Source organism: Tamandua tetradactyla, chromosome 11 (genome assembly GCF_023851605.1).
Source record: "Tamandua tetradactyla isolate mTamTet1 chromosome 11, mTamTet1.pri, whole genome shotgun sequence".
Taxonomy (NCBI): Eukaryota; Metazoa; Chordata; class Mammalia; order Pilosa; family Myrmecophagidae; genus Tamandua; species Tamandua tetradactyla.
In genome coordinates this window covers 18,853,568-18,914,515 of record NC_135337.1, presented here as the reverse complement: position 1 = coordinate 18,914,515, position 60,948 = coordinate 18,853,568, and the positions used below count along the sequence as shown (strand labels likewise).

Below are 60,948 nucleotides of genomic sequence, written 5' to 3'. Positions count from 1 at the left end.
AAATCAATTTGAAGGAAAACCACAAAGTAATTTAAAGTTCCATTCATGATTAGTAAAGTTTCTCCACATCAATAAAACATTATACAATCATCAATATTTTAGATCACTATGGAAATTTAATAAGAATACACTTAAATAATTCTCAACTATTTCTGGGAAAATTATCACCCATTATTTGGAAATTTCTGAAAAATGTGTGCTTAGAGGTGGTAGTGATCATTGGTATTTTTGATTAATGGAGGTGAAAGAAATAAAATGGGTCTAGTTTTTATTGGAATATAATGTTGCCGTAATTGACAAATGGTTTATAGCTATGATACAGCCATGAGCTCTTGCACTGCTAAATATGCATGCAATAAGCAGAGGCTTGCAAGACTAGCAAGATGAGAATGGGGTTCATGCACTGTTTATTGACAAACAGCTTATTTAGAATTCAATAATAAAAAAATTATTAGTCCAAAAAGGAGTTTATTCAATTTAAATTGTACTAACTGACCAAAATATAGGTTGATTTTTAGCTAATATCTTGGAATATCTTAAAGCTAATTTTAGGCAGGATTTCTAGTTGCAAGCAAACTGATTCTGGCTGATTTAAGCAAAGAAAAGAACAAATATTATAACATATTCATAGCTTACTGTGACAAAGATGGATAGCTATTGAATAAATTTTGTACTTTCTATTACATTGAATAGAGTTGATGCTAAGAAAATACTTGCAAGCTAGGGACTATATCTCCCTGTCTCTGTGAATCTTTCTGTATCTGGTGACTGGATCTCATCAAAGGTGTGAGCCTAAATGATGTGTATCACTTCCTGGGCAAGGCTTTTGAAGTTGGGGGGCCTTATCCATTTTCTGTTTTCTCTTCTTCTAACTGAAGGTGCTGATGGTGCCCTAGAATGTGGAGTGAATCGCTTCGGTGGTGCATCCTGAGAGCATTAGTCCATGGACACAGAAGAGTCTTTCAGCAGTAGAACTTTAATGTGGAAACAACCTGAGCTGCCTACTGACCAAGATATCCTCCGCAGCCATTGAGTGAATAAGAAATGAAGTTCTATTGTTTTAAGCTGCTAAAATCTTGAATTGATTTATTATTGTAACCACAGATACCCTGAGTGATACATCCTCAGATTGGCTATAATTCTGAATAACCAGGCTTGGAAAACTGGCAGCAACAATGGAAAATTAAAAGCCAAAACTGTAGCCAAATTACACCACTGAAGCAATGAAGTGAAGACACTTCTGTTTTCACAGCTGAACACTGAAAATGGTCATTTTGATTGTCATTGGCATGGAACACTGGCTACTGCTACTAGTCTACTGCTACTAGCATACCAGAAAATTTTGAAGTTGTTTCATTCTCTATAGCTACTGCTAGAATTTCTTCTTCACTGCCATTGACTTATTGTACAACTCACTGCTGACTCAGAGTTCTAAGTGAATGCATTTAAATGGATAGGCTTACATCGCAATTCCATACACACACTGCAATGCTGAATGTTACAGAGTGCTGGGAAAATTAGTACCTGGCCTTTTTGGCCTTTAGAGTGGGAAGCAATCATTTAGGCTTATATGCTAGAGAATCATTTGATCATTAGAAGATTATTCAGATGTGTACTAAACTAATATACGTGTATTAGTTATCTATAGCTGAGCAACAAGTTAATTCCAAATGCTAATAAATAAAACAATAAATGTTAGTATCTCACAATTTTTGTGGGCTGGGAATTTATGAATAGCTTATCTGGTGGGGGGAGGTTCTAGCTCAGAGAGTCTATTATGGACCCATCAGGGACTTCAGGCATCTGCAAGCTGAGCAGGAGCTGGAGGGTCCGCTTAAAACATGGGTAGCTCACATTCCTGTTGGTGGGAGGCCTCCATTCTGTGCCACATCAACCTCTTCTCGGGGCTCCTTTATGACATACCCTCTAGCTCACTGCAGAGTGAGTGATCTGAGAGAAAACAAGAGAAGCAAAATCTATAGGGTCTTTTATTACCTAGATTCAGAAGCCACACACCATCACTTCTGTCCTATTTTTGTTGGTCACACAGAACAACCCTGATGCAGTGTGGGAGGGGAACACATAAGGGTGTGAATACCAGGAGGTAAGAACCATTGGAGGTCATTTTGGAGCGTGGCCACCACGAGAAATGTGAGATTTATTTTGTCACCTTATACTTCAATTTCTCCTACAAAATAAATTGGGCCCAAGTAGTACCAAATATTCTAAATTTGACTCCTTAATCTGTATCTCAATCTTTTGGGGGAGGTTTAGTCTATTTGGGGAGGAGGTTAGTGTGTTTTCAGTTATTGCTTTTGGCCCCATCAGAAATGATGACAATTGCAATTCCTTCATATTTCCAAGGCAGTTTAAAGGAAATGGAACTTGTAAGAATGGAACTTGTGAAATGAGAAGCTTGCCCTATTCAGTTGTCTGGATGACAGGTCTAAGAATAATGTACCAGTGCCAATACCTGAGGGAGGAAACAGACAGAAATATACTGAGTATCCAAAAGATATAATGAACATTCAGGACCAGGTTGTATTGTAAGCTATTTACCCTTGCAATGATTTGTTCACTTGTTCAATGAAAATTTTAATACTTTCTAAAATTAATATTTTCTAAATTTAATACTTTCTAAAATTTTTAATACTTTCTGAAATTTAATATACTTTGAAATATATTAAAATAAGGCCCTTTGTCATCATGAGGCATATACAATATTTTGGAAGGCAGGCAGTAAAGAATAGGAAGGAATAATGAGGAGAGCAAAATGCAAGGTGAGTCAGATAGGGGATGCTGGCTGGAGCTTGCTGTTTTAAACAGAGAAGCTCTCACTAAGAAGATAATACTTCTGTCAAAGACCTGAAGGAAAGTATGTACATTGGGAAAGTGCAGGTTGGAATAGAGCGATCACAGGAAAACATCAAAGGATATAAACATGGAAGGGAATGAGGTGGGGAGGAGAAAATCACGAAAGGTTTGGTAGACAATTATAAGGATTTGGATTTCACATTGATATTAGAAGAGTTTGGAGGAATTTGAGTACATGAAAGATATTCTTAAAATGCCTTACAGGGTAAGGATGAATACAGGGAGACAGAATAATAGGAAAATTCAATAATTGAAGAAATGATGACTATAGGACCACAGTGATATTTCAGAGTTGGTGACATCAAAATCTGCATCTGAATTTGATGTAAGCGCAATAAAGATGATTCAAGGATGACTTCAAAAGTTTAAACTGTAGCTTCTGTAGTATGGAAAATATTGTAGGATGAACCAGCTTTTACCAGTTGTGGTGATTATTGAGAAAGGTTTTGGGAATACTAAGTTTTTGAGGCAAATTAAACATACAAGGAGATGCTGAATAGGAACTTTGGCCTATCAAACTTGGACTTTCTGTGGATTAGAGATTGAGGAGAGGATGAAGAACCAGATAGGAGACTGGGAAAGATTAAAATGTGTTTTAGTTTACTAGGCTGCTCCAGTAAGTAATGTAAAATGGGTTGGCTTAAACAATGGGACGTTATTAGCTTACAGATTTGAGGGCATGAAAATGTCCAAATCAAGACAATACATGAAGGTGATGCTTTCTTCCTGAAGACTGGCTGCTGATGATCCTTGGCTCTTCTGTCACATCACAAGGCACATGACAGTATCTGCCGGTCTCACCTTCTCTTCCAGGTTTTGTTGCTTTCAGCTTCTTGCTTCCACAGAACACACACACTCTCTCTCTCTGCATTCAATCAATTTATAAAGGTCTTCAGTAATAGGATTAAAATCTATCTTGATTGAGGTGGGTCACACTTTATTTGAAGTAACCTCATCAAAATGTCCTACTTACAATGTATTTACATCCACAGAAATGGATTAAATTTAAGAACGTGTTTTTTCTGGGGCACATGCAGATTCAAACCACCAGAACACGTAAGGTGAAAAGTCAGACAGACTGGTATCCTGGGAGATAACTGTGGAAAGCATGTCAAGAAAATGGATTGATCAAATGGTACTAATTAATTAATAAGAGGGAAAACTGCAAGGTGACCATTGCATTTAGCAACATTGTTGTCGTTAGTGACCTTGATAAGCTTTGAATTAGACTAGTACAAGGAATGAAATCCTACTGGAGTAGAATCAAAGAGGATGGGAAGAGATGAACAGGAGATAGCAAAGAGTTATACTGCAAAGTAGGGTAAAGAAAGAATGGTGTCTGTAGAAGGATGTGGAATTAAGAGAAGTATATATTTTTTCCCGAAGGGAGAAACTTTGCTTTCAAAGACAATGTATAAGCATCTAGTACCTCAATTACCTTGTGAAGTTAAGACTCCTAATTTATTATTTATTTGATCCCTTCTTGGTTCTCATAGACAGATAGTTTGCATATAACTGAATTTTAATTCCAAACAGCTGAGACAGAGTTAAAAGTAAAATATAGATATTGTTCAAAAACAAAGCTATACTGTCTCAGGACACTCAGAAATACATATGCCTGATAACTTTTAATTTAAATATGTCTGAATATTTTCCAAGGCTTTATTTATTTATTTGTAAAAATTCTTGCCCTTTCAAAGACCAAAAATTACAGCATAATAGAAATTCCAACTATGGCAGTTTTCCAATCTGTGAACCACATGACCCTGGGGATATTTGGTAAGGGGTTCATAAGATCTGATATGAGCTTTCCATTAATGGCAGACCAACGGCATTGTAACTATTTGTGATTTAAGAAAAGATATAAAGTTATCATCAAAAGAGGAAAGATTGGAGACCACTATTGAGGGCCTTAACTTTTGCAAATCTTGCCATTCCTGGGTGCTTAATTAACTTAAAATTCATTCAACTATACTCTGAGTTTCTCTTTTGTGTAAACCTATGTACAAATGAAAACCATATTAATACTAAAAAAAATAGAATTTGCATGTTGTGGCCCAAATTTGGTTCTCAAGGTTATTTATTGTGATCAATAGTTTCTATTTTCTGCAGGAGACAAATTATTTTAGAGTCTATTTGACTTACACAGCAATTACTTTTTCATCAGTTAGAAGAAGTTGACAATTTACTACACATACTGACCTGCATTATCTTGGTTTAGGAATCAATAATAGTGACAAGATATTCTGATCAGGAAAATCTTAGTATTTACTACTGAGGTAATGGCAAAGTAAGATGATAAAACTATCTTATCTAACTACATGCAAATCAACTTTTGTCTCTCCTAATGGAATAATAAGAAATAGATTAGTCCACTTCCTTGTGTTCACTCAGCTTCCTGGCTGTTTACCTACACAGATTACTTTCTGGTTGCAAATAAAGATTATTCATGTTTTTCAGGGGATTGCATTGTATTTTCTAGTATTACACTGCATTTTTATATTTTTATTGTAAGAATTTACACTGTAATATTATGGAATAATAGTGAAAGGACTATATATTAAAGATAAAAATCAAATACACAGTGACTTAATTCTTATTTTCAAAGAAAACAAACATTTCTTATATTTTATAGCAAACTTAGTAGCTCCTAACATTTAATTGATTCTTTAATACATCGTGATCTGGATTTCTTTCTTTGCATCTTCCCCAAATAGCTTCTAATGAAATTGTTTATGACCTCCAAACTCAATCTTTCACTTCTTTCTTATTCCTTTAGTGTTTCTTGTCCAGGGTATGTGTCTTCCTTTTTACACTATACTTGATAATTTCTTTTCAGAACTCTGTCCTCCTTCTAGCTTTTGTGACAACAGGTTCTTCTACTTTTCTCTCTCTCAGTTTCTTTTTACTTCCCTTGCAAATCTTGATGGTTAGAATTTTATCTTTTCCCCTCACTCTATCAGTGTCTCTTAACTCTGACTTCACATTATAATCACCTAGGGAGCTTTCAGAAAATAGGAGTGTCTGATACCACATACAGAGATGTTTTTTCAACTTTTCTGAGGTGGATCCAAGACACCAATATTTTTCACTCTTTAAAATAAGTTGTGACTTTAAAGAACAATCATGCATAAAAGACAGGTTTCCCATATATGATCCTATTTTTAATAGCTTACATTGGTGTGTTATATTTGTTAATATTGATAAAAACACATATTTATAATTGTATTATTAACTATAGACCATGGCTTAACTTAGGGTTCACTGTGTTGTGCAGCTCTATGGATGCATTTTTCCTAACGCTTATTCTAGTGCAATAGATATATATATTATATATATATAATCTAACATTTAAACTATATTCAAATATAAAATGCAGTTGCTGTTAATTACATTCACAAAGTTGTGCCACCATCACCACCCACCATCCATTACCAAAACTTTTCCATCATCCCAAATAGAATCTATAGTTTAAGCCTTACTTTTTCATTTCTTAACCCCACCTCTACATACCATATCCTGGTAACCGATATTCTAGATTCTGACTTTATGAGTTTGCTTATTCTAATTATTTCATAACAGTTAGGTCATATAATATCTATTCTTTTGGGTCTGGCTTATTTCAACATGATATCTTCAGGGTTCATCAGTGTTGTCACATGTATCAGAATCTCATTCATTTTTATGGCTGAATGTTCCAATGTATGTATATACCACATTTTATTTATGCCCTCATTGGTTGATGGACATTTGGGTTGCTTCCATCTTTTGGCAATTGTAAATAATGCCACTATGACCATTAGTATTCAAATATCTGTTTGAGTCCTTGCTTTCAATGCTTTGACTATATACACCTAAAAGTTAGATACCTGGTCATATGGTAATTCTATCCTTAATTTTGGAGGAGCTATCAAACTGTTTTCCACAGTTGCTGCACAATTTTACATTCCCACCAGCAGGAAACGAATGTTTTCTGTTCTCCATATTCTCTCAAAAACTTGCATTTTTCTCTTTTTAATAGTAACCATTCAAGTGGCTGTGAAATTCTAGTGTTATTTCATTTTGGTATTGATTTGCATTTCCCTAATGGCTAATGATGTTGAACATCAATTCATGTACTGTTTTTTGGTCATTTGCATAACTTCATTGTAGAACTATCTCCAAATGTCTATTTAAGTTTTTGCCCATTTAAAAAATTGGTTTGTCTTTTTTTGAGCTGACGGATTTCGCCATATAGTCTAGATGTTAAACCCTTAACAAATACGTGATTTTCAAATATTCTGCAATTGTGATTGCCATTTTGCTATCATGATGAAGTTCTTGAGATGCAAAAGTGTTTTGGTTTTTTTTTAATAAGGTACGATTTATCTCTTTTTCTCTCTTTACTTGTGCTTTGGGTGTAAAATCTAAGAAATCGTTGTCTTACATGAGTTCCTTAAGATGTTTCCCTGTATTTTCTTCTAGGATTTGATAGTTCAATGTTCTTATATTTAGGGCTTTGATCCATTGTGAGGGGTGAAGTAAGAATCCACCTTCATTCTTTTGCATATGATAATCCAGTTTCCCAGCACCACTTGTTAAAACAGAGTGATTTTTCCCCCCTTGTCAATACATAGTTGGTCATAAATATGAGAATTGATTTCTGTGCTCTCATTTCGATTCCATTGGTCTGTATGTTTACCCTTGTGCCAGTCCCATGTTGTTTTGATTGCTGTGGATTTTTATTAAGTTTTAAATAATTTTATTTTTATGTTGTATAGCAAGGGTCACATTTCATTCTTTTTCCATGTGAGTATCCCATTATTGCAGCACCAGGTGTTGAATTTTGTTTGCTTGTTTTTTGTTTGTTTGTTTTGAGGAAGTGCATAGGCTGGAATTAAACTCAGGTCTCCTTAATGGAAGGTGAGAATACTACCACTGAACTACCCTTGTGCCCTCATACATCTTTTATTTTTTCATGGGCAGGCACCAGGAATCGAACCCAGGTCTCTGGCATGGCAGACAAGAATTCTGCCACTGAGCCACCATCACACTGCCCACCCCCATACGTTTTTTAAAATATTTAAGGTTGGAAAGCATGTTTTCCAACTTCATTCTTCTTATTCAAAAAGGCATTGGCTATTTAGGGCCTCTTACCCTTTCATATATGTTTGATGATTGGCTTTTCCATCACTGCAAAGAAAGTTGTTGGATTTTTTATTGTGATTGTTTTGTGTGTGAAAAGTACTTTGGGGAGAATTGACATCTTGACAATATTCAGTCTTCTAATTAATGAACATGGAATGCCCTTCTATTTTTTAGATCTGCTTTGATTCCTTTTAGCAATATTTTGTAGTTTTCTGTATAAATATATTTTGCATCTATGGTGTGATTTATTTCTTGATATTTGAATTTCTTATTTGATATTATAAATGAATTTTTTTCTTGATTTCCTTTTCAAAGTGTTTATTCTTAGTGCATAGAAACATTACTGATTTTTGGGTGTTGATCTGTACTTGCTACTTTGTTGCTGTGGGTTTTTCAGGATTTTTGATATAAAGAATCATGTTATCTGAGAGTAGAGAAAGAGTTACTTATTCCTTTGCAATTTGGATGTCTTTTATTTCTTTTTCTTGCCTAATTGCTCTGGCAAGAATTTCCAATGAAATGTTAAATAACAGTGGTGACAGTGGGCATCCTTTTCTTGTTCTTGATCTTAGAGAAAAGATTTCTGTCTTTCACCATAAAGTATGATGTTAGCTCTAGGTTTTTTCTTATATGCCCTTTATCATGTTGAGGAACCATCCTTACGTGCCTAACTTTCTAAATGTTTTTATTAAAAGTGCTGAATTTTTGTCAGCACTTTTTTGCATCAGATAATTTATCTTTTTTTTCTTTATTCTCTTAATGTAGCACATTACATTAATTGATTTTCTCGTCTTGAACCACCCATGAATACCTGGGATAAATCCAAGTTGAACTTCATGTATAATTATTTTTTTTTATTAATTAAAAAAAGAATTAACAAAACAATTAGAAATCATTCCAATCTACATGTACAATCAGTAATTCTTAATAACATCACATAGTTGCATATTCATCATTTCTTAGTACATTTGCATCAATTTAGAAAAAGAAATAAAAAGACAACAGAATAAGAATTAAAACAATAATAGAAAAAAAAAACAAAAAAAAAAAACAAAAACAAAAAACCTATACCTCACATGCAGCTTCATTCAGTGTTTTAACATAATTGCATTACAATTGGGTAGTATTGTGCTGTCCATTTCTGAGTTTTTATATCCAGTCCCGTTGTACAGTCTGTATCCCTTCATCTCCAATTATCCCTTCTCTTTTTTTTTTTTTTTTTAATTAACGGAAAAAAAGAAATTAACCCAACATTTAGAGATCATACCATTCTACACATGCAATCATTAATTCTTAACATCATCACATAGATGCATGATCATCATTTCTTAGTACATTTGCATTGGTTTAGAAGAACTAGCAGCATAACCGAAAAAGATATAGAATGTTAATATAGAGAAAAAAATAAAAGTAATAATAGTAAAATCAAAACAAAACAAAACAAAACAAAACAAAAACCTATAGCTCAGATGCAGCTTCATTCAGTGTTTTAACATGATTACTTTACAATTAGGTATTATTGTGCTGTCCATTTTTGAGTTTCTGTATCTAGTCCTGTTGCACAGTCTGTATCCCTTCAGCTTCAATTACCCATTGTCTTACCCTGTTTCTAACTCCTGCTGAACTCTGTTCCAATGACATATTTCAAGTTTATTCTCGAATGTCCGTTCACATCAGTGGGACCATACAGTATTTGTCCTTTAGTTTTTGGCTGGATTCACTCAGCATAATATTCTCTAGGTCCATCCATGTTATTACATGGTTCATAAGTTTATCTTGTCTTAAAGCTGCATAATATTCCATCGTATGTATATACCACAGTTTGTTTAGCCACTCTTCTGTTGATGGAGATTTTGGCTGTTTCCATCTCTTTGCAATTGTAAATAATGCTGCTATAAACATTGGTGTGCAAATGTCCGTTTGTGTCTTTGCCCTTAAGTCCTTTGAGTAGATACCTAGCAATGGTATTGCTGGGTTGTATGGCAATTCTATATTCAGCTTTTTGAGGAACCGCCAAACTGCCTTCCACAGTGGTTGCACCCTTTGACATTCCCACCAACAGTGGATAAGTGTGCCTCTTTCTCCGCATCCTCTCCAGCACTTGTCATTTTCTGTTTTGTTGATAATGGCCATTCTGGTGGGTGTGAGATGATATCTCATTGTGGTTTTGATTTGCATTTCTCTAATGGCCAGGGACATTGAGCATCTCTTCATGTGCCTCTTGGCCATCCGTATTTCTTCTTCTGAGAGGTGTCTGTTCAAGTCTTTTTCCCATTTTGTAATTGGGTTGGCTGTCTTTTTGTTGTTGAGATGAACAATCTCTTTATAAATTCTGGATACTAGACCTTTATCTGATATATCATTTCCAAATATTGTCTCCCATTGTGAAGGCTGTCTTTCTACTTTCTTGATGAAGTTCTTTGATGCACAAAAGTGTTTAATTTTGAGGAGTTCCCATTTATTTATTTCCTTCTTCAGTGCTCTTGCTTTAGGTTTAAGGTCCATAAAACCGCCTCCAGTTGTAAGTTTCATAAGATATCTCCCAACATTTTCCTCTAACTGTTTTATGGTCTTAGACCTAATGTTTAGATCTTTGATCCATTTTGAGTTAACTTTTGTATAGGGTGTGAGAGATGGGTCTTCTTTCATTCTTTTGCATATGGATATCCAGTTCTCTAGGCACCATTTATTGAAGAGACTGCTCTGTCCCAGGTGAGTTGGCTTGACTGCCTTATCAAAGATCAAATGTCCATAGATGAGAGGGTCTATATGTGAGCACTCTATTCGATTCCATTGGTCGATATATCTATCTTTATGCCAATACCATGCTGTTTTGACCACTGTGGCTTCATAATATGCCTTAAAGTCAGGCAGCGCGAGACCTCCAGCTTCGTTTTTTTTCCTCAAGATGTTTTTAGCAATTCGGGGCACCCTGCCCTTCCAGATAAATTTGCTTATTGGTTTTTCTATTTCTGAAAAATAAGTTGTTGGGATTTTGATTGGTATTGCATTGAATCTGTAAATCAATTTAGGTAGGATTGACATCTTAACTATATTTAGTCTTCCAATCCATGAACACGGTATGCCCTTCCATCTATTTAGGTCTTCTGTGATTTCTTTTAGCAGTTTTTTGTAGTTTTCTTTATATAGGTTTTTTGTCTCTTTAGTTAAATTTATTCCTAGGTATTTTATTCTTTTAGTTGCAATTGTAAATGGGATTCGTTTCTTGATTTCCCCCTCAGCTTGTTCATTACTAGTGTATAGAAATGCTACAGATTTTTGAATGTTGATCTTGTAACCTGCTACTTTGCTGTACTCATTTATTAGCTCTAGTAGTTTTGTTGTGGATTTTTCCGGGTTTTCGACGTATAGTATCATATCGTCTGCAAACAGTGATAGTTTTACTTCTTCCTTTCCAATTTTGATGCCTTGTATTTCTTTTTTTTGTCTAATTGCTCTGGCTAGAACCTCCAACACAATGTTGAATAATAGTGGTGATAGTGGACATCCTTGCCTTGTTCCTGATCTTAGGGGGAAAGTTTTCAATTTTTCCCCATTGAGGATGATATTAGCTGTGGGTTTTTCATATATTCCCTCTATCATTTTAAGGAAGTTCCCTTGTATTCCTATCTTTTGAAGTGTTTTCAACAGGAAAGGATGTTGAATCTTGTCGAATGCCTTCTCTGCATCAATTGAGATGATCATGTGATTTTTCTGCTTTGATTTGTTGATATGGTGTATTACATTAATTGATTTTCTTATGTTGAACCATCCTTGCATACCTGGGATGAATCCTACTTGGTCATGATGTATAATTCTTTTAATGTGTTGTTGGATACGATTTGCTAGAATTTTATTGAGGATTTTTGCATCTGTATTCATTAGAGAGATTGGTCTGTAGTTTTCTTTTTTTGTAATATCTTTGCCTGGTTTTGGTATGAGGGTGATGTTGGCTTCATAGAATGAATTAGGTAGCTTTCCCTCCACTTCAATTTTTTGGAAGAGTTTGAAGAGAATTGGTACTAATTCTTTCTGGAACGTTTGGTAGAATTCACATGTGAAGCCATCTGGTCCTGGACTTTTCTTTTTAGGAAGCTTTTGAATGACTAATTCAATTTCTTTACTTGTGATTGGTTTGTTGAGGTCATCTATGTCTTCTTGAGTCAAAGTTGGTTGTTCATGTCTTTCCAGGAACCCGTCCATTTCCTCTAAATTGTTGTATTTATTAGCGTAAAGTTGTTCATAGTATCCTGTTATTACCTCCTTTATTTCTGTGAGGTCAGTAGTTATGTCTCCTCTTCCATTTCTGATCTTATTTATTTGCATCCTCTCTCTTCTTCTTTTTGTCAATCTTGCTAAGGGCCCATCAATATTATTGATTTTCTCATAGAACCAACTTCTGGCCTTATTGATTTTCTCTATTGTTTTCATGTTTTCAATTTCATTTATTTGTGCTCTGATCTTTGTTATTTCTTTCCTTTTGCTTGCTTTGGGGTTAGCTTGCTGTTCTTTCTCCAGTTCTTCCAAATGGATAGTTAATTCCTGAATTTTTGCCTTTTCTTCTTTTCTGATATAGGCATTTAGAGCAATAAATTTCCCTCTTAGCACTGCCTTTGCTGCGTCCCATAAGTTTTGATATGTTGTGTTTTCATTTTCATTCGCCTCGAGGTATTTGCTAATTTCTCTTGCAATTTCTTCTTTGACCCAGTCGTTGTTTAGGAGTGTGTTGTTGAGCCTCCACGTATTTGTGAATTTTCTGGCACTCTGCCTATTATTGATTTCCAACATCATTCCTTTATGGTCCGAGAAAGTGTTGTGTAAGATTTCAATCTTTTTAAATTTGTTAAGACTTGCTTTGTGACCCAGCATATGGTCTATCTTTGAGAATGATCCATGAGCACTTGAGAAAAAGGTGTATCCTGCTGTTGTGGGATGTAATGTCCTATAAATGTCTATTAAGTCTAGTTCATTTATAGTAATATTCAGATTCTCTATTTCTTTGTTGATCCTCTGTCTAGATGTTCTGTCCCTTGATGAGAGTGGTGAGTTGAAGTCTCCAACTATTATGGTATATGAGTCTATTTCCCTTTTCAGTGTTTGCAGTATATTCCTCACGTATTTTGGGGCATTCTGATTCGGTGCGTAAATATTTATGATTGTTATGTCTTCTTGTTTAATTGTTCCTTTTATTAGTATATAGTGTCCTTCTTTGTCTCTTTTAACTGTTTTACATTTGAAGTCTAATTTGTTGGATATTAGTATAGCCACTCCTGCTCTTTTCTGGTTGTTATTTGCATGAAATATCTTTTCCCAACCTTTCACTTTCAACCTATGTTTATCTTTGGGTCTAAGATGTGTTTCCTGTAGACAGCATATCGAAGGATCCTGTTTTTTAATCCATTCTGCCAATCTATGTCTTTTGATTGGGGAATTCAGTCCATTGACATTTAGTGTTATTACTGTTTGGATAATATTTTCCTCTAACATTTTGCCTTTTGTATTATATATATCATATCTGATTTTCCTTCTTTCTACACTCTTTTCCATATCTCTCTCTTCTGTCTTTTTGTATCTGACTCTAGTGCTCCCTTTAGTATTTCTTGCAGAGCTGGTCTTGGTCACAAATTCTTTCAGTGACTTTTTGTCTGAGAATGTTTTAATTTCTCCCTCATTTTTGAAGGATAATTTTGCTGGATATAGGAGTCTTGGTTGGCAGTTTTTCTCTTTTAGTATTTTAAATATATCATCCCACTGTCTTCTAGCTTCCATGGTTTCTGCTGAGAAATCTACACAAAGTCTTATTGGGTTTCCCTTGTATGTAATGGATTGTTTTTCTCTTGCTTCTTTCAAGATCTTCTCTTTCTCTTTGACCTCTGACATTCTAACTAGTAAGTGTCTTGGAGAACGCCTATTTGGGCCTAATCTCTTTGGGGTGCGCTGCACTTCTTGAATCTGTAATTTTAGGTCTTTCATAAGAGTTGGGAAATTTTCAGTGATAATTTCTTCCATTAGTTTTTCTCCTCCTTTTCCCTTCTCTTCTCCTTCTGGGACTCCCACAACACATATATTTGTGCAGTTCATATTGTCCTTGAGTTCCCTGATACCCTGTTCAAATTTTTCCATTCTTTTCCCTATAGTTTCTGTTTCTTTTTGGAATTCAGATGTTCCATCCTCCAAATCACTAATTCTATCTTCTGTCTCTTTAAATCTATCATTGTAGCTATCCATTATTTTTTCTATGTTTGCTACTTTATCCTTCACTTCCATAAGTTCTGCGATTTGTTTTTTCAGTTTTTCTATTTCTTCTTTATGTTCAGCCCATGTCCTCTTCATGTCCTCCCTCAATTTATCGATTTCATTTTTGAAGAGGTTTTCCATTTCTGTTCGTATATTCAGCATTAGTTGTCTCAGCTCTTGTGTCTCATTTGAGCTATTGGTTTGTTCCTTTGACTGAGCCATATTCTCCATCTTTTGAGCGTGGACAGTTATCTTCTGCTGCTGGCGTCTGGGCATTTATTCAGATTTCTCTTGGTGTTGGACCCAGCAAGGTTGTAATATTTTTCTGTGAAATCTCTGGGTTCTATTTTTCTTATCCTGCCCAGTAGGTGGCGCTCGTGGCACACGTTTGTCTGCGGGTCCCACCAGTAAAAGGTGCTGTGGGACCTTAAACTTTGGAAAACTCTCGCCGTCCTGGGGGTTCGCTAGCCGAAGCGGCTTGAGCCGGCCCGGGGAGGGTTGCTGGTCGCCGCAGCCAGGGAAAGATCCCGTCCGAATTTCCTAGTCGGCCCTGGGCAACAAGCGTGGTGGGAGGGCGCCAGCGGCAGCGGCCCGCCCGAGAGAGTGCACGTTCCCCAGGAGTCATGGGGTCACCGTTCTCCGCAGCCTGGGGGTTTCCGATCCAATTCTCTCAGTTGGTCCGGGGGCTGCGCGTGGTGTGGGCGCCAGCCGCCTTTGTTTCAGGGGACCGCCTCTCCAATTCTCCCAGCCGGCCCCGGAAGGGGGAAGGGAATATCTCCGGCCGCTTGCCACCCCGCCTGGTAAGGCCCGCGCGCCTCGGCGATCTCACCCGAGCTGCTTCTCTCAGCCAGCCAGCCGTTCCAGGATGGGGTATGCTGTCTTTTTTATCTCTGTTGTGGCTTTGGGCGCTTTCTGTATCGTTTCTACTCCCCTAGTAGGTGTCCTGGAGAAGAAACTAAGATCCGCGCGTCTTACTAAGCCGCCATCTTCCAGCTAATTCATGTATAATTATTTTAATGTGCTGTTTGCTAGTATTTTGTTGAGGATTTTTGCATCTATTTTCATATAAGATATTGATCCATAGTTTTCTTCTCTTATGGCATCTTTATCTGACTTTAGTTTGAGGGTGATGATGGCTTCAGAAAACTTATTAAAGATTATTGCCTCTTTCTCAATTTTTTTGGAACAGTTCAAGCAGGATTACTGCTAATTCTTCATGGAATGTTTGATAAAATGTCCATGTGAAGCCATCTGGTCCTGGGCTAGTCTTTGACAGGAGGTTTTTGATGACTGATTCAATCTCTACTAGTAATTGGTTTGTTGGTATCTTCCATTTCTTCTTGAATCACTGTAGGTAATTTGAATTAGTGTAGGAATTTTCCATTTCATCTAGGTTATATAATTTGTTGTCATACAATTGTTCATAGTATTTTCTTATATTACACTTGATTGCTACGGTATTGTTAGTAATGTCCCCTCTTTTCATTTCCAGTTTTAGTCATTTGTGTCCCTTCTTTTTCTTTCTTCAGCAGTCTAGTTAAAGATTTGTTAATTTAATTGATCTGTTCAATGACATGACTTTTGGTTTTGTTGATTCTATTTTTTTTTTATCCTCTCTTTCAATGGTCTCTATTCTAATCTTCGATATTTTCTTCCTTTTGTTCACTTTGGGTTTAGTTTGCACGTCTCTTTTTAGTTCTCCCAGTTTTGAGGTTTGATCTTGATTTGAAATCTTTTTTTTTTATGTAAGCACTTAAAGAGCTATAAAATTCCCTCAAGCACTGCCTTCAGAGCATCCCATACGTTTTTGTATAGTGTACTTTCATTTTCATTTGCCTCAAGATATTTCCAAATTTCCCTTGTGATTTTTTCTTTCACATTGTTTGTTTAAGTGTACTTTGTTCAATTTCTACATATTTGTTAATTTTCCATTTCTCCCTCAATTATTGTTGCTTCTTGTGCTTAGAGAAACTACAGCGTAGAGTTCAATATTTTTTAATTTATTGAGAATGATTTTGTGACTTAACATATGGTCTTCTAGAGAATGATCCATGTGCACATGGAAAGAATGTGTTCTGTTGTAGGGTGAAGTGTTTTATGTCTGTTAAATCTAGCTGGTTTAGAGTAATGTTCAAGTCTTGTATTTCCTTATTAACTTTCTGTCTAGATGTACTATCCATTATTAAAAGTGGTGCATTTAATTCTCCTACATTAAGGATAGAACCATCAATTTCTCCCTTTAAATCTGTTGGTATTTGCATCATATATCTTGGGAGTCTGCTGTTAGGTGAAATGTATTTATAATTGTTGTGTCTTCTTGTGTAATTGACCTCTTTATCAGTATATATTGACTAGTTTATCCCACATCACTGTTTTCAGCTTAAAGTCTATTTCATTTATATTATTTTAGCTACCCCAGCTCTCTTTTGATTACTACCTGCATGACATATATTTTTTCTATCCTTTCACATTCAACCTACTTATGTTTAGAATTTAGGGTGAGTTTCTTATAAATAGCATTTAGTTGGGTCATCCTTTTACACCCATTCTGCCAATCTCTGCCTTTTGGCTAGAGAGCTTGCTCTAATTGCCTTTAAAGTCCTTACCGATAATGCAGGACTTTCTTTTGCTATTTTACTATTTAGTCTTTGAAAGTCTTATAATTTTTGTGCCACTCCCTGTCAATGCTATTTCCATATTTATTTGATTTTGTGATTTTCTCCTCAGAATGATCATTAGTAGTGTGTAGAAACACTCCTGATTTTTGCGTATTGATCTTGTATCCTGCCACTTTGCTATACTCATATATTAGCTCCAGTAGCTTTGCTGTAGATTTTTAGGGATTTTCTACATATAGGATCATGTCACCTGCAAACAACGAAAGTTTTGCTTCATTGTAAATGGTTCATGTCTGACTACAGCTCCCCACCAGCATAAAGTGGTACAGTGACTTTAATTCTTAGCAGACCCTGTCCTTGCCAGGATGTGTTGAGGCAACTGCTGAGGCAGAAGGCTAGTTTAAGCTGTTTTTCCAACCCCTAATTCCAAATTCTCTGAATGAGAGTTGCCACTTGTGCTGGGGCCTGCTTCCCACACTTCTCTTGGGGAAGATATGCCCTTCAGGGAATTATCTCCTTCACCTGACTGGTTACTTTGTCTCTGAAACATCTTAAATCTGCCCTTGCCTGGGGCAATGCTGACAACTGAAAATGTCTCAGGCTTTGACTTTTTTTAGTGAGTTTTTAAAAAGTTAAAAGAAAAGAAAAGGAATAAAAATATTTTTCAGAGCCAGTTCCCAGTCCCCCCATATTTGCCAATCAAGGGTGAGAGTTGGCACCTGGCTGTATGTACCCCACAGCCCTTTTCTAGTATTCTTAGCTCAGCCAGTTCCAAAAAGCCACTTTTTTTTTTAAATTTTTTTATTAATCAAAAAAAAGAAAAGAAATTAACACAACATTTAGAAATCATTCCATTCTACAAATGCACTCAGTAATTCTTAGTATCATCACATAGATGTATGATCATCATTTCTTAGTACATTTCCATCGATTTAGGAAAAGAACTAGCAAAACAGCAGAAAAAGATACAGAATGTTAATATAGAGAAGAGAATTAAAATAATAATACTAATAATATATATATATATAAAAAGGAAAAAGAAAAAAACAAAAACAAAAGATACAAACACACAAACAAAGAAACAAACAAAAAACCATATTTCAGGTGCAGCTTCATTCAGTGTTCCAACCTAGTTACATTACACTTAGGTATTATTGTGCTGTCCATTTTTGAGTTTTTGTATCTAGTCCTGTTGCACAGTCTGTATCCCTTCAGCTCCAATTACCCATTATCTTACCCTGTTTCTAACTCCTGCTGGTCTCTGTTACCAATGATATATTCCAAGCTGATTCTCGAATGTCGGTTCACATCAGTGGGACCTTACAGTATTTGTCCTTTAGTTTTGGGCTAGACTCACTCAGCATAATGTTCTCTAGGTCCATCCATGTTATTACCAAAAAGCCACTTTTATATTTTTTCATCAGTCCTGCCTCCTCTCTGCCAGGAGAGACCACTGGATCCCTTTCCTGCTTCCTCCAAGTTTACTGTGCTCTCTGTTTATATTGAGCAGTCTGAATTTGTTGATTAAATTTGCAGATGGAAGTTGTTTGGGCTCTCCTTCACTTGCTCCTAGCAGGGACTGCTCTTTTTTCCCATGGGGAAGTGATTCCAGAATAGCCTGCCTTGCCAGTTGGGGAGGGGCACCAGCCCGCACAGATTGGGAGATTTTACTTACAGTTCTGTGCTGTGACCTTGACCCTTCCACCCATTCCAGTTGGTGTATGATGTGTTTCTGGTCATGGAAATCTCCCAAACAGTTGTTCCAGATTGTTCCTGGTTATTTACCTGCTGCTTAGTGGATGAACTAAGTTCCACGCCTACCTATGCTACCATCTTGCCTTGCATGCTCCCCCCCCCATTAATTTTTGTACTTGGTACAACTTCTATCTTTGTATATCATATGTGCTAAACCATTGATTTATCATTTTTTTTATGTATTGCATTTTAGCACCTGCAGGAAGAAGCGAACTTATATATTAAAAAATGCAATATTTTCATATTGTCATTTATACTTACCTGAATGTTTACCTTTACAGAAGGCTTTTATTTCTTTATGCCACTTTAAGCTACTGTGTATGGTTCTTTCCTTTCAGTCTGAAGAACTCTCTTTAGAATTACTTGTATGGCAGGTTTAGTGGCAATGAGCTCTCTCAGCTTTTGTTTATCTTGACATGTCTTAATCTTTTCTCATTTTTGAAAGAAAATCTCACCCAATAAAAAGTTATTGGTTGGGAGTTGTCTTCTTTCAGCACTTTAAATATTTCAACTCATTGCCTTTTGGCTGCCATGGTTTCTGATAAGAAATCAGCAGTTAATCTAAGCAGGAAACAGGACTTCCTTGTATATGATGCATTTTTTTTTTTTTACTCTTGCAGCTTTCAGAACTTTTCTCCTTGTTCTTTGCATTCAACAGTTTTATCAGTATGTGATGGGGTATATTCTTCTTCCATTTTATCCTGTTTGGTGTTCTCTGTACTTCTTGGATATACATAATCACATTTTTTGCTAAGTTTGGAAAGTTTTCTATCATTGTTTCTTTGAATATTACTTTTGTCCCTTTCTCTTTTCTCCTTCTAGGACTTCCATTATGTGTACACTGGGATGCTTGATGGTGTCCCACAGGTCTCTTTGTCCCAAAGGCTATTTTCACTTTTTACTATTCTTTTTCCTTTCTACCTCTCAGCCTGGCACATTTCAATGATCAATTCTGTGAGTTCACTGATTTTTTCTTCTACCAGATCCAATAGCTATTGAAACCCTCCTGGAAAATTCTCATTTCAGTTATCTTTGTCCTCAAACACAGTAATTCTGTTTGATTCTTTTTTTTAAATTTCTGTCTCTTTGTTGAGATTCTCTTATTGTTAGTATCGGTTTGCTATGCTACCATAATGCAATATACAGGAAATTGGTTGGCTTTTATAAAGGGAATTTATTGAGTTACAAGTTTATAGCTTTAAGGCCTTAAATGTGCAAATTAAGGCATCCGGAGAAAGATAGCTTGACTTCAAAAAAGGCCAATGTGTCTAGATCACCTCTGTCCGCTGGGAAGGCATGTGGCTGGCATCTGCAGTGGTCTGTCTTTGGCTTCTGGTTCAAACAGCCACCCTGGGGGCATTTTCTTTCTGCCTCTCCAAATATCTAGGTCTCGTTTTTGGCTCTGTCAGCTCTGAAGTAACTGTTCTTCAAGTGCCTGCATCTGCTGTTTCTCCAAAATGTTTCCCCTTTTAAAGGATCTTTTAAAGGATCTAGGAAACTAAACAAGACCCACCTTGAATAGGTGGAAACAAGTCTCCATCTAATCAAAAGGCCACACTGATGATTAGGTGGGTCATATCTCCATGGAAACAATATAACCAAAAAGTCACACCCGCAACTGAGTATATCAATCTCCATGGAAATAATCTAATCAGAGGTTTCCACCTTAAACAATAGGTCTGACCCCTCAAGATTGCATCAGGATTAAAACATGGTTTTTCTGGGGTACATAGCTGTTTTAAACTGGCATATTGCTCACTCACTGTTTTCTTGATTTCTTTTAGTTCTTCTGCTCTGTTTTCCTTCCATCTCTTTGAGCTTGTTGAAGATAAGTTTATTAACATCTGTCTGATATGTCCACAGTCTGGCCTTTCTCACTAGTGTTTTTGGATTTTTATCCTCTTTCTTTGGATGGGCCAACATTTCTTGTTTCTTTGTCTTTTAAACTTTTGTTGCACACTGTACACTTTGATATTTTAAAGTATTATCACTGGGATTTATTCCATCAAATGCCTGTTTCTTTAGCTTGTAACCAGTTGGTGATTTGATAGACTTTTTCTTGAATGTGTAGGAAAGTCTGCACAAGGGGAATTGAAAGTGGCATGTCCTCCCTGTGTTTTCTGTGTCTTTTCCTGGGCTTGTGTTTGCTATTAGTTTAGGAAATCCCTTATTTACAGGAGTTCAAATGCCTGCTCTTCTTCCCAGAAGACACACCTTCTCCCTCTCTGGGGTGTTTTACTGAAAGATTTAAAGCAAGTAAGCCTTTGCCCATGGCCATTTACCTCAATCATTTCTTACACTATTTTTGTTGTCTCAAACCTTTTTGCCTGGAAGTCAAATTCTAGTGTAGCGGATGCAGGCTGAAGAGGAGTTTCCAAAGTCATTCTTTTCCCCCAGGTACAAAGGCCAGGGACCTACAAAAAGGTAACCACCTGGTTCCAAATTGCCTTGGAAAGGGTATGAGGGATTAGGAAGGTGCCAGTTCAGCTGCCAGGAACTTCTTCCAAGGCTCCCCAATCATGTGCTTTATTGACCTGCCTAATGAATGCAGTCCTTTAATTGTCCCCTGTTGTTTTTAGAAAGTGTACTGTCTTTAAGTCTTTTGTGTTTCCTTTGTCCAGGGTGGGTTAGAACAATGGCCAACTGCAGAGCAAAACCTCAGTGATAAAAAAGTCACTAATTAAAAGCCATGATCAGCAATTGGCCTGTACTCAACCCAGATCCTGGAAAAATGTATTTTTTATGTCCCTTTCTGTCACCAGAAAATGATACCATGGACTGCACCCCAGTGTGGTCTGCCATGAGGGTGGGGGGGTGAACCCCATTATCGGCCACACAAAAAGAGTGATTTATAGTATTTTCCTTAATTTGCCAGTCTCTTCCTCACACTTTTCCTTGGATGCTATACGGAATTCTACTGGACTCTGCAGTTTCAAAATAGTTTATTCAGACAGTTCCTGCCTATATAATAGTTGTTTAGATGGAGGGAATGATTCCTAGAGCTTCCTATTCTGCCATTTTCCCACAATCACCTTGGTATGTTTTTAAAAGTTCCCCCAGTAATTTTAAGATATAATTAGATTTGAGTACCACTGCTGTACACATTCTTTCCAAATGATCACCCACTCTTAAAGCATCAGTGGCCTGCTCTACATGGAAGATTTATGAATATGTATCATCAGCTCTAGCTTCTCTCCTGAGCCACAGGCTTGTTATAGATAATGGCTCAGATTGGAGTTCTTTCTTTCTCTACTCATTGAACTTTTTTGAGTGCTACCATGTGCTAACACTCTGCTAATAGGAATTCAGAAATGAACTACATATAGTTCCTACCCTCAGGAATCTGAACAATATATGTAAAGGAGACAAATAAACTGACAACTAAATATTGTATTGTGATAGATGAGATAGATAAAATATGCATATAACCCAGATGAGGGTATAAATTCAGAATTGCCAAATATTGTGTCCTGGAGATGTATTAATGCTGAGCTACATCTCGACAAAAAGAAATATATTTTCCAGGTACAAAAGACGAAGGGAGATAGGGTGAAAGAGGGTTATTCATAGGAATAAGGAAAAGAAAAAGGAAGATTTATTTTGGGCACTAAGGGTACAGAACTATTGTGTATAACTTCCCCTTGTTAATGCTTTCCCAGTAGTATATATCTGTTTATTTTTATATCTCAACTTTGTAGAACTAACGAATCTATTGGTTTATATGTTTCAGTCAATATTTACATGGGCAAGTCGTATACTTATGCTCAAACACAAAACAACATGTGGGAAGTCTCCAATTATGTTTCAAAGCAAAATTAGGAGAAAGTCAGAATCATCTGTAGATATTTTGATAGGCATGTTTTTCTGCAATGGGGACATGCATCTCCAGTGCTACTAGGGTTACCAGAAAAATCACAGAATCATATCTAGTATGAGCCATTCTCTGTTACTATATAGTTTGTCATTGAACTGACTGTGTTTCAAGTGTTTCTTCCCTAGTCAGCTTTTGTTTTTGCCTAGGATTGTGTAATGAGTCACAGAACTTGAAAAAAAATAAGTTTTGAAAGAAAATTCATAAATTAGCAAAGGACATGATGAAAGCAATTAAAGTGAAGGTAGTATTGTAACATAGAAAGAAAATTACTAACAGGAACACAGGTTAAGCTTTATTTTGCAGTTCTTTCATGCTAAAGCATCAACAACCAGCCCTGAATATTTGCCAACCCTTCTTGTCACAAAGTGCTTTCAGCTGCACCAAAATAATAGAGATTGTAAATTTCTCTGAGTCAGATATTTGGCTTGAAATTATTTCCTCATCACCCAGGTCCTCAGTCCCATAATCTCTCACAACCAAAGAGAAACCATGACTGCTTCAAACTTACTGCTTTCTCTACTTTCTTCAAGCTTCAATTCTCCTTCCCACTTGCTGAGTAAAAGCTTTTTCATGCAATCACCTTGTTTTTTATTATATTTTTATTCACTTTTTTCTAACAATTCATTTGTTTGTGTGTATATGTGCATTTGTCTCGCTGTATTGTAAATGTTAGCAGCATGCAAACTGTACTTATTACTGCATAAAAATCAACTGCTTTTTAACAAACATATTGCTTAGTGATGAAATATTTTAAGTAGTGTGTGTTCTAGCACTGTTAATTGTTATAACTCAAGCTTTTTAATATGCTTAGTTATATATTAACTGTCTACAGGCTTTGTCTTGATAGGTAAATCTTAATAATTTTTTTCTATTGGGAAATGTTTTTTCAGTCTGCATTTTCATAGAGCATCACATTTTGGTGACTGGATTACAACTGATGTTGCTTGGAAAAGATAATGCTTTTATTTCATCACATCCAGAAAAGTGAATTACAGAGTAACAGCCTGTAATTAAATCATAAGGAATGGATCTGCTGTGATAAAGATTTTGTATAAAGATGGCTCTAGAATGATTTTAGTGATATGAATTTATTTTAACTTAGAAAGCTTATTCTGCTCTTAGTATTGAAACAAGATCAAGGAGGAAATACTGGAGGCAAGGGGACTAGTGGAAAGGCTGTAGCAGTAATCCAGGTAAAAATTCTGAACAATTCCACAAAAGCAGAGAAAATGAGGATAAAGGAAGGTCGTGGATTTCAGAAATGTTAAGGATGCAGAAGCAAGTGAACAAGCAATCAACAAAGGGTAGTGATGTGTATAACATATCCAAACTGGGACAATTTTGAAAATGAGGAGGCACTATTGTTAATTACACAGGGTAAATAAGCATAAACTGGGTGTCCTGAGGAAAATTGAGACAAGCATAAAACTGGGTGTCCTGAGACCTATGATGGGTCATGAATAACAATAATAATAAATAATAAAAAAACATTTCACAATGGCCTAAGTGTGTCAGGCACTGTGACAGATAATTTCCACCAGTTAAATCACGTAACTGTTTTTACTCCTTTGGGGTAAGGGGAAATTATGTATCCTCATGATCATTTCATCACTTCTTGGTGTTCCCTTGCTTATTTTTGTTGGGAAATGGTCAAGTATAGCAAACTCAATCTGAAAAAAAAATGAACTGACCATGTGCTCAAATCCTTCACCTTAGACCACCAGGAAATTAACCAAGAACAGAAGAGGTTCTAGTTGAGGATGAGGGGAATCCCCAGTGGGTATTACAGGAGGAAGATGATGAAAATTATTCTTGGCCCTAAAACCAAGCAGTGGGAGCTATTACTTGTCTCGCTTACTTTTTCTAAGTTTCCCTCAGGAGTTTTCTTTCTGGGTAAGATGGATCAAGTCCACTCCAACCATCTCTCCTACTGAATATAGCTATAAAACCCAAATGAATGCACCAGTTATTTGAGTATCTGAAAAGTGACAGTCATAGAAGGTTTGGGAAGATTAGAATTTGAAACTTGTGGTGAATTTACTTTTGTTATCATATTACTCTGGTATCCCATAGCCAAACTCAATGATTCAAAGCAGAGAAGTGGGAATCTGCAGACAGAGAACCTGAGAGTTACAATAGTTCTGGTACGCCAGGAATGTGGGAATCCTCACATTACTGGAAAACCAGGCTTTTATCTCTTTTCTCTGTTTTCTTGCATCCCTGTCACCGAGCTAATCTGTGGTGCCAGAGAATGGCCCTGTGAGCCAAAATGTCCCTGAAGGAGGGGAAACTTCATCTCCAATCCATGGAACTGTAGTTCCAGGAGGAAGGGGTCAACCAGGTTGGTGTTTTTCTTCTCAGACCTCCTACAGCTTGGCCCCAAATGCAAATTCAGTCCTGGAGAGGTGCAGGACAGCAGGGTAGCTAAAGTTTCATCTTTATGACCCATGCACCAAAAAGGGATGACCTTGAAAACCAGAAGGTACCAAAGGGAGTGTGGAGGCTGGGTTGCTCTGGAAAAGCAGATGTCCTAGAGTTGTTTATGAAATCCTGGACTCACTCTTGAGGTGAATATGCATCTATCTGATTCTAATTAGCATAGCAAGGACTTTGAGAGAGTGACTAACAGATAAGACCATCTTTCAGGTCCCAGACTGGCCAAGGAGTAGTATACATGTGGAAGAGAGCCAAATAGTTCTGCAAAGACTATACACTGAACTGACATTGGAGACAAAGCCCATGGAAGACAAGCCGGACGTTATTTTGAGAAAGAGAAGATGTTAGTTAAAAGATGAAATGGGTAACCAGTTCTCTTGGGCATTAGATTCAAGACAAGCCTGGGATACTCATGCAATCCATTTGTTTGAGTCACCAGCTGGATTAGATGCCATCTCTCTGGCTACAGAAGAGATTTATCCTTAAACACATCCATTGAAAATAACCAGCCACTGTAGCCCTGTTAGTCACAGGTTTAAGTAAGAACAGGAGAAATCCCCAAAAGAACAAGGCAAAGCAAAATACCAGATCCAATGTGTTAAATTTCTTCCAGATGTTTGGAAGATGATTTTATGAAATAAAATCATTATGAAATAATGAAACCTTAGAACATCAGTTCATTTAAAATATTATAGGTTTTGTTCTTACATAGAAAGCATGCTTTCAAGTTCAAAAGTATTTTAGCAAATACATGCTTTGAAAACATAAATGTTTGCTTGTGAATTGTATTTTAGTTTTTAAGAGAAAGTTAATGGTCACTAATTAATGGTGATTGATTTTCTCTTTTTAACTAGGAAAATAATATTAGGCTAAATGTTAGACATTAATTGATGAACCGAATGATTTCCCAAAGAGAATAGTGTATTTATTCATGAATTACAAAACACGCAAATTATTTCTGGCACACAAGAATAGAGCTTAATTTTTAACTTATTAGAATAGAGCTTAATTTTAGAACTTCAGTTAGAGACTAATAATTTTCCCTCATGAATCTAATTATATGTGTCATTTTAAAATCTATTTTTACTTCTACTTGGGCTTAGTGACATTTTTAATTTCTAATAATTGAAGGATATTTAAAGATTTAAAGGATAAACAAGACATAGGTTTTAGCTTTCTACTTTCATAAATCAAGGACACATTTTCCTGATCCCTTTTCTTGCATCCATCAAAGTAAAAGAGGGAAGACAATATAATTGATATTTTTATGCGATAGCTTATATTATGTTTAACCATTTAAAATGTTTTCTTTATTTTGCTGGAATAAATTATATTTTAAAAATACCATATGTATATTTTAATACATACCAAATACATAACATTTATATTTTAAAAGGACATAAGATAATTAATATCCAATAAACCACCATCCAGCCCAAGAGCCAGAACTTTGCATAAAGCTTGCATTTATCTATTTGTTTCTCATTCATCTCATTTCCTGGCTACCCCTCAGTGGTAACCACTTAGGAATTTTATATTTATCATTTTTTCCTACAGAAAAAAAGAGTTTCATTTCCTATGTACGCCTAATAACACATTATTAATTTTATTTGGAGGCTTTATGAAAAATGGTAGTATAATGATATTATAATGTGTATAGATTTGGTGGGCATATTTCTCATTTAATTGTTTTTAAATCCATGTTGCTGTATATAATGTAGATCCTTCATGTTCATTGCTGCATAAAATTCCATTGTGTAAATATATCAAAACTTGTTCTCCTAGTAATGAGTTCTCCTCTTTCTTTCTCTGCTCTTCCCGCCCACCTCCACCCCCACTGGCATTAACTATATGTCAAGAACATTCATATATAATCCAAGAAAGTTGCTGGATTATGCAAAATGCAAATATTCAACTTTACAAAATAATGTAAAAATATTTCCGAAGTGCTCATGCCCTACAGGCAATGTATAAGAATTCTGTGAACCATTTCAACACTTATCCTCTGACTTCTCAACTCTTACTACTTAAGTGTTATAAGTGTTCTCAAATTGAATTTATCTGGTTATTAATGAGATTAAGAATCTGTTCATATGCTTAATTGATGTAGATGTTTTAGATTCTGCACAATGTCTTTTTTATTCTTTTGCTCCTTCTGGGGAAGGGCATTATTTGTTCTGTCTCTATTTTTTACCTTTTCATTTTGAAATACGTTCAAACTTGCAGGGTAGTTACAAATATGATACAGACCCCATTCAGAGAGCTCCAACATACCCCTACCCACTAATTTTAACATTTTGCCACATATGCCTAATCATTCTGTCTATCTATCTATCTATCTATCTATCTATCTATCTATCTATCTATCTATCTATCTATCTATCTATCTATCTACCTATCTACCTATTATCTCTCTATCCATGATCTGAACACTCTGGGAGGTTGCATGGATCATACCCCTTGAACACTTAATACAGTCATGAATATTTCCAAAGAACATGAGTACTCACTTGTGTAACCACTTCAAGTCCAGTTATGAAGTTCAAGATATTTAACACTGATATAAAGCTTATAGTCCACATCCCACTTCTTTTAATATGTCCCAATAATGTCCATTGAACCTTTTCTCCTCCCTTGTTAGATCATATACAGGATTAAGTATCATATTAAATTGTCATTTTCTCTCTAGCTTCTCTCTCCTTTCTCTTGTACTTTAAATTTATGGAAACACATCTAAAACATCCACTATTCCATCATAACCCCTCTTAAAGCATACTTTACACTGGGATTAATTACATTCACAAAATTGTGGTAGCCTCGTCATCTTCCATTACCAAAACTTGTCCTTCTCCCCAAACAGAAACCTTACACTGCATGTGCATTAACACCCATTTCCCTTGCTTCCCACTCCTGGAAACCTGTACTCTGATTTCTGTTTCAATGAGTTTTCACTTTCTTTGATATTTTACATGTAGTTACCATGGGCCTTACATTTATCATTGTAAATCTGCAACAATGTTGCTTGTTTTGATAGCAATTTAAACACAATAGTATACACAAACTACTTTCCTAGACCCCTTAGCCCCACCCATCTTTAGTTATTATCATAAATTGCATGTTTATACAGCCTGAGTTCAATACCTACCATTTGGTTTACCATTACATTTTATGCATTTTTCTTTTAGACGCTGAGGGAAGTAAAAGTGGAGTTATGCACCAAAAAAATCGAATAGCGCTGACACTTCTATTTACCCATGTCGTTACCCTCACAGAGTGTATTTCTTCATGTGGTTTTAATCTATTGGCTATTGTTTCCTTTCAATCTTCAGAATTTGCTTTAGATCTACTGTAGGACTGATGCAGTGGTGATGAGTTCCCTCAGCTTTTGTTTATCCAGGAATGTCTTAATTTCTCTCTCATTTTTGAAAGACAGTTTTGCTGAAGAGGTAATTCTCGGTTGATAATTTCTTTGCTTTTGGCAATTTAAATATGTCATCCTAATGCTTGCTTGCCTATCTGGTTTTCAATGAGAAATTGGCACTTCATCATACTGAGACTCCCTTGTATGTGACATTGTGTGCTGGTTTAAATCTGCTATGTACCCCAGAAAAGCCATGGTCTTTTAACCCAGTCTTATGGGGGCACACCTACTGTTGTGTGGGACCTTTTGATTAGGTTGTTTCCATGGAGATCTGACTCCACCCATTCAAAATGGATCTTAATCTGCTAGCTGAAGTCCTTTAAGAGAGAGGTATTTTGGAGAGACCTGAGAGCTGAGAGAAGCTAAGAGAGAAAGAAAACACACACAGAGACATTTTGTATCAAAGGACAAGCAGATATTGCTAGGTGCCTTTCCAAGTGACAGAGGAATCTTGGATGACTGCAGTCTTTCCTCCAATAAGGTATTCTCTTGTTGGTGTCTTAATGTAGACATTCTCACAGCTCAGAATCATAACTTATAACTTAATAAATGTCCTTTGTAAAATCCAATCCATTTCTGGTACGTTGCATTCTGGCAGCTTTAGAAACCAAAACACGTTGTTTATCGCTTATTGCTTTCAGAATTCCCTCTTTATTTTGGCATTCAACAGTTTGATTATAATATGCCATAGCCTGGACATATTTGGGTTTATCCTATTTGGATTATTTTGAGTGTCTTGGACACATTCATTCATGTTAAATTTATTAAATTTGGGGGTTTTCAGACATTAGTTCTTTGAATAGTCTCTGCCCCTTCCTCTCTTTCTCCTTCTCCTCCCACAATGCTTATATTGATATACTTGATGGTGTACCACAGATTCCATAAGCTGTGCTCACTTTTCTTCATGGTTTCTTCTTTTTGCTCCTCAGACTGGGTAAGTTCAATTGTCTTATCTTTAAGTTCACTGATTATTTCTTCTTCAGCTCTAATCTGCAGCTGAGCCCAGTAGGGACTCTTAAGTACTATTATTGTGGTCTTCAGATCTGTTTCATTCCTTTTCATTGCTTCCATCTATTGATATTCTCTTGGTGTACATCTATCATTTCCCTGGTTTCCTTCAGCTCTTGGAGCACATTTAGGACAAATTTTAAAAAGTCTTTGTCTGGTGTGCCCCAGGTTTGTTTTTCTTCATTGATGGGTTCTAATGCTTTAATCTCCCTGCTTTTGTCTGGATTATTGTTTCCTGTTACTTTGTATAATTTGTTACCTCTTGTCGTTATTTTTAGCATGTCATTTTTGCAATTTAGGCTGTGTGGCATCTGTTCCTTAAGTTTGTATCCAGCCAGTGTCAAGTGTCAAGGTAGAGCTTTCTTTGAATGCCAGGAGCTAACAAGAAAAAGAAAGAAAGAAAGAGAGAAAGAGAGGGGAGGAGGGGTAAGGGAGGGGAGAAGGAGAGGGAGGGGAGTGAGAGAGAGAGAGAAGAAAAGAAAGAAGGAAGGAAGGAAAGAAGGAAAGGAGGAAAGAAAAAGAAAGAAAGAGAGAGAGAGAGAGAAAGGAAGGAAGGAAGGAAGGAAGGAAGGAAGGAAGGAAGGAAGGAAGGAAGGAAGGAAGGAAGGAAGGAAGGAAGGAAGGAAGGAAGAAAAAAAGAAAAGAAAGAAAAAAAGAGAAAGGAGGGAAGAAAGAAAAAAAAATACTTTTCTCAGTCTCTGCCAATTGACCTGAGAAAATTCTCTCCTTCAGGTATTATCCATAAAATAGTTTGGAGAATAACTCTAGGCCAAAGTGTAAGGACATCCCTTATCCTTTTGTGCCTGAGGTTTTTGTCTACAGAAAACCATTTCCTCAAGATCCTGGGCACTGCACAGTGTGTCCTGCAGCCATCAATCCCTTGGCCAGGGCAGCAAGGCTTCTCTGCTCTCCTACATTGTGTAGGAGAATCCAGTAAGTCACCTTCTACATGTAGAGCATGTTCTGAGACGTTGATTCCCTCAGGCCACCACCACTAGACAGATTGGGCTAAACATACACGTTTGCAGTGTGTCCATGAGGGCTACTCTGCTCCTTCCAGAACCAGGACCAGGGGTCCTCACTTGAGCTGAGACAGTAAAGTGGAGGGGAGGTGCAGAGTGCCATGAGATACAACCACTTCCAAATAGGCTTTTTCTTGATTTATCACATGCCCTGTTACTGTAGTTTTTAGCTATTTTTTTTGAACTTTGAGAAAGATATTTTCTCTAGTTCTAGTTGGCTGTCCAAAGCCTCTGCACAGGAATGGAGCCCTGAAGTATCTGACCATCTTGATTGGGGCGGGGTGTTATTCTGTACTTTTTGATTTGTATAAGTTCTTTAACATTCTAAATACGAAGTACCTTTCTTGGTTGTGCATTTCACAAATCTTGTTTCCTACTTTGTGACTTATGTTTTCACTCTTGGATTCTGTCTTTTGAAGAATAGCAGTCCAAAAAACTTTCCTTTATGGTTTTCAGTTTTTATATCTTTTTAAAAATTTTCCTAAATTATGATCATAAATATATTCTCCTACATGTTCTTCTGAAATTAAATTTAGCTTATTATATTTGAGTGTTATATTCACTGAAAGTTGACATTTTAATAATGTGAGGAAGAGATCCAATTTTATTTTTCTCTCATATATATATATATATATATATATATATATAATTATAAAAGCAGAACTTGTCTTCCTTTCACCAGTGATCTTTAATGCCATCTCTGATTTATATCTCAGCTTCAGTTTTGTGTGATTTGCTTTGGCTGCTCCATAGTCAGTAATATACTTCAAATTACTGTCATTGTACCAATTCCATATATTTTTAATGACCATAACATTCTAGTAAATGCAGAAAATAAAGCAAGTCCCACAACTTAATCCTCTTCAGGAGTCTGGACTCATCTTGATTTTTGCAATAAATTTACAAATCAACTTAAGTTTCAGCAAAAAATAATAAAATCGTGAGAGAAAAAAAAGAGCAGAGAAGAAAAAACAAAATGAAAGGAGGGAAAAGAGAGAAATGAGAAAAAAATCCCTGTAGTGACTTTAATTAAAATTACTTTGACTCTTCAGATCAGTTTGGGGGGATAACTAATATCTTGTAAGGTATTGTTTTTTTTCCAATTCATAAATATAAATCTTTTTTACATGCAATAATATCTTTTAAAATTCTTCTCATTGAAAGGTTATAATTTATCCATGGTTGTTTTGCACATTAATCGTTTAGACTTATTCTAAGTGCTTTGCAGCTTTCATTGCTATTGTTAAATGGTGTCACTTTTAAAAATTATGATTTCTAAGTTATTGCTTGTCTATAAAAATGCAGTTTACTATATTATTCATTTGGTGTATTGATCATATAGTCAGCCATCTTGATAAATTATCTTATTATTCATGATAATTTCTTTGAATTCCTTAGTGCTTTCTATGTAGCTTGCCTTTTCCCTCTGCAGTATTTTTATTCTAGATTATCATAGCTAAAGCAGGGTGGTATTTTAGCATATATTAGCCATATGATTTCCTTAGTTCTTTAATTTGTATATTTACAGGACTTTTAAGGTTATAGTCATACTTAAGTTTCTAAAACTAGTACGTCTTAATGTTTATTACAATATTTCAAACTAATTATTTATATTTTTGTTGTTTACTGGTATGATTTGTGGTAAAGATGTCAAAGATGAAAATTAACTGATACGAAGTTTAAGGAAAATTATACAAAATTCAAGTTAGTGAAGGAATACTCGATTTGATTGGAATTAACAATAATCTTCACACTCAAGAAAGTATTGGATGCAGAAAAAATTCCAAGGAGTAACTCACACAATAATTTTATTTAAAGTTTTTACATTAATGTTATGAGCATGCTTCTCAAGAAAGTTTTATTAAAAGCCATCTCAGTTGTAAACTAACAACTTATATGTTAAAAAAAAGTTTTTGGAACTCATCTCTATGAGTATTTTCATTAATTTTAGAATTAATTATTTAAAATGATTGGTTAAAGGTTTGAAGTTTTAATTGAAAATTCTATATGATTATTTGCATTTTAATGAATAAATATATAATATGTACAGTGAGCATGAAATAAATGTTATTCAATTTATAAATGTTATCAGTAATTTCTCATTATGTGAAAATGTTGCCTGGAAGAAAAACATCTTTATGTTGTTATTGTAGCCTATGTGGCTTGTTCTTGCTTTTTTTTTAAATATAAACTATAGAGGTACTCTCAGTAAAATGGTTAAGTGGTATATAAAAACAGTAGATGGATATTCCCCTCTCTACCCTAAGCATCACAATCTAACAGAAATAGTAACTGTTATTTCATTGCTCTGTTATGTCTCTGAGATATATATCATGAAACAGATTCATGTCATTTAAGAACTGTTAGACACGAAATGGAGTTTACACTGATTTAAAGCAATGTGTGTGATGAAAACAAGTTCCCTTTACATTTATAATATAAAATGCACTTTATTATTTGAAGACCTTTATATATTGCTACATTTCATTATATCAGCAACAACATTCCATCTAAAAATAGCATCCAAATATTCCATATAAAAATATCATCCAGTTTAAGTAATTCTGAGAAAGCAATTTTGGCACTGACTTCTGGCATATTTTTCACATATACATACACACACACAAATGCCAGATCCTTACTTTAATTGACAAAACGGCATTAGTCTTTTAAACTTGAAAATTATAGCATATATGAGAGTATGTTAAAATAAGAGACGAGACAAGTCTAATGATAAGTGAAAATTCACCAAGGAGTCTCTGAGAAGGATTTAGCAATGAGACATTAGTGTGGGATATAAAAACTTTTCTAAGGGAGCATATGCCCTGAGAAGAACATTTCAGTGGCTTGACCATTATGTTCTACATTCAACAGTACTTTGACATTCTGCTTTTTACTTTAATGTAATTTGAATTTGTGTAAATCAAATATGTAAAGTTTTTTTTTACCTTAAAGGAATTAATAATATGATTTTCTGGAACTGCTAAGCAGAGGAAACTTTAGCAAGGACAAATTATAACCAATTAATAAATTTATTAATATCTATGTGTGCTGGTTTGAAAGGAAGTATGTCCCCTAAGAAAAGCCATGTTTTGATATAAATCCCATTTCATAAAGGTAGAATAATCTCTATTCAATACTGTATGTTTGAAACTGTGATTGGATCATCTCCCTGGTTGATGTGATTTAGTTAAGAATGGTTGTTAAACTGGATTAGGGGATGACATGTCTCCACCCATTTGAGTGGGTCTTTATTAGTTTCTGAAGTCCTATAAAAGAGGAAACATTTTGGAGAGAGAGATTCAGAGAGAGTGACACTATGAAGCAGAGAGTCCACCAGCCAGTGACCTTTGGAGATGAAGAAGGAAAACACCTCCGGGGGAGCTTCATGAAATAGGAAGCCAGGAGAGAAAGCTAGCAGTTGACACTGTGTTCACCATGTGCCCTCCAGCCGAGAGAGAAGCCCTGATTGTGTCTGCCATGTGCCTGCTCACTTGAGAGAGAGACGCTGAACTTCATTGGCCTTCTTGAACCAAGGTATCTTTCCCTGGATGCCTTAAATTGGACATTTCTATAAACTTGCTTTAATTGGGACATTTTCTCGGCCTTAAAATTGTAAACTAGCAACTCATTAAATTCTCCCTTTTAAAAGCCATTCCATTTCTGGTAATAGTGCATTCCGGCAGCTAGCAAACTAGAACACTATGTAATGCCAGATATTGGAAATAAGGAATGATTGACTGGGATATTTAAATATCCATTATTTTTGTAACACATAGACAGACAAATATGCAAACTTTTTATATACCTTTAAGAGAGAACTATGGTTACTCATTGTGCCAGTTTGAAAGGATTTATGTACCCTAGAAAAGCCATATTTTAATCCTAATCATTCTTGTGGGAGCAACCGTTACTTCTAATCCTTATTCAGTATTATAGTTTGGAAACTCAATTAGGTTATCTCCATGGAGATGTGACTCTCCCAGTTGTGGGTACTAAACTAGATTAGATGGAGATGTGACTCTACCCATTCCACATAGGTCTTGATTAGTTTACTGGAATCCTTTAAAAGAGGAAGCATTTTGGAGAGAGTCCCTTTTATGAGAGTGATAAGAAAGCAACAAAAACTACCAGAGCCCACACAGCCAGAGACCTTTGGAGATGAAGAAAGAAAATGCCCTTGGGGGAGTTTCATGAAACAAGAAGCTTGGAGAGAAAGCTAGAAAACGTCACCATATTCACTGTGTAGCTTTCCAGCTGAGAGAGAAATCTTGAACTTCATCAGCCTGCTTTGAATGAAGGTAACCTCTTGTTTGTGCCTTAATTTGGACATTTTATAGACTTGCTTTAATTGGGACATTTCCATTGCCTTAGAACTATAAATTAGTAACTTATTAAATTCCCCTTTTGAAAAACCATTCCATTTCTGGTGTATCACATTCTGGCAGCTAGCAAACTAGAACACTCCTCCATTCATTGTATTCCCTTGATTTCAGTTTGTTTAGTGGACTTCTGTATCCTTCTTTAATTGCTTGTATTGTTATATTCTTTTGCATTAATTCTTGTTCAATCATCCTAATGTGTTAGCATTCAAATATAGCACTTGGAAGACGAAGTCATGATGGCTACAGATGCTGAATGCATACCTCCATAATAAACTGTAGGAGAAACATCAAAATTTGATAATGAAAAACATATGATCATGTCTCCTAGTTTTTCTATCCCTCAGATTTCTTCTCTTGATAGCTAAAATAATACCTGATTTATATTATTAAGTTAATGGGATTGTTGTTAACCTTAAACACACTGCTAAACATGAAAGAGCTTTGAGATATTAATATTACCATACAAACTTAAAGGATATACTGCAACTGTTATGATAACGCATTGTTTTCGTTTGCTAATGCAGCCAGAAAGCAATATACCAGAAATGGAATGGGTTTTAAAAAGGGACTGTATTAGATTAGAACTTTACAATTCCAAGACCATGAAAATGTCCAAACTAAGGCACCAACAAGAGATTACCTTCAGTCAAGGAAGACTAATACTGTTCACAACACCTGTCAGCTGCGAAGGCAAAGGTCTGCATCTGCTCATCTCTGTTCCAGGTTCTGTTGCTTCCAGCCTCTGATTCCAGTGGCTCCCTCTCTAAGCATGTGTGGGCCTTCATTTAGCTACTCCAGGACACAACTCTGGGTTCTGGCTTGCTTAGAAGCTCATGGCATGACACATGGCCATGTTTGCTGGGCTCTGCCCATGTCTAGGCATCAAACATCTCTGTCGGCACTCCAAGTATCTCCAAATATCCGATTCTCTGTCAATTCTGAAGCAACTGTTCTCCAGGCATCTGCATCTGGGGTTTCTTCAACATGTTTCCCCTTTCAAAGGACTCCAGTAAATTAATCATGACCCGTGTTGAATGGGTGGAATCGCATCTCCATCTAACCAAAGGACACACCCACAACTCGGCACATCACACCTTTGTGGAGATAATCTCATCAAAACATCACACTCACAATTGGGAGTGCCACATCTCCATGAGCATAATCTAATTAAAAGGATTTTCGATATTGAATCAGAATTAAAGGACACAGCTTTTCTGGGGTACACAACAATTTCAAACTGGTACATTCCAGTCTCTGGGTCCCAAAAAGACATGTTCTTTCCATATACAAAATGCATTCACTACATCACAATATCACAAAGTCTTTACCACCTCAGGAAAAATACAAAATTAGAAACAGTACAAAATCTCATCAAAGTCAGCTTCAGGCATAGTTTGTTCTAAGGCAAAAATTATTTTCTGACTCTAGACTTATGAAACTCAGAATTATAAGTTATCTGAACCATTATTCAAAGAAGGGACAATCACAGGATGCATGTTTCTATTGTCATAGGGAGAAACTGAAAGCTAAGCTGATCACCAGACCTAAACAGTTCTGAAAACCTGCAGGGAAAACTCCATTGGATTTCAAAGTCTGAGAGTCATTTATCTTCATGGCTTTAGAAAGCAGTAGTCCCACCCTTTCCAAGGGCTTACACAGCAGCTTTGCTCTTTCTTCAAATGCTGGCTTGAGTTACAACACAGGGATGCATTGAGGGGTCTACCCTTCTGTTGGCTCCACACTCTCCAAGCTTCAGGGCGGCACAAGGGGTCTCTGTCATTTCTGCAAAACATGCTCAACCCTTCCAGAGCAATGGGGTTGCAGCCAGAGTCCCACTAATCCTTGGATTATATGGCCCCCCCTCTCTGAGGCCTGGGATGGCACAACTCTTCTTGTACAATGAAGCAGAAGGGCCTCCCTCTGACTTTGGGACAAACTCACCCTCTCCACATGTATGGGTGGATCTCTCTCCTGGCCTGAGATTTCTTGTCTCCAGATCTCAGCTTCCATGATTTTGTCTCTGAAGTCATTTTTCCTTCAATTTGTCCCTTTTCTGTACCTTTTTGTCCAGACTGGGAGTGGTTCCATGTATTCACATCCCACAACCCTTTTTCTATGTCAATTTTCTAAGTCAGTTTTCTATGCAGCATGCAGGGATCATAACCATCAGACAATAGGACATTCACAAATCATTCCCAGATTACTCCAACTCCAATCCTTGCTTGTCCTATAATGTCCTATAACATTTAGTTCAGAAATCTCTTCTGCTAAATATCCAAGTTCATCACTCTCAAATTCTGCCTTCCATCTAATTCCAGCATCTAATTTTGTCAGATTTTCTGTCAGTTGAAAACAAGGGTCATCTTCCTTCCACTTTGCAATGAACTATTCATTATTTCTGTCCAAAGCTTCATCAGAGCTATCTTTAGAGCCCACATTTCTACCAATAGTCTCTTCAAAGCATTTTATGCCTTCTCTATCAAGCTCCTCACAACTCTTCCAGAAACTTCCCCTTATCCATTTAAAAAGTTGTTCCAACATGCTTGGTATTTGTAAATCATAGCACCCCACTTCTCTGGTACCAATATCTGCTTAATTTTCTAATACTGCCAGAAAGCAATATACCAGCAATAGATGACTTTTAAAAAGGGAATATATTAGGTTGCAACTTCACAGTTCCAAGGCCATGAAAATGTCCAAACTAAGGCACCAACAAGAGGTTACCTTCACTTGAAAAAGGATGATGCTGTTCACAACACCACTGTCAGCTGGGAAGGCAAAGGTCTGCATCTGCTGGTCCCTGTCCAGGTTCTGTGCTTCCAGCCTCTTATGCCAGTGGCTTGTTCTCGAAGCATGTGTGAGCCTTCACTTTGCTTCTCTGGGACACAACTCTAGGTTCTGACTTGCTTAGCAACTCATGGGAAGACATATGGCCACATCTGCTAAATGCCATCCTTGTCTACAAATCTATCTCTGCCAGCACTCCAAGCATCAACAAGTATCCATGTCTCAGTAAGCTGTAAAGCAACTGTTCTCCGAGTGTCTGCATCTGAGGCTTCTTCAACGTATTTCCCCTTTGAAAGGACTCCGGTAGGCTAATCAAGACTCACCTTGAATCGTGGAGTCACATATCCATCTAACCAAAAGAACATACCCACAATTGGGTATACTACACAGTTGTGGAGATAATTTCACCAAAAAGACACACCTATAACCAAGAGCACCACATCTCAGTGGAGATAACCTAATCAAAAGGGTTTGCACCCTACAATAATGAATCAAGATTAAAGGACACAGCTTTTATGGGGTAACAACACTTTCAAATCAGCACACACATGTTTATGGTTTTATTCATAAGCTGTTTTTCTTTTCTGAAGCATTTTATTTACTGCTTAAGTGTGAATTATTATGTGATACCAGGCTGATCTCATGTTATGCTGTGAATGCTGGCTGGAACTCCCCATGTCAGGCCTGGCCCCTGTAAGATGCTTCCACACCCCACTTAGGTTTTCACTCCCACACCAGGCATCCCTCTGCACAAATAATGTTAGGCTCAATTTTACTTATATTTTCTCCTCTTCTCTTTTCTTTTTATTAATGCCTCCTGTATTAATTCCTTGATGAATTATTCACTGTTTTTCTATATTAAAGTTCCTTCTGCCCCTTAACCTATAATATCTGTCTCCACTCTTTCCCTTCGTCCTCATGTCATGCCTCTGTTGTTATTCTTTCCTTCACTTTTTTACATTAAAAATTGTGTATTTTCTCTCTTCCCTTTCTTTACAAACCACTATCATCTGGTTTTAAATGTCATCATTCTCCTGAAATTATCCCTTTAATTTTTTTAAATAGTGACCTCACAAATTGTATTCAGCACCCTTTTACAGTTTCATTTTATAATACTTTATATTACCACCCCATTTCTGAACAAGATATAGAAGTACAAAAAGCATCTCTGCAAGAATTACTATTACTGCTGAAATTATAAACTAAGATAGTCAATTCTACTTGTGTGATACCCCCCAAATCAAAAGTAAATATTCTTAAAAGTTTAAGTAATTTGAAATATCAAATATTTCTAATTAAGTTCTTGAATTCTGGGTTTAATAAGGTTTTTAAAGATTTAGATAACATAAAATATAATAAAATGAAAATTATTTTATATTATACATCATACAATACTAATATGATCATTATATTAGTTACTTCTACTTTACCCATTAGTTAGAATATTATGTTAGGAAATATTTTTGCTTTGATTAGATAAATACACTTTTAAACTTAAATATTGACATCAGTGAAACATTTACTTTCATACTAAATTGTGAGTAAGTAAATAAATAACTTCTATTCATTATAAATCGAATCTGTTGACAAACTTAAAAAGCTCTGAGAAGTCAATCATGACATAACTCAAGGAGTATATACAAAAGAATCAATGTATTTCAACTCTACACAAATCTGAGTGCCAAAACAGATGATATTTCTTTTATAAATTGTTAAGACTGACTTGGTCTGGATGAATTTTAAAGCGTCCAAATTTATAAATATTTGGAAAGAATGCTCAAGCACATTTCATATTTCCCTTGTTTGAAAGACTGATTCCATGCTGGCAAGGGCTAAATATTGTCTGGTTCACAGATTTAGCATACAAATATTTGCCTGGAAGCAAGCTGTGTGGCCGTGCTTCATTATAACTGGTAATTGGATAGCTGGCAAAGGATAGATTGTTCTGTAAGCAAAGGAAACAAAAAAGAGTTTAGGCTGTATATCAACACACCCCAGTCCCAAGATGCACATTCACAGTAAAATTTGGTGTTTCATAGCTACACTAACAAGTTAAGGATTAATTTATTTTAATAAATATTTATTGAACACCTACTTCACCACTGTGCTAGTTGCTGGTATAACAAACTTAAAACAGGTACAGCTGTCCTTAAGGACTGATCTTATTGCTTAGTGCTGGAAAGAAATTTTAAAAATAGAGGATTTCATTTTCAGCTTTTAAATACTATGATAATGATATGTTCAGGATGCCATTCATTTACTAAGTGGCCCCTGAGACAATACCATCCTGGGACTAAGGCACTTTGTTTTAGTTTGCAAGAGCTGCTGGGACTCAATATACCAGAAACAGAATGGCTTTTAAAAAGAGGAACTTATTAAGTTGCAATTTTACAGTTACAAGGCCATGAAAATGTCCAAACTAAGGCATCCAGATATGGATGCCTTAACTCCAAAGAAAGGGCCAATAAAGTTTAGAGCTTCTCTCTCACCTGGGAAGGAACATGGAGACTTCTCCTGGCTTCTTGTTTCATGAAGCTCCTCCAGGGGTGTTTTCCTCTTTCATCTCCAAAGGTCTCTGGCTATGTGGGCTCTGTTGGTGCTAAAGCTTTTTCCAAAATGGTTCCCTCTTAAAGGACAACAGTAAGCAACCCGACCCTGAATGGGTAGAGACACATCTCCATGGAAATCACCTAATCAAAATGTACTACCCACAATTGTGTGGTTCACATCTCCATGGAAACAGTTAAAGTGATCCCACCCAGCAATACTGAATGAGGATTCAAGAACTTGGCTTTTCTGGGGTCCATAACAGATTCCAACTAGCATGTACCTCCATATAGAAATCACTTTTTTGTGAAAAGACTTGTTATCAGACACTTCTATAAAGTGATTTAAACCTCTATGCCTTAGATATAAAACTGCTGGTGCATTTTGTTTATAAAAGAGAAGGGTGAATTTGCACAGTCCTATGAGGAAATGTAAATATGTATTTGACTTTTGGTTAGTTGTTTTAAAATGTCTTTTCATCCTTGAAACGTCGTGGCAGATCCATCATGAAAGCATCTGGTCAATCTCAATCTGGCGAGTTACATGGCCTATGCTTGCTTGATTATTGCTCATAAATCACAGCCCCACACAGCTGAAATCAAGAGAGGAGAAGCCCATGGCTCAATTCTCCCTGGTAGCCAGGGGTGATCAGACTTTCAGAATGGAAAGGCAGAGATAGAATGGCCATCTCTCCTCTGGCCAAGAGAGGACAGCCCAGTCCCTTCTCAATCATCTAGATGGCATATGACTTAGCTAGAGTAATGAAAACTAATGAGTCCTGATTTTCCTTTTTGACTAGGAATCCTTCCCTTGCTTTCACATGGGGTCTCTGAAGGATGGAGAAGCAATGTTCTACAAATTATTTTAACCTTCATTTTTCATTACTAATACCTTTGAACATATTTTTTCAAATATATCAGTATTTCCTTCTTATTGAATTGTTTGCACATGTTTTTTTCTCACTTATCTTTTAGGGCATTATTATTTTCTGTTTATTTTGTATAAAATTTAGCATTTTTAATAGCTTTGTAAAACATATTTTGCACATCATATTATTAACCCATTTAAAATGCACATGAGTGACATATTTAGGTAATTTACCAAGTTGTGGCAACTTCACCAAAACTCATTTTAGAATATTATCATTTCCTCATTATGATCCTTAAAATAAACTTAAGTTGATTAACTGTTACTGTCATCCCAAGTCCCTGTCCTTCTAGCCTTCTAAACCAGACACCCATGAGTCTACTTTGCTTCTATTTATTTGCCTTTCCTAGACATTTCATATAAATTGAAATCATGCAATATGTGGCTTTTTTCATCTGCATGTATCAAAAGCTCATTCCATTCTTCTGCTGGATAGTATTCCATTATAAGCATTTGCCGCATATTTTCCTATCCATCCTTCACCTGATGGACATTTAAGTTGTTTCCAATTTTTGAGCAATGCTGCTAAGACTATTCATGTGCACTCTTTGTGTTGATATACAAGATTTAATATTTTTGGCATTCATATAAAATCATGAAATTTTATAAAGCACAAATATATTTGTCTCCTTGTTAATATGGTTATTATAAGGATAAAATGCAATACCTGAATTGGTATTCTTAATCCATTTTTCAGATTTTTCCCTTGGGATTAATGATCTATTGAAATTTGGAAATTTGCTTTTTGTTTTCATCTTTTTTCTCCCTTCTTACTCTCTTCATTATTCCTTTGTCTTCTGGGAAAGTTTCCTGGTTTTCTTTTCTGTCACTGTTTCTATTTTTCAAATCAAAATTCCTATTCTTTACTGTCTTTGATGAATTTTCTCCGTTAATTATTTTGGTGTATTTTATTGCTTTCTTATTCCACCCAGCAACTTTTAATAATTCTACTTTCAGCTCATCCTGCTCTCTCCTTATGTTTCTTTGTTCATGTTATTTTATGTCTTATTTATCAAGTAGATCTTGTCTCAAATTTTTATCTTGTTAATACACTGTGCTAGCTGAGTCTGGATTCCAGCTCCATCACTTATTCAACTACTCAATGCCTCAGTTTTCCTTTCTATAAAATGAGAATAGTGGTAATGTTAAAATAATAATAATAATAGTAATAATAATGTCTACCTCACGGGCTATTAGTGAAAAATAACAGCAGATTGCTTTCCAGATAGATAGATAGGTAGAACAATAGCTGGTACAAAATAAATTCTCAAGAATTATGATTATTTGCATGGAAAGAGGAATTTTTAGGGAAATTGTCATCACTCAGTATTTATAACTTCATGCATTGGCATGCATTATATATTTCCCTTTTCAAATATATTTTATTGATGGGATGACTTGAAACAATAATTAACAGTGTTTGGCATCAGTGTTTGCTTCATGAGGTTATTAAATATTATTTACAGGCATTATGGTCTAGAAAAAAGCTCCCCCATTGTGATGGTTAGTTTTATGTCGACTTTACTAAGCTATGGTATCCAATTCTTTGGTCAGACACTATTCTAGGTGTTGCTGTGATTTTGTAGATGTAATTAGCATCTGCAATCATTTAGCTTTAAGTAAAGGAGTTTACCCTGGGTAATGTGGGTGGACCTCATCCAATCAGTTGAAGGCCTTAAGAGCAAAGAATTAAGGTTTCCAGAAAAACTTCTGACCTAAGACTTCTAGATCAACTGCTGTCTGAATTTCCAACCAGCAAGTCTCCTTACAGATTTCAGATTCAAGACTGCAATATTAACTCTTAGTGGAAGTTCTAGCCTGCCAACTTCCCTGTGGCTTTCAGACACTCCAAACTTCACAATCTCATGAGCCAATTCCATAAATTAATCCATACGGATACAGTTATACATATGCATGCACATACACGCATTTCTTGGTTTTTCTGTTTCTCTGGAGAATTCTGACTGATACACCAAGTAATGACTGACCCACTGAGCCACAAATGGATTAGAGCTGTACAGAAAGACTGTTTCCCTCAACTCAAAGAATATCAACAGATGGGATTGTCAGAGACTCTAAGCTAATTGCTTCACACCATTAGCAGCCTTATCCACTGACCCCAAACTAAAGCTATTATTTAACATATGCATGTGTCACTGTATGGATAGAGTACAGATTTAGTGCCTGCATGCATTTAGGCTCAAATATTGGGTCTTTGCATTTTGGGCAAAAAGCAATTTATGTATGTTCTTGGGTGTAAGTTTCCTCAGTTGTAAAATGAGGATAGATATACCTACTTTTTAATGTTATATGGATTAGAGGTAAACTATTTTAAATTACTTACTAATTATGTTGATTAAGATAGTGATTTTTTTAGGTAAATTTATTTGATGTATTTCATTTATAATTGGATGCCTGAATTCCAGGATTGGCAGAATTCTAAGGGTCTCGTCCAAATTCTGAAATTACAGTCTTTAAACTGAGGTAATAGACAGAATTAAATGGTTCAGCAGTTAACACGTCTGTGATCAGCACTGTTCTGGGTTCTCTAGATAATTCAAAGTTGAATAACATACAACTTGTTCTCTCAAAGAAGAAAAGTCTAGAAGGAAAAAGTGTAACTTTTGCCTTAGGGAATCACGCTTTGCCTAAACCTGAGCCTAAAATAACAAATATCAAAAGAGTGGTTTAACATTAGCTGAATCTTCAATCTTATTAGAAAGTTGATCACTGAGTATTCAGTGTATATGTGGGTTATATTAGTTTCTTTGCCTATTTTAGTAATTTAATTTTATTTAATTTCAATAAAATTCAATGACACAACCCCCTGTCCTTCACTGAAGTCCAGAATGATTTTGCAACTTTCTGTAGGTCACACGGCTTTAAGAATTTATGTACGCTGGATCTGTGAAAAATAAAACCCATGTCCTTTCTTTTATATCACAATAAAAGTTGCTATAATAATTTAAGTAAAACATCTTTAGTTTAATCCATTGACATAATCTTTTACTATATTTTTAAACATTTTGTAGAAAGAAAGTATATATACAGACATTTTTGACTCCATTATACTCTAAAGATGTGTACAAGATCCAAAGTGCCCCACTCATATCTTTAATCAAGGCTTCTGACCTGAAGCCTTGCTACTACGAGGTCCAGGACTCATTCATTGTATGAGAACATTCTTTGGTGGAAAGACCTTTGTACGGGGCAATCCCAAAGAGTTTACTTCCCTCTGCAGCCTTCAACCAATGAATTTCTTCCTCTTTAGGTGTGAAAACAATGAGGGGTATTCATTATTATCCTTCAAATCCCCAGTGGGCTTGAGCCCCAAATAATGTGAATGAAAACCTAATTTTTCCACTAATATATTGCTTCATTTTCTTCCTTCCCTTCTGTATTAGTTAGGGTTCTCTAGAGAAACAGAATCAACAGGGAACACTTGCAAATATAAAATTTATGTAAGTGTCTCACGTGACCGTAGGAATGCAGAGTCCAAAATCCACAGGGCAGGCTGCGAAGCCGACGACTCCAATGGATGGCCTGGATGAACTCCACAGGAGAGGCTCATCAGCCAAAGCAGGAATGGAACCTGTCTCCTCTGAGTCCTCCTTAAAAGGCTTCCCATGATTGGATTTAGCATCACTAATTGCAGAAGACACTCCCCTTTGGCTGATTACAAATGGAATCAGCTGTGGATGTAGCTGACGTGATCATGACCTAGTCCAATGAAATGTCCTCATTGCAACAGACAGGCCAGCGCTTGCCCAATCAGATGAACAGGTACCACAACTTGGCCAAGTTGACACCTGTCCCTAACCATGACAGTCCACCCCTTGTCAACTTGGCATATATACATATATATATCACCTTAGACCATACTTAATTTCCAAATGAAAACAAATAAGCACACATTTTTTCTTTTACCTGACAATACTCAACTGTTCTGCATATAACTGGAAACACATTAAATCTCTCCAGAATAGCGTGCAAATCCTTGGGCAACATTCACTCTTAAACTTGATATCTTACAACTTAAATAGTATAACACAAACAAAACAGCATTACAGTCCTCATTTCTGTAACTGATCATGTGGTTGAAGTACATATTTATCACTGCCTTCTTCCACTACCCATTCCATGTACCCTTTCCTCTCAGCAAGCACTTCAGCTGGCCGTGGTTCTTTGCCTGGTGGGGTGACCCAAACCTTCATTCCTGAAGTCTCAGAGCCATTAGTGGTCCTGCCTGGATTGTGTTGTTGCAGTTTTCCATTGATTTTAATCACAGGGCATGGTAGTACTAATAGACGCCCCAGGGGATCTCCTATATTCCAAGAAAACTCTTCTTTACCTCCATTATGTAGTTGCAGACCTACTTCCTTCTGATAGTCAGGGTCAATTACCCCAGACAATAATGTAATCCCCTTCTTGGTGTGTTGATCCAGAGGCATAAGTAGCCCAAAGTGGCCAGGTGGCAATCTTAACTTCCAGTTCAGTGGGATCACTGTTGTTTCTCCTGGAGAAAGCACACCCCATTTTGGAACTAAAACCTGTAGACCAGCAGAACTCAAGGTAGCAGGGACAGGAAGCAAAAATTTTCCTAGTGGATCACTAGGAGTAATAGTGAGTGGCACCACACCCATTTCCACCCCTTGGTTCCTGGACCCATGGATCCTGGCTATGGGAGAAACAGCACCATACAGCGGACACTGATTCAGAGCATACACAGCTTCCTGGAGAACATTACCCCAGACTTTCAAGTTTTTGCCACCTAGTTGGCACTGTAATTGAGTTTTCAAAAGGCCATTCCACCGTTCTATCAATCCAGCAGCTTCTGGATGATGGGGAACATGGCAAAACCAGAGAATTCCATGAGCATGTGCCCGTTCCCGCACTTCATTTGCTGTGAAGTGTGTTCCTTGATCCGAAGCAATGCTATGTGTAATACCATGACGATGGATAAGGCATTCTGTAAGCCCACGGATAGTAGTTTTGGCAGAAGCATTGCGTGCAGGGAAAGCAAACCCATATCCAGAGTATGTGTCTATTCCAGTTAGAACAAATCGCTGCCCCTTCCATGAAGGGAGTGGTCCAATGTAATCAACCTGCCACCATGTAGCTGGCTGGTCACCTCGGGGAATGGTGCCATATCGGGGGCTGAGTGTGGGTCTCTGCTGCTGGCAGATTGGGCACTCAGCAGTGGCTGTAGCCAGGTCAGCCTTGGTGAGTGGAAGTCCATGTTGCTGAGCCCATGCATAACCTCCATCCCTACCACCATGACCACTTTGTTCATGAGCCCATTGGGTAATGACAGGAGTTGCTGGGGAAAGAGGCTGACTGGTATCCATAGAACGGGTCATCTTATCCACTTGATTATTAAAATCTTCCTCTGCTGAAGTCACCCTCTGGTGTGCATTCACATGGGACACAAATATCTTCATATTTTTAGCCCACTCAGAAAGTCTATCCACATACTTCTTCCCCAGACCTCTTTGTCACCAATTTTCCAATTATGGTCTTTCCAAGTCCCTGACCATCCAGCCAAACCATTAGCAACAGCCCATGAGTCAGTATACAAACGCACCTCTGGCCAGTTTTCCTTCCAAGCAAAATGAACAACCAGGTGCACTGCTTGAAGTTCTGCCCACTGGGAGGATTTCCCCTCACCACTGTCCTTCAAAGACACCCCAGAAAGGGGTTGTAATGCTGCAGCTGTCCACTTTCGGGTGGTACCTGCATATCGTGCTGAACCATCTGTAAACCAGGCCCGAGTTTTCTCTTCCTCAGTCAATTCACTGTAAGGAACACCCCAAGAGGCCATAGCTCTGGTCTGGGAAAGAGAAGGTAATGTGGCAGCAGGAGTGGAAACCATGGGCATTTGTGCCACTTCTTCATGTAACTTACTTGTGCCTTCAGGACCTGCTCTGGCTCTATCTCGTATATACCATTTCCACTTTACAATAGAGTGCTGCTGTGCACGCCCAACTTTATGGCTTGGTGGGTCAGACAACACCCAACTCATGATAGGCAACTCAGGTCTCATGGTAACTTGGTGGCCCATGGTTAAGCATTCAGTCTCTACTAAGGCCCAGTAGCAGGCCAAAAGCTGTTTCTCAAAAGGAGAGTAGTTATCTGCAGCAGATGGTAAGGCTTTGCTCCAAAATCCTAAGGGTCTGCATTGTGATTCTCCTACAGGGGCCTGCCAAAGGCTCCAGACAGCATCTCTATTTGCCACCGACACTTCCAGCATCATTGGATCTGCTGGATCATATGGCCCAAGTGGCAGAGCAGCTTGCACAGCAGCCTGGACCTGTCGCAGAGCCTCCTCTATCTCCTTTGCCAACTCAGTCCATGGATTGGGAGTGTCATTCTGATTACAGGAATCAGAGTCCTTAGTGTCTCTGAGCCCAGTCAGAGTAGAAAACCATTCATAAAAACCCATTTTTAAGATTCTGTTCCTTAAGAACCACTCCTGGTACCAAGATGTATTAGTTAGGGTTCTCTAGAGAAACAGAATCAACAGGGAACACTTGCAAATATAAAATTTATGAAAGTGTCTCACGTGACCATAGGAATGCAGAGTCCAAAATCCACAGGGCAGGCTGCGAAGCCGATGACTCTAATGGATGGCCTGGATAAACTCCACAGGAGAGGCTCACCAGCCAAAGCAGGAATGGAACCTGTCTCCTCTGAGTCCTCCTTGAAAGGCTTCCCATGATTGGATTTAGCATCACTAATTGCAGAAGACACTCCCCTTTGGCTGATTACAAATGGAATCAGCTGTGGATGTAGCTGACGTGATCATGACCTAATCCTATGAAATGTCCTCATTGCAACAGACAGGCCAGCGCTTGCCCAACCAGATGAACAGGTACCACAACTTGGCCAAGTTGACACCTGTCCCTAACCATGACACCTTCCTTGTTGCATTTTCCCATTTGTGCTTCTAGGGATCACCTCCCAAATAAACTTTGTGGGCTCAGAACCTTGTCTTAAGATCTGCTTCTGAGAGAACCTAACCTAAGACAAGGGGCACATTGTGAAAATGTAAGTTGTCTCAAAACTTTATATGAATTCCTGATGTATAATGAAGTAGTAAGGTAATTGAATTTGAACTAGAAGAAAAATGACTTAGTTTTTTCTTGTCACTGTTTTTTTTAAGCTGGACCACAGTAAAGCTATAAAGTTAAAACTTGTGTCAGCTACTTAGTCATTTAATTTCTAAGTCATCAAACATGAATAATTTGGATACATTTCATTATGTTGAATAGTTCACCTTTTATCTAAATATCTGTGTTACAAATATCATCTATTAATATGCATCTCCTTTAATATATATTATTATAAGAAACTTGCAATAGAATATGATATTCAGAATACATTAATTTAATAGCTATTTTAGTGTTACTGTAATTTTATTGGTAGAATTAAAGTACTATGTATATATATATATCTTCTTATGAAGCATAAATTTTTCAGTAGTGAATATTTTGAATTTTTTCTACAGAAATGACAAAAATCCCTTAGGTATTAGATTTCATAAATTCAAATATATAAAGGATATAATTTGACCCCAGAAGTTGGAATTAAATATTGTGTAATTGGGTTTTTACATAATTTGGGGGAAAATCACTCTGATCATCCTAAGAATCTAGAAAATGATAAATTTTTGGTACATATCAGGTGTAAAAACTGTATAAACTAGGACTGTATTCTTTACTGTTTGTTCTTAGAAGTGTTTCATTTCTAGAGAAGCATCCTGCTGCTGTGGTTATCTTTTTCAGAGCGTGCTCAAATTCCATGAGGACTTCTTTTGGATTGCTTGCCACAAAGATTACATTCTCTTTGGAGTTCAGATACCATACATCAAAACGCTGGAGCTTTTGCAAGTTTTCTCTCAACAGGGGAAATATATTCCCTACAAACTAAAGGCAAAGTCAAAAGAGCAGTAAACAACTTTCTAACTCTCTTCTCCTAGTTTCTTTCATTAAAGAATGCAACTATACAATGCCTTCCTTATAGAAAACTCCATTTTTCAAACTGCATCAGTGATATGAAGGTTGTAGATATGTAATTGAGGAAATCAAATGCTTACTCTTTGCTCTTTTTTTAATTCATTGCTCACTTAAATATAATTAGGATTTTTTGAAGTATCTCAAGCTTGCTTCTGAAACATGTATTTACTAAACTCAATTCTTTAATATTTCAAAGTAGATTACATTTAGCCTTTCTGGAGTAACACAATAAGATGCAAATCACTTTAATTCCCTTTAGTTAATTGTACTTTATCCACTTATGCTTTATTTTACCACTTCTTGAAAATAGGATACATCTGAGTACTGGCAGTAATTTATAAACATACTTTTTATAAGTAAAGTTTATTTTCAGAGAGTTATAGCGAAGTCTCTTAATGTAAGTGCATTTTATCAAGTCATTTCATTCATAATATTTTTACTTGTTATAGTTATCTGCTTTTTGAATATTTTGTTTGTATAGTCATAGAAATCAAATCTCTGTCATAAGCATGGTCTTTTATTATTTAATGTCTTCCTTCATCCTGTTTATTGCTTTTAATCTTAAATTCCACTTTGCCTGATAGTAGTATCACCAGTCTTACTGTATCTTTGTTTGCCTATGCCTGTTATCTATTTGTTTATTTCTTAATTTTATCTTTTTCACCATGCTTAGAGTGTATTTATTGTAAACTGCATCTATTCTGTTTCTTATAAACTCAATCTAATAGTTTTTGTTTTTAATGGAAGGATTTAGTTAGTTGATATTTTATGTTATGAATGATATATATATGTGTGTGTATCATTTATTTTATTTTATTTCATATCTATCATTTATTTTACTTTATTGTTTCCTGATTTCACTTCATTTGTATATGCTGCTTTGTTCAAGGTCTTCTTCATCTCATTTATTTCTCTTGCTAATATGGAATTTTTACTGTAAGCTTGCATCTGTTAATGGTTATATTCCATTACTCTGATCTTCTAATCATGCACTATGTCCCAAATGTTTTCCCCATGAAGATGCTCAAACTCCTCTCTGTTTTGCTGCATGTGAATTAGACAAGTTTTTCCAATATTCTCATTTCCAGGACCATCCTCCTCCTCCCTTTTTCATTTCTTCTTTTCTCCCTTCTGGAGATAACACAGTGATTCTAGTATTTTCCACCCTTCTCCCACTTTCTCATCTTCAATAACTAGCTTTTAAAGAGATAGACCAATACTAAGCAGAATTCCCCTTGCAATATCTCCCATCTATTTCAAAAGTTCTTCTTTAGCTTTTATATTCTTTGTTTCCCTGCAGTTTATCCTTATCCAAATCTCTCAAGGTTCATTGCAAACTTCTTTTCTTTCTTCTTTCACTTTCTTCATCTTCCTCAGTTCTCCTGAGCTGCTAATCTGGGTCTCACCAGCGACCATCCTCTCCTTAAAATTGTCTACTGAGATTTTAAATAGAAAAATCATGAATTTCTTAATCACCAGAGCTCATGTGTCTGTGTGTGTGTGTGTGTGTGCATGCATGCAAACTCATGCATGTGATGCAATTGAATATCCTTAAGCTGTTTTAATATTTTTGTAGCCAGGTTTCACTGGATGTGTGCTATTATTGTTTTGTGGATTCTTCCTTGTTTTACTGCTGGATGTCCTAGAGGAGCTAGGAGCTAGGAGCTATATTTTTGTTGATACAGTTTGGTCTGGGTCTAGTTGTTCGGGTACTAAGAAAGAAGTCCCATCGATGGAAGAAGACTATTAGTCCTTTGGTAAGACACCTGGGGAAAGTCTCTTCTCTCTTTGATTCCCTGTACTCACAAGCCCAAGGGCAGGAAATTTGTCTTAGTCTTTCCACTCCCAGGACATTTCTGGGGTGAGTGAGAACCAGCCCATTCATATGGAAGTTTATATCAAACTTTTTTTCCTTGGGGAGTTCCCTAATCTTTAATTGCTGAGATTTTTTTTTTTCATCTTCAAATGTTTCCTTTCCTTAATCCTTGTTATTAACAAAATTTTCTAGGCCTTCGTCTCCAATATCTGGCTGATCTATAAGAGAGAAAGTCCAGTGGCAATTCTTTTGTTCTCTGTGTTGTAACCTCAACACAGCACCTGGCCTCACTCAAAACTATCTGAAGGACCCAGCCATTTATGCCCTATATCTCCAAACTTGCACAGTTTTAAACTTCATTATTTTCACTTCAGCACAGGTATAAAAAGCACACTTAGGATTCCCCAGATTCTATTGAGAAAGTGATTTCTCACATGAGATTTTAACAGTCACATTATTTCATGTCCTTAAAAAAGAAATTTCAAAGCCACTAATACAAGATGGGCAGAAAGATATATATTGTTGGGGCTGTTGCTGCAGGTTTCCCTCTTCCTTGCAACATGTCCTATGAACTGTTGTAACCATTGATTGAGGAAGGACTTCTTATTATAGTCAATCATCAATAAAACAGGAATGTAGGTCTTCTACATTTTTCCGTGATTCTCTAAAACCTGTTATCCAAGTAGAATAAAATATACTTTCATTAAGTATGATGAGCCCAAAAATCTATATGAACAATTTTTCGAGCTATATATCAAGTTCAATGTGATTAAAAAACACCATTATTAGCTTATTTTTCATTTATAATATAGAATTTAAAATATAAATATTAGAGCACATTAGCCTCCAAGTTTTAGGGGCTTTAAGTGTATCAGTTTACTTAATACAAGCTTCACAATAAACCTGCAATTCTCTGCTTTGTAGATGTGAAATGGAGTCTTGCAGTAGTGAAGTAACATTCATAAGGTATAAATAACAAGTGGTAGAGCTTGGTGTGTCCATCCAATAGAAGAAAATGTGACATTCCTTCTGAAGGAAAGGTGTGATGTAACTCAAGATTCACTAAAATTACATGAGCCTTTTCAAACTTACGAAGATAAAAGTACTTTTTACTGCTTCAAATGTCAACCTGCTACTAAAGACATATGCTTTGCAGAAATGGAATTGCTTAATGAAGTACTTGGCTACTCCATTCATGACAAGTGCATTGGAAAATGTTGTAAAACAGCCATAGATTATGGACCACATCACACACATGGCTATAAATGCAATGAAACATGACAAAGCATGAAATGTGCAATATCCATTCACATTGAGGGCTACGTGCCATCGGGGCATCTATGTGTGAATTAGTAGAGGATAACATACTCCTGGCCAGGAAATGTCACACAGTGATGGTGATTGGAATTGTAAAATGCCTTAATCAAATATTACTTGGAAAGGACAAGTATATGCTGTCACTTCGATGACAAGGTATAAAAGTGTTGAGCTAAATAAATTATGCTGTACTGTAGTCACAGCCCATTAATCCCATCAGTTGTGTAGTTATTTTGAAATAACTTTATTTGAGCACACTTCAATTCTGAAGTCATATGAATTATACAACATTGAAAGTTAGCAGAATATTTAATTCCATTTCCAGAAGGATAAGCATATGTATGGATGTAAGGTTAATCATATTTACTCTTTTGTGTGCTTAGAGACACCATCATGCTTCGTTGATAATTTAACCTCTCATATTTGTAATTTCTTTCTCCATATTGGCATTTTTTGTTTACAATCTATGTATAAGTGTTAAAATCTCTTTCACGTTTAAAATTTACTTCCACAGATCCTACGTGCCCTTCTTTCCTTCTGTTCACAGAAGACATTCTTAAATAAAATATGTTCACAAATGCTGTCAATATTTCCTCACCTCCCACTTCATCTTTAAATGACAACAATTAGTTGTCTACCTACTACCCCGCCCCACCTCCCATCCCCGACTCCAATCTTTGGGCTGAAACAGTTTTAACTAAAGTCAATAATTTCTTAATTAATAGTTATATGAAGATATTTTCAATTCCACGAGTCTTACTGTCTTACTTGACCTCTCTTTTGTCTGAATGCCTTTGACAACTTCTTTCATGAAAATCTTCCCTCTCTTGGTCCTGGGTTTATGTACTATTCTACAATCAAGTAACAGATAGTTATTCCCAAAACTTCTCTCATGTAAGTGGCTGTAGCGGACTGATTCTTCTGAATGTTTTGCACAGACCACATAGTGATTATTTCCGAAGGCTTGTACAGATCCTTTAACTTTCTGAGGATATTTAGAAGGCAAAGCTTACTTCAGAGAAAAGCAGTTTAACTGTGCTCTGAAGTCTAAAAATATATTTTTACTTTCCATTATATGCAGGGCAAGGTATATATTTCCTTAATCTGTATCTAGAGTTATTTCCAGACTTCTTTAAAATCTGATGGTTGATGTTATGTGTTTAATTCATCTATATTTTATCAAGCATGAAACGACATAACCCTTTGAATAAAATATGACTAACTTATTGTCAGAAAAAATTTAAACGGTACTTTATGTCGATGAATATTGTCTTTCAATGACATTATTATCAAACGTGTAGAAAGGTGTAAATAAAGAAAATAAACATTTGAGAATCTACTTAAATTACTAAAATTTACCTTTGAATTAAATAAATATCCTAGAAAATATAATAGCCTTATTAAATTAGAGCAAATTAGACCAATACCAAAGCCACTAATTCTTAACTTGTTCACATTTACCAGTAAGAAACTCTTTAATTTTAAACCTGAAGCACGATGCAATGAGTTACTTGGAAGCAAGAGCTTTCAAAAAGGGTGAGTTTGGGTTCTAACAACATCTTTTAAACTTATAAATTGTCAGAATTCAGGCAATTCCTAGCCATTTTGAGCCTATATTCTCTCATACAAATCCCTGATTTTCAGGATTCATTTATTGAACAGATATTTATTGGATTCCTGCTCTGAAAAATTTTGTTCTGTTATCAATGGAGTAAGTGGTTATTTGGGACAGACAGGAATTTCATTAACGTAATAATGTTCTCAAACCTTTTGAAGCCATTCTTTCTAGTTATAAAATAAAATAAAACTATACATGGCCTCGATCATAAGAGATTCTGTATTGTGTACGATTATACAAACTTTGCATCTATGCACCTGGTGGATGTTTTTCACCACTTCCTGCAAATCCTGCTCATATTTCATCATCTTATCTCCTATGGTTGCTATACCCTACTTGTACGGCTTCATTTTAAATGTGGACATAGCCCCTTCTTCATTTTAGAAAGTTCCATTTAAACTTGGATGTTTATTTTCTTTCCCATAAAATTTGGTTAAGTTTATGTTCTATTCATTTAATTATAAAGTTGAGTAATACTTAATGGCAAACTGCTATGGGTATTAGACATGGGTTTCATAGCCAAAATTCCTTTCAAAAAGGTTTCCCAAATAAAAGAGCCTACTAGAAGGGGAAGGGATCTACAGAATTCTGAAATATTTCCCTTTTCATGTCCAAGATCAAAATTTTAAACCAAATTTAACATCAGTATTGGTGATTCTTCTTTCAGCCTATCCCTCTCCCTCAGAGTAGAAAATGTATCATTTTTCTCCCTGTAGAAAACCCCCAATACTGAAGGATTTCTTCTGTTCCTAACACAATTACGAGAAGAGATAATCACAATTGTTCTAAGCTGAATAAAGGAACAATATTGGTGTGTTCTTAGTGATCACATATTGGGATAATTTAGCCCAGGAGTCAAGGGTTATTTCCTTCAAGAAGTATCATTTGAACTGAGATCTGAACTGTGAGTAAAAGTTAGATGAAAGGAGGGTAAGTGAGAGAAGTGTTAAAAGAAAGAGGGAATACCATGAACAAAAGTCAAACGCTGATAAGAAGCTTAGAAAACAGAGAGAGCACTATTGTGGGTGGAAAATAGTGACTGAAAAGGTAACTGATGGAAGACAGATCTGCAAGAGAAGTCAGGTTCCACATGTTGACAGCTTGATGTGGGGTTCACAGTCCAGAGAGGACCCTGCATAGTTCCAGGCACAGAGATACAATGGCACATGGTTGAATACTTGTCGTATGTTGACAGATGCTTATTCTTGCTCTTGACCCTGTCCAACTCTTTAATCACAATAGCTTGTTTATAGAGCTTCAAGCATTAAAGTAAACTAGAGATGTGTGTTATATTTTGACTTGCGTACAACACATGTGAACGTCTAAAAGGTCATATATAAGCAATGATGCATCTTTGGGGTTGGTTATGCATTTTTCCCAATTTAATTTACTTTTTTGTTTGTTTAAAATATTTAACTTGTGAAATCTTATTAATGGTTTTAGTTTATGGCACAAACCTCTGTGATGATTTGTCAAGGCTTTCAGGACTTCTCTTAATTTAGTATCTACGCTCTTGGATAATTTGGTTCTTTTACATCTAGGCTTAAATTCTGTATCTAATAATGGTCAGTTCTGATTTAAATAAGCTAACAAAATCATTTATTTCATTGAACAGCTAATTTAGCATATACTGGTAGTCCTCTGCATATAAAATATTTCCATTTTCAATACAATTAATGTTTTTTTCTTTAAGCTGTACAGCTATCAATTTTTTTTTCTTTCCACTTTCAAAGCACTATTGAAATGTCAGGCAGAGGAATAATAACAGCAACTTCTGAAGGCATTAAGTAAATAGAGAATTTTATGGGACACATACTGCTATGTCCTTCCCTTGACAAGTTTCAAAAACAAATCATGCTGCGATGCATTTTTAAACTGAGCTTTTAATTTTTGTATAGTTTTAGATTCACATACAATTGTAAGATATCATACAGAGAATTCCTATATACACTTTACTCAGTTATTCCAAAGGTAACATCTTGGAAAAATAAAATAGAATATTACACCCTGTGTATTGATATTAATATAACTCATTCAGATCGCCTGTTTTAATTGAACACATTTGTGTGCATTTGATTCCATACAATTTTATTATATGTATAGATTTATGTATCTACCACCACAAAGTATAGAAGATTTCCACTACCGAAAGGGCTCCTTATGATGCTCTTTTATCACTACACTCATCTCCCTCATACCCTCCCTCTTTCCCTGTCCTTAAGATTTGGCAACACTAACCCATTTTCAACCTCTAGCATATTGTCATTTCAGGGATAATAACTTTAATCATATGATATATAAGCTTTTGAGATTGGTTTTTGTTTTCCCACTCAATATAATTCCCTTAAGATTCAGCCAAGTCGTTGTAAGTATCAATAATTTATTTTTTTAATTACCAAGTACTATTCTATGGTATAGACATTTGCTGGGTATTTTAACAATCAGAAACTCTAAGGTATATCAGATTTATTGAGTTGTTATTACAGCAACTTGTTTTTAGGAACATAATCACTGAAAATATGAACTGGAAGGAAACCTCACACATAAGATTAATTTTCAGATTAAAAATATGATATTATCTGGAGATCCTGGTGAAGCATCTGCTTCCAAGCTCATCAAGCACGTGGGGAGTATTCATCTCTTATTGGTTGCAGGACTGCAGTCCTCATTTCCTTGCTAGCTTTCAGCCAGGCTCCGCTACCTCTCCTAGAGGCCATTTGCATGTCTTCTCATATGGCCCCCTTCATCTTCAAAGCAGCAGTGGTTCATCAGCTCCTTTTCTTGGTTATAATCTTTCCGACTTCCTGTTAGGCTTTCAGATTCAGAAAACTCTGTTTTTACATGGACACAAATTTCACTTCTGTTTAATGACACTAATTGACAATGGAATTCTCAGACACTTCATAATAGAAAGTCGGCTAAATTTCTGCCTTCATTAGACCTGAATTCCTGAATATATTTACTAAGCTCCAAGGAGTGACTCGCCCTTCTGAACTTGTGAACGTTCTGTGACAGCGACACGAGGCTGCAGAGGAGGGAGAAGTGTGAGAGGCAGCCGGGTTGGTCATAGCCCTTGGGCAGTGCCCTTCAGAGCTGTGTCCAGGAGCACATCAAGCACACAGAAATAGGTCTACTGGGAAGGGGAGACAGCTCCCAAAAATGGAAGGATGAGACCATAAAACTCCTGAGCTTCCCTAGCAAAGGCACGTGCCTAATTATTTTACACAAGAAATGGAATACTGCCTGTATTTTCTGTGGGGAAAGAGTGTGACTCTCTGAACCAATCTGAGATATTCTTCTAAACAAAATGTAAGCTGGATGTGATGCTTTTTTGCACCTTTATAGGGTGAAAAATCAGAGACAGCTGAATGAAAGACAGACATATAATGAATCTACATGGTCAAGCATATAGCGAGAAAGGCCATTTTTGGGTAAAAGAAGATGGGCATGACAATTTATATTGGATGTACAGAGAATTAATCTCTCTAAAATATAACAGTAAATAGCTTATTTCTATTTTGAACAAGTGTTCAAGTAAGGCCAAGAATTTCCTGTTAAATATAAAAACAGATGCATGGATAGGCTCACTTTCAGTGCATCAAGAGAGCACAATAGGCTGGGGAAAATTTCAGTAGTAGCTTGAAAATACACAATAAGGAATCAGGATGCAATAAACAATGACATTGCTATGTTTACCTAGCTAAAGTTTTAAACAATTCCATGAAGAAAACTGGAAACACATGAATTCCAGTTTACACCCTGTTTTGGAGAACTATTTTAAGTTAACAATATAACTTTGTTCATTCGCAATTATGCTAAAACACTCATGTATATCCTTATATAAAATAAACCTTATGAAGATAGTCAAAACCATTGTTTTGGCTCAACAGTGTTAAGATGGCTCCAATCACAAGTATGTCCTTGTATAACATTTTTAATTTTCTTCTTGGGGCCCTTCTGAATATTAATATTTTTATAAAAAACTATTATGAAGATCAAAAAGAAAAAAAAATGAAACAATCTGTAGATTGTGTCTATCTGATGTATTATTCTGAAATCATTACTTTCTAATTCCCAAATAGAGTTATTTCCCTGATAACCTTAAGGAAAGTAGAAAGTTTTAAGAAACTAAAAGATGTAGTTAAATATTCTTGCAATATAAAAAATAAAGCAGCTATCCTTAAAACATTGAAGTTTAATTTTAAATGTATATTTTATTAAATGCATGTAGAGTAAATGAGAACTAATATCTTTTGAAACAGAAACATCTTCTCCAATAAACTTTCATTGAATCCTTCTCTTTCCTTTCCTTGATCTGAAACACAAATTTCGGGCAGAGCTCCCCTTTTCAGTGCTCCTGGGCTATCACATTTTGTTCAAATATTCTACTTGTTAGTCAGGGTTCTCAAGAGAAGCAGAACCAAGAGAAGAGATCGGTAGATAAGAGATTTATAAAGGTGTTTCACACAACCGTGGGAATGGAAGAGTCCAAAATCCATAGGGCAGGCTATGAGGATGGCAGGTCCTGTGAAAGGTCTGGATGAACCCCACAGGAGAGGCTCGTTAGCTGAAGAAACAATAAAAGATTCTCCCTTCTAGCTTAAAAGCCTTCAAATGATTGGATTATCTCATTGTGAGGAGCACACCTTAGTTGATCACAGATGTGATCAGCCACAGATGCAATGAGTTGATTGGTGATTTAATCAGCCAGTCATGAAATATCCTTTCAGCAATGGTCAGGTCAGTGCTTGCCTGACCAGACAACTGGGCATACTCATTTGGCTAAGTTGACACCAGAACCTAACCATCACATCCTATTTTTATGCTCACCTCTCCAGTGAAACTTAAGCCACTCTGGGCAGGGAATTTCTCTTTTTCTTTCTGTGTATCCTGAGTATCAGAAGCATGTACAATAAACCCACTTAAGCTGTTCAAAATTAAATGTCATACTCAAGCGAAGTATATGTCTTAATTCTTCTAATTTTATCACTTTTCAATCATTGAACACGTTCAAGAATGTTTAATGCTGTAGAAGTTATTGAAAGAACAATGAGCAACATGAAATTAGGGACAGTCTTAGAAACAATCATTTGAAACAAACAGGGTTGTTAAATACACTGTTAGGAAATCTGTTATTTTGCTAACCAGAAGTGTGAAACCTATAAGCACTGGAATTAAATAATACTTCTCCTAGGTCCTTATCCTTAGTGTGAAGAAATGTTGACTCTCAGGAGTCACAAATGGCTCCACTAGAACTCCTAAACTTCATCAGCAAAGACAAAAAAAAAAAAAAAGAAAAATCAACTTACCTACTAGGTTTATTCCTACCACAATAGGAATCAAGAATAAACTCATCCGCTCTATCTAAGACATGTCATTTTGCCCCCATTATCTAGGGCTTTCAAAAGGGGGTCAGGAGGTACACTTCTAATGAAAGTGCATTAGCTTATATAAAGTATTCCTCCTGAAGTTAACAATTTAAAAAAATCTGGATTTTTTTTTAATCTCAAGGCCCAAGAAAGCTTCAAAAATCAGACATTAAATTAGAGGGAAGTCAACATTGGAAGAAGGGAACAGCATTGGAGAATGTTCCTATTTTTTGTGACTTTTTGAGTACAGACTTGAGGTGATCCACTGAGGCAGGTAAAATTAGATATAAATGCAGCCTTACTGAGTTTGGAATTAAAATAGCAGCTGTGAAGGGAAAGGATCCTGGAAGGGGTGGACTGAAGTTATTCAAGAAGACTAACTCCAATTTCTACTTAATTCACTTCAAAAAGTATGCCTGGGGCAAACTCCAAGAAGCCCAGACTCCAAGGAAACCTGATTTCACCTGTTGTCCCATGCAGAGGATGTGGAGGTTTGAGTGTGAGTTCATCCGAATAAATTGCCTATTTAAAAACAAAAATCAATAGCCCCTGGAGTATACCAAGATCTGGAATCACTAAGCGGTTCTTTTACAATAACTAGTATGAAACCCAAACTTACCAAAGGCATAAAGAAATAAGAAAATATGAACAAAACTGAGGAGTAGTGGTTCTTAAAGTTCCAGGTAGCATCAGCTGTACCCGGGAACTTGTTAGAAATTAAAATTAATGGTATTTACTCAAAATATATTAAATCAGAAATTCGAGGGTTGGTTGGGTGGTGTGCTGGTTTGAATCTGTTGTGGGCCCCAGAAAAGCCATGTCTTTTAATTCTCATTCAGTATTGCTGGGTGGGAGCTTTTTGATTGTTCCCATGGAGATGTGACCCACCCAACTGTAATGGTAACTTTTTTTTATTATTATTATTATTTTTTATTTTTTCACATGGGCAGGAACCAGGAATCGAACCCAGGTCTTCTGGCATGGCAGGCAAGCATTCTTGCCGCTGAGCCACCGTGGTCCGCCCCGTATTGGTAACTTTTAATTAGATGGTTTCCATGGAGATGCGTCTCCAGCTATTCAACGTGGGGTTGCTTACTGCAGCCCTTTAAGAGGGAACCATTTTGGAAAAGGCATTAGAGCCCACACAGCCAGAGATCTTTGGAGATGAAGAAGGAAGGCACCCCCAGGGGAACTTCATGAAACAAGAAGCTGAGAGAGAAAGCTAGCAGACTTTACCACGTACCCTTCCAGCTAAGAGAGAAACCCTGAACTTCATCAGCCTTTCTGGAGTGAAGGTAACCTCTTATTAGTGCCTTAATTTGGATATTTTCACAGCCTTAGAACTAAACTTGCAACTTACTAAATTCCCCTTTTTAAAAGCCCTTCTGTTTCTGGTATGTCTCATTCTGGAAGCTTATAAACTATAACAGGTGGGTATGATTTGTGTTTTAACAAGTGATCTAGGTGATTCCAAAACAGGCTGCAAATTGCTAATGTTCAAAAGAAAAGGCAATCAATAGATTAAGGCCCTGAGATGTATCTTATGATAAAATTAGTGCACAAAGATTTTAAAGCAACTGCTATTATCATGTTTAAGAATATAAATGAAAATATGCTCAAAATGTATGAAAAATTTAAAGTTTCAGGATAGAAATAAAAATTTAAAGAAATAGAAACAAATGGAAGTTATAAAATGGAAGATGCAATACCTGAAGTGGGAAAAAATTCAATTGCTGTGCTTAAAAACAAATTGGAGAAGCAAAAGATCAGTGAAATTGATGAAAAATCAGTAGAA

At 36.2% G+C, this 60,948-nt stretch overlaps 1 long non-coding RNA gene across 1 annotated transcript; it reads left to right on the top strand.

The window, feature by feature from the left end:
- The first annotated feature begins 1,988 nt into the window (after positions 1–1,988).
- LOC143649413 (uncharacterized) lies at positions 1,989–48,959 on the top strand. Its single transcript, XR_013158976.1, has 3 exons — positions 1,989–2,104; positions 47,969–48,065; positions 48,803–48,959. It is a non-coding gene; the product is annotated as an uncharacterized LOC143649413 (long non-coding RNA).
- The last annotated feature ends 11,989 nt before the right edge of the window (positions 48,960–60,948 follow it).